At 36.9% G+C, this 72,089-nt stretch overlaps 1 protein-coding gene across 2 annotated transcripts; it reads right to left on the bottom strand.

Moving 5' to 3' along the window:
- Positions 1-55,242: 55,242 nt before the first annotated feature.
- On the bottom strand, positions 55,243-59,572 carry LOC126971565 (uncharacterized). 2 transcript variants are annotated; one of them, XM_050817869.1, is made up of 5 exons: positions 59,330-59,572; positions 58,900-59,005; positions 58,723-58,803; positions 58,149-58,247; positions 55,243-57,953 (listed from the first exon to the last, which is right to left on the bottom strand). In XM_050817869.1, exons 2-5 carry the CDS (start codon positions 58,975-58,977, stop codon positions 55,692-55,694), a joined length of 2,520 nt encoding a protein of 839 aa, XP_050673826.1. In that variant the 5' UTR covers positions 58,978-59,005; positions 59,330-59,572; the 3' UTR covers positions 55,243-55,691. The 2 variants fall into 2 exon arrangements, with proteins under 2 accessions (XP_050673826.1, XP_050673827.1); XM_050817870.1 differs by lacking the exon at positions 55,243-57,953 and adding an exon at positions 58,357-58,446 and having other exon boundaries at positions 58,008-58,247.
- Between the last annotated feature and the right edge of the window lie 12,517 nt (positions 59,573-72,089).

Raw genomic sequence — 72,089 nt, 5'->3', positions numbered from 1 at the left:
GAGTATCGGACTACGAAAGCGAGCTAGATCAACCAACCATACAACCTACGACCTTTGCTCATATTATATTATATTAATTGTTTCATAATAAACATTCTTTAAAGGTCGGTACGCGTAGTTTCCTTTAAGCCCCCGTAACCGTCGCATCAACGTATTGCATAGCCTGCTGTATATGTTCTGCTGTTGGTCTTAGTCATATTCATATGAAGTACAACCTCCAGGCTTGCCGTGCCTAGTTGTTGCAGCATAGACTCGAGTATAGCTGCCGTAGGAGCGAAAATAATAATGTCATTAGCAAAGCATAAATTTGTGAGACGCTTTTGATCGATCACGATACATTTCGTTGACCACGAAACTGACAGTCTTGAAAACTTCTTCTATAGTAGCCGTCAAAAGATAAGCGGATAGAGGATCGACCTGTTTTAGCCCTTTGCGTGTTTCAAAAGTTGAGCCCGTTGTGTGGAGTTTTATAGTGCGATAGATTAGAAAGAATCTAAAATCATAATATATGTTTCGTTTGAATTCTGGGATCGAAAAGCGATAGTTTTTTGTCGATGTCTGATTTATTGCCTTTTTTATGGAGTAATGTAATAATGGAATAATAAAAGTTCTGAGAATTTTTACCGGAATTTAAAATGATATTATCCAATTTTGTAAAGTAGGATAGAAGCACGGGTCTTTCAATCTTCAGTACCTTGGTGGTAACACCATCCTCATAAGGGCTTTTATTATTTTTGACTTTTTAATACGAAAGCTGCCTCGCTTTCAGTGATTGGCCAAATAGTACCTAAACGGAAGGTTCTGCAGAACGGAAGAACCGATCGGCAACATGTTTCATACCCAAATGATTAGTTAAAATGGTAGGGATCGACTCGTGAAATAAAGAAAGTTCGGCGGTTATCTCTCTCATATAAATTTGTATGACGATTTTCAGTCACTGTTTCCTTCAATTGTTCGATGTTATCTTCAGTTGCTGACGTCGTGGCCTATCAGAGCGAGGCAAATCTTCCATCACACTCGACCGCTCTTGAACACTTTGTACCACTCATAAGAACGTGTTTTTGATAAAGTCGATTCATTGTAAGCCTTCTGTAACATTTTCAGTGACTCCGAACACGAAGTACAATTTAAAACAATCTCTTTGTTCTATGTATTTGTCCATTATGAAATTCGCAATACACACTAGATATTATATAACAAAAAACAACACTGTACCTATATATATAAGAGATTTCCACGTATATAGTCACTCATCACGATATCTCTGGAACCATTAGGCGTAGAGACTTGAAATTTGATAGGAATATTCCTTTCGCCGAGTAGAGGTCAGCTAAGAACGGATTTTATAATGAGAAAATAAATGCCTTTATGCCTTTTAACGTCTGTCGGGTCAGGTAGTTAAATATAAATAACAAATGCAACTCAAACTCCGCGCCAATATGGAAAACAGTTGTGCCAATCTAACAATAACAAAAAAACAACAATTTGAATTTGGAACCATACATACATCATCCATTCCCGATGACTGAGAGTACATTACGGATTATTTGAAACTCTCCTTTGAATATGTTAAAATAGTTTGTAACTTTGCACAATTATTAATTTATGACGTCAGCTTATACATTTAATTTAGATATAAGTTTTAGATTAACCTGTGACTGTAAATATATAAAAGTGTGTGCGTGTAATCTGTACGCGAGATTGAAGTAAGTCTTATAATAATTCATTTTAGGAATAGTTAATAGATACCTAAATAATAATTCTTAAAAAGTTGAAAGACAAGAAAAATTAAGTAATATTTACATGCACTTATTTATTTTACAATTTTTGACTTGTTACTATGGTTATATTAAAAAATGATTTGATTTTATTTAATTAATATATCTTTTAATATATATTATTTGGCTTATGACTCATTATTATGATAAATTATTTTTAATAAAAGCCGTGTTACCAACTTAACACTCACATATTGCTAAAGAGCATTGTTGCTGACGATATAACTTTTGAGAAGGGTTGGCATTTTCTCTACCTAGAATAAACAACAAGTGTGCTGTAGATCACACGACTGGAGCATTACAACATATTAAATAATAAAATTATTCAAGAACGAAATGAAATTTAGAAATAATCTCTCGTCACACAATCACTAGCTTACTCCCGTTGACATCAACTTATTGACGTCAACGGAAACACCACGCGTGCCATCCCGTGGTGTCAGCTATTCCTGAAGTAACTATGAATGAATGAATGTACCGATCTCAGAAGACGATCCCTTAGAACTGTGAAAAGAATATCCATATAGTTGATTTCATAACTTTGCGCTACGGCCCTCTTGGAATGAAAAAATGATCCCAAATTAGTTATCTCTACTCACATAAAATAAGTAGTAATTGTTGTGAGGGGCAACACGATGACAATCTGAATAAATATTATTTATGTATGGAAAGAGTAGGTACGTCTTACGATAATTATTGTAGGAAATCCAAAAACGCAGTACTATCGGAAGCTCACAAAGGACATAAATGTTACTGTTATTAATTTATACACGCATCTGCTTCTCTTTATATTAAATAAACGTTTGGCAATTACTCAAACTAATTTAACATTATGCGTCACAATCGATCCAATTACGTTGTAATCTACTTGCCAATATTCAATTTGTTATCCTGTGATTTATTCGACTTCCTGCAATTCGTGTCAGGGAATTACTGATCATTGAACTTTCATATCGTAATAAATAAATACAGTAATCAGTAATTGTATAAATCATAATGTAATATGCTGCATATTATCATTTATATGTTATTGCTGTATGCTATACTTTTTTTATAACATAAAGGTTTTATAACTGGTTTTTTATGCGGAGAAGAGACTTTACACTTAAGTTTATGTTATTATATTATGTAAAGCAAGAAATATTTGATTTAGAGTCTGTTCCAAGAGAGAATAAATTTAAATAACTGCGGCTATTGAAGCGTACCAGTGCACTGGTAGTGCAGTGGGAGGCTTCTTCTACCGCCCAGGCAATGTGCAAGCACTTTTTATATTTCGGGTTGAAGGTCGTCGTAGCCTAGATACCTGAGCTTATCAAACGTAATATAATGTAACGCCTCACACTGATGAACTCTATAATTGCGGTGCCGCTCAGATATTTGTAACTTTCAACAATCCTCGGCCGCCCCAATCCTCATGGTCACCCGGATGGTAATGTACTCGTATGTTGCAGGCATCCAGCATAATATCATTGATATGCAGAAAAAACAGTGTGGGACTAAGCACACCGCCTTGGGGCACTCCAGCGTTCACGGGCTTCGGGTTCGAGCAATAACCTGCATTCTGCTGGTCCACTTGCATAATTACTCTCGACTTCTTGACTTGACATACGTACTTTAAAACTAGCCCCTTGTCTATATCAAAGATGTAACAGGTTATAAAATTAACGAAGATGTTTTTGTGAAAGTCCACGTCAGTTTCTTTGTATCAATTTTATTGATACAGAAAGTCTAACTTAAGATTTTAATCTACTGACCACTATAATAGTCTTTGTGAGTTTCCAATGTAGTCTGTATAGTGTTCTCAAATAGAAGATAAGCTCTTATGAATGAGGTCAGCCTTCTTAAGGTTTTAGTACATGATGAAGTATGTACGAGATGACAGACCGAAGCCCGGACAAATAAGACAATGTTAAGTTTTTATCTGACCTGAATGGAACGCTTGCATTTTAGCTGTAAGAAATATTATTGCTATTCATATCCCGTTGAATATTCAAGAATATTCATGAACAGTTCGTTAGCGAGGGTCGCTCGCATTACTGTTAAGTATCGCATTAAGTATTTAGAAAGTTTATTTTATGTAAAAATAAGCTAATGAAACGTTATAATTAAGAATCTTCGTTGTTATTTTTTTTCAATAATTAATAATGATTCATTAATATATTATTTTAAAAGATCCTTCTTGTGGAGATTTAAATTAGAGACACAACATCAATAACAGTTATCACGGACAAGATGAATGATGTAAACAGTATGTATAGCATTTGATTATGAGTTTCTTGCGCCCATTCTTCTAAGGTCTCTCTCTTTTGAATGGGTGGTAGATTTTGACGTTCAATAAGTGATTTTAAACCCTATTTTGAATAAAAATATTTGAATTTGAATGAATTTATTTTTGTTAAAAAAAGTTAATAGTGCAATATAATTCACATAATACACTTAGGTAAACGTAACGGTGCGTTGTGCGTGTCATAATCGTTAATCAATCAATCAAATTCTTTATTTGCGTTTATACATGGTATGCTACGATGGTACAACACGAGAGTTTCACATGTTTCGCCATGTTTAACTAGGTATGAACATTAATAAATAAAATGCAGTTGATGAAGTAAAAAACGTTTGTTCATAAGTCAGCTGCAGCTCTGACGGCAACTGTAGGCTGTACACCACAGAGAATCACTCTGCTGAAACATAACAGCCGGATGCATAGCTCTTCAATCCTAGCAACTGAAACTGATTAAAACTTACAAATCTGACCTCGAATGTTTTTCCGTTTTCAAAATTGCTCAATGCAAAAACATCAAGTGCATCTATAAATGTAGAACAATAAACACGTTACAAACAGTATTTCATGATAAAAAGTATTATTTCCCAAATGACAAGGTGTCTTCGTGTGGACAATCAGACGCCCGTGTGTAGTTTATTAACAGTTCTAGTTATAGATATATGATAAACAACATCCACCGCAGCTCATTGTGGAGACAGTATCAGGCACGACATTGATAACGAAATATACAGAATATTTATTATATCAAAATAGCAGCTTTGTTTAAATTTAATAATAATATTATTAACACGATAATTTTTAAAACAGCAACATTTTTATGAAAAACAGTATGTATCTGTATGTCCGTTTGTTTCGGTAGCTCAGTTACAAGAAGTAATTAAAGGTTTGCTTATTGCAAAAAATAACAAAATCCCATTTAATGGTCACATAATCCGAGCTTGTCGGTCATTTACTGTCCTTAATAGAACACTAAATCATGTGTCGACAAATAATATAAAATAAGGATATGTGTAACAGGATTAAGTAGTGTTCATAGCTCCAAATGCTATACTTTCACCACAAAACTTGTCTAAAAACACCATGTTTGCGTGTTTTCTGCTTACTCTTCGCCTTAATACAGCTTTACTCATGTTTTATCGGTGTGTATACCGACTAGTTTCGGACCACCGGTGTAGTGGGTTCGCGATAACGTCCCATCTTGCCGGGGGGTGGGGGGTGCACCTTCGATGATGACGAGCACGGTATCACTGACACTATGTCGCAGGCCGCCATTGGTGTCCACGGGTGCACAGAATGTACTCACAATGTCCACTTCGTGATGATCGGCAGTATGTCTTATTGCGAGATGTGTTTAACCACACGGGATTCCAAGTAGGTGGCAGAAGCGAAGGCATGTCCCAACCCGTGTCTCTATTAAAATTAGGTCGCCGGTTGATTTCTATAGCTTCCAGAAGCTTGCGAGACACAAAATTCTTATCTCGGGCCAATACTTTATAATAACTTTATAATATCAAACTTACCTAGAATTTTAAATTTGAAGATTTTCACATAATCACATCGTAATGAAGCTCATTTGAAGACAAATGACGGGACGTTAGCCATGAATCACGTTCCAGGCATTTAGAAGGACGCTTTCAGCACGGCTTTAGTACATAGATTAAGAACCTTTGAACGAAAATTATTACAAGCACCACTGCGGTATTAAATACTACGAACAACGAACATTTGTCAAGATAGTCTTAGATAAATCACAACTTCCTACATAAGAAGTAATGGAATGAATAAATGTAATGTTAAGTACACATTTGCCATCTATTAATAAAACTGCAAAAGATATTCAACTGTTATTATAATACGTAGTATCGGTACCAGTAAATTTTTTTGCTCTTGTCTGTGAATATTTTGTTCTCTCCAATAACAGGAACGGCTAAACAAATCTGGATATATATAGTTCGTAATATAAGCTGACCGCATGCATGTTCAAAAATAACGTAGTAATGCCAGGACTATGAGGGAAATATACTTAAATGGTTATAACTAATGTCATAAGTATGAATCTATTGTAACATACCGTAAGTAATAAATGCTACGACAGTAAATGGATCATATTGATATAGGAGTATGTTCAAATAATGTGTATATTATAGACGAACCAGAGAGAAACGTGACCCGGCTTCATTAATTCTACCATCATTATTTAACTGACCTTGATTTTTAAAGTCCACACATGAAGTGTTTAGTCTTTTTGTATAACACGATAGCTAAGAAAAGCGTGTGTTATTTATTATGTATGCACACAAGAAATTATACTTCTTTGGCCAAACAAAGCAAAAATCCTTAAAATTATTAATTCCTCGTGCTATTCTAGGTTTGTAGAAAGAACAATATTGTAAAAATCTTATATCATTTCACTGACAGCGTTGGCTTTGACAATTAATTATTAAATAACGAATACGGCTGTACAGGCTTGAACCCTTTGCCTATCCTAATAATAGAAGAAGATATAAAAAAAATAACGAATGTCGCAAACGTCAGAAAAATTTAGGAACCAAAATCACCCTGTTACTTTTGTGTTACAGTAATGCGCGCGCATCTATATATTTCTCTCTCATCATTTCATCATAACGCGCCTAAAGATGTATAACTTCAATATTAATAAAGTTAGAGGATTACATTTGATACGGTGTATTACTAAATAATAAGTATTGATCGAAAATGATTCACAATAAAGTTACTTTGATTAACTAGATGATCTCAGGTTGGGCGACGAAAGTAGTTTTAGTAAATATGTATTTTATATGAAATCCAAAAATCCCCGGATTCGCCTTAGTTTGACTTTCAGAGTCGTAATTTGATTATTGAATGGGGACGGTTGCTGTTACAAATGTAAGGCAAGACAATTTAATCAAAATGTCGTAGTCAGCACGATCAACGTACATTAAGGATTTTGTGAATTTCCTTTAAGGTTCCCCTTTGTGGTTATTGACCTCTACTTAATATGGTAGACTGACTTTTGATGTATAAGCATATATTTTAATACTGACTCTTACAAGAAAAATTGATTTATATGTTTAAACCAATCAAACATATAAAAGGTACAGAAGTAAAATTAGTTATAAAATTTACAATTTACATTAAATTTATGCATTATAAACTATTAAACAGGTTTGTAATATTATATTATAATATACATGAATACTATTTATTTGAGATAAACAATAAGTTTAGTAATACTACCAGGCATGAAGAATATATGGGAACTGAAAGGTCTGTTCTCAGTTCGAGCGAACGTATACTGAAACAGAAATATAGTTTAACCCGGTGTTCGTTGCTACCGGGTAAAAAAGGGTATTTTCTACGTAATCTAGCGACTTGCCGTTTTAAGTACCTTTCTGAATAGAAACAAGACAGGGGGAGGGAGCGGTTAGGGGCCCGGGTAGCAGCGCCACGCACTCGGACGCCACGGACGTGTGAAGTGAGTATGGATGAAAAATACCCGGTAAGCTGATTTACAAAAATAAAACGTACTATATAAGTACTTCTTAGTTTTGATAAGTTACAAGAGTGTTTTATCTAGTTTTAAGATTTGTTCTCATTTTACATGAATCCAAAGAAGAAATTGTTATTTTTTTTAAGTTTTTGAGTTTAATAAGAAAAATATGTATTTAGATTTTGGTTCCATGTAACTAAATACTTGTAAATATGTACCTTAAATAAAAATAAATACTTATTATACAAATGATTTGAGTTTTCTTTAGTGTTAATTCCGCCAATATTTGTCTTTAAACAATTCGACACGTGTTTCGCCTCTACACGAGGCATCCTCAGGACGTGTTGTCTCGCCAAAATCTGGCACGAGACTGAAGGAGGAGGAGTCTCGTCTTAGGAGTCTCGCGTCTTATGGATTTCCGCAAAGTAACGCCTACTTCAATAAATTTTCAAAAATAAATACGTATTTCCAAATAAATAATGTGTTTAATTTCTAACTAATACTATAAGCAAAGGCATTGCTATGAACTTCAATATAAATAAATATTAAATAAATTAGGCATATATTATAAACAATATATTTTTTACCAGGTAGGTAGCGAGTATTTGTGTTCATATTTGCCAAGCGACGAAACCCGCGTTAAAAAAAAGGTGGTGATAGTATTATAGTTACCGTATTTAAAATTGATAATCACACGGGAGAATTAATTTACTTTTAGTTTAAGTGTTTAAATTATCACATAATAATTTTAGGCATTGTAGTTATTCTTATTGTACTCAGGCAAACCCAAATTTAAATGTCACAGTATTTATAGTTGAACGCATATTGAGTTATTTTCAAAAAGAGATAATATTGAATAGAGCACTATATTATACCAATATAAATGAAGTCAATCGTCGCTATTTTCTATCTGATCGTGATAAACTTAATTGCAGTTTTTACCAATAGCATAGAATATAGTGAACAGAGTGCGTCATGAGGAGGGTTTATGTGAATATATATTTTGTTAAAAACTTCATAATTAAATTAATTATACCTTGTAGCTTTCACTCTAAGTAATAATCTAACTATAAGCTACTAAAGTAGCCAGCTGTCGCTTAATTTTTTGCTATAATCCTTTTGATGTTTAAATATTTCTTTATATTTTTATGTGAATTTGTTGTAATTTAATTCTTAATATCCGGACGAACGAGCCTTGCTCGGATTTTTAAGAATGTACAAAACTTGAACAAAAAAAAACTAATAGGACATCTGGATTCGAACCGGGGTCTTCTGCTTTCCGGATCACCCTATGTCCCATCTGAGCTATAATAGACTTGTATATAGTGGCGAAATTTACCTTTGTATTCTAATGTTATTGTAGCTGTTTCTCATTCAAACATGGATAAAACCATTTTTTTAAATTGAAACCTAGCTAGATCGATTTATCACCCCCGAAATCCCCTGCATACTTAATTTTATGAAAATCGTTGGAGCCGTTTCCGAGATTCAGATTATATATATATATACAAGAATTGCTCGTTTAAAGATATAAGATTAGTAGTGGAGCTTTCATTTGTTAAATGTATAGATACCATGCTTTGTTTTTGAAGCAATTCAGACTGAAGTAAGTTTATTCGACTTAAAGCCCATTCATATTCTGAACTACATTTGTCAAATGAATTAATGATTTTATGTAAGCAGTCCCTTTCTAAGGTTAAATCTAAACATTCTTGGTGTATCTCTGCCAACAAAGATCCTTTGACTTCTTTAGCTCCTTAGCAGCACAGCTCATCTTGTTTTGCATTTCTTTGATGGTTTCCTTCCGGGTTTGCATAGTGAAGCTTGAAGTCTTGGGAACTTGTAGGCAGTAGTTAGGTAACTGCGAAAATAGAAAGCTCATTGTTATTCGGCGGGCAATTGAGAGTCCCCCACAAGATGGAACGACGATCAGGTCAAAATCGCCGGAATACGTTGAATGAGTGAATGAGGGCAGCGCAGGACCAATCGTCATGGCGATCTTTGGGGGAGGCCTTTGTCCAGCAGTGGACGTCTTCCGGATGAAATGATGATGATTAATAATCTGGAATTGAAACACAAAAAATGCGTTGTTGTTTAATATTTTCTGATTGCCCTTTAACAAATCCACTTTCAGTCATTGTAAATAATAATAAATAAAATAAAAATAAAATAAAATAAGCCTTTATTGCTGTTATTTTGAACTTAATTAACATAACATATTAAAAGTTTAATAGAGGTATCAAAATATCATTAACTTAAACTATCAATCTATCGTTGGCATTCGGTTGTTCTCTTTTTTTTTTTTTATGGAATAGGAGGACAAACGAGCGTATGGGTCACCTGTTGTTAAGTGATCACCGCCGCCCATACTCTCTTGCAACACCAGAGGAATCAAAGGAGCGTTGCCGGCCTTTAAGGAAGGTGTACGCGCTTTTTTTGAAGGTACCCATGTCGTATCGTCCCGGAAACACCGCACAAGGAAGTTCATTCCACAGCTTTGTAGTACGTGGAAGAAAGCTCTTTGTAAACCGCACTGTGGAGGACCGCCACACATCCAGATGGAGTCTCAAGGTCGTGGTGGACGGCGTTTAAGTTGGAGTGAATTCCCCTGATATTGCAAAAGTCCACGTTGAGTGTGGAGCGGGGTGCCGTGGTGTTACTGCCTCGTTTTTCCTTGGTCATGCGCGGTACTGTGCCCTCCCCAGAATACGAAGGGCAGCCCGAGCTAGAGTGCTCGGGGAGGGATTCTCCGACTCTGGTAGAGCCGGTACCCTCCTGGGGTACTATCTCTTTAGGGACCGCTTTCATAATCTTTGTTGGGGATAGGGGGGGGGGGGGAATGGCCTCCGGTCCTCGACACTAACCTATGCGAAACATAGGGGCACTAGGCCGCTACTTCACGCCGGTATTCTGTGCGAGTGTGGTAATTAACCCGGACGAGTCTGGCCCGATTATGCTGACGTCAAAAGACGGCTGCGTGACTCTCCCACTTCAATCCTTGTAACAGCTTGTCTTTCGACAAAGGCCTCCTATAAGGCTTTCCACTTGTCTCTATCTTTTGCTGTACGTAACCATTCTGGGCCCGCTGCTTTCTTAAAATCATCTTCCCATCTCTTTGTCTGTCTTCCTCTGCTTCGTGTGCTTTCTCTAGGGTACCATTCGGTTATAATTTTGGTCCATTTCTCTGTCTTTTCTCTCAACATATGTCCTGTCCAGCGCCATTTCAATTTTCTGTATACTGTTTGAACTTTTTTGAACTTAGTTATCCCTTTTATCTTATTTATCTGTACTCTATCCCTTCTCCTTACTCCCAATACGCTTCTCTCTATCGCATTCTGACATATATTGATTTTATTTTGCTGCTGTTCTGTTAAGGCCTAAGTTTGGCATGCGTATGACAGACATGGCAGGATACAAGCATTAAAAACTTTGCGTTTCTCTGACATTGGCATCTGTTTTTTTTTCATTATTTCACTTAACGACCAAAATCTCTTCCATGTGTTAACTATTCTTCTTTCAATTTCTTTCCGCATGTTCTCTGTTGTTGATACTAATTGCCCTAAATAAATATATTCGTTTACATATTCTAATTGCTGGTTATTTATTGTAATAGCCTCTTTTGATGGAGAATTGCTCATTATTTTTGTTTTCGCTACATTCATAGAGAGACCTGCATTTGCACTTTCATCTGATAATTGTTGTAGCATTCTTTCCAGTGTATTTGGACATTCGGAGAACAGTATTAAATCGTCCGCAAATCTCAAATGACTTAACTTCTCTCCGTTCACGTAAATTCCGAATGTGTCCCAGTCTAGTCTCCTAAAGATCGTCTCCAACACAGCTGAGAATAATTTCGGTGATATAGGGTCACCTTGACGGACGCCTCTTTTAATTGGAAACTACTCGCCTGTCGTTTCCAGTTTTATTTGTGCTGTGCTTTTCTGGTAAATGTTTTTTAAAATACTGATGTACTTTCTATTAACCCCTTGTCGATCTAATGATTCCCATATATAGCGATGTTCCAACGAATCGAAAGCTTTGTTGAAGTCTACGAAACCCAGATAGTATACTTTATTGTATTCTTTATATTTCTGAAGTATCTGTCGTAGGACGTAAATATGATCAATCGTCGAGAAGTTACTCCTAAATCCGGCTTGTTCCTTAGGTTGGTTTTCATCGAGAATTTTACTAAGTCTTAATAGTAATATTTTTGAGAAGATCTCATATATATTCGACATTAAGCTTATGGGTCTGTAGTGACCAATGTCTCCTTTGTCCCCTTTTTTGTGTAACAAAACTATCACAGATTTTGACCAATAATCTGGACTTTATTTTGTCTTTATAATTTATTTGAATAAATTGGTTAATTTGGTACAATTACTGGCATAAAGAAAATATGGCAATAATAATAATATAGATCATTATAATAATATATAATAATAAAACATCATAAAATGTAATATATCGCTAACCACCGAAATAATACCTATCTAGGAACCATACCATTGCTTATGTTTATCTAGACTTTGACGTCATACTGCGCTTCAATTAACACCATTGTGTTTCGATGTTTTTTATTTTGCGCCTATTTATTGAACTTTTATTTATGTAATATTTATAATTATATTTAATAAGAAAAAACTATTGAACAAAAAATCAATAACATTAAAGATTTCAAAAATATTTGAACTTTTTATAAGTTTCATGCATATACCCAAACATCAAAAAAAAAAAAACTAAACAAGTTTAATCCACTATATACATAAATAACATACCTGATATTATTTCAAAGTACAATAAGTTCTGTATGTAAAGTGATAATGCAGTATAAAATAAAGGCAACTTTTGTTTATGTATTGAAAAAAACACATTCGAAAACATTATTTCATTATTTCTCCACAAATAACACAAACCCCAAACATATGGTAATTCGACAAAAGTGCTTAGAAAAAATATCTCATATCCTAATATAAGATTAGGTCATAACATAAACTGTAGTTATTAGATCAACTAAGCAATATATTATATTATGTATTTAAGGAATGGAATTGTGTTTTAAAATAGAAATGCGTGTCTGAGAGTAGCGGTACGACACGTGGAAATGTTCTGTGAAGTGTGCTCGAGTCTGTGAACGAGCTCCACCGACTGTTGTTATGACGCAGCCATTGTAGCACCTTCATGTTTTATGTCTGAATGTCTCATATGACTCATATCCCGTACGCCGCTGCTTCTTATTCAAAGTTATCGTTATTCGCGGGCGTGTTATATTTTTTCCGCAACTCGACGTCTACTGTGTAACTGTGTACTGCCAATTTTGTGTAATGGGTGGGGTGAGTTGTGCCATCCCAATTCCTGAAAGTAGTTCATTAAGCATTAGATATTTCTTATTTCGGGGAGAGTCCTCGCTGGGTCCAAATGTTTGAAGAGTCAACACATTGGCATATGACTGTTGGACGACACACGGGGCACGACTCCATGTCATCTATCATTAATATGCAAGAAGGAGGGGGGATCCTGATACCTATGTAATCATTACGTGCCTATGTGGGCGCCCAAATTCAGTTTACCGTCAATATCACACCTAAGTATTTTAACTCATTAGCTATTTGGTTAATTGGTAAAAGCAGTTAAAAAAATACCCAGAATATTTTTCTTTTTTTAAGTGAGTATCACTAGTTCCGTTTTTGTACTAAAAACAAAGCATGCCTTCATTATGTCTCCTTTTTAAAAAAAAAAATAAATAAACTTTATTCAAATAGACTAAGCAATACTAAGGTTTTGAAACTTCATTATAAATATTTCATTTAATTTACTGAATCTTCAATTTATCTTCGGAAAAAGTTAGAGATCGGGGGAAGAACATATAAGAAACTCAACGGCCACTCTTCTAAATCAATGAGTGTTTTACAATGACTGTAATATATATTTACATAACAAACTAGTTTGTAAGGCATATACATCTATTATTATAAGTATGAATCATGTTCAAAGTTAAAAAGCGTATTAAATATCACGATACAAATTTTGCCGTATCGTGATAATTTTTAAAACCTAACCATTCCTTCACTGCCCACGAAAAACTAAAAGCATTAAAGAAATTCATTCCAAAAATCAAAATGAGCAAAGCTCATGACTGCATTATGAGAATTATTTACAATTTTACATTATTGTTAAGATACATCGTGTGAATATTCTTACTCCTCGAGGAAAACTGACACATGATACTTTTATCGGCACATTTATACAGGGTGGCGCAATAGAACGTGCATATTGCACCATTTTTTTTCGCGGGGTAGAAAGTGCGCGGGCGGGGGGAGTCTGCATCGTTGGGTAGGCGGGCTCATGGAGTTTTAGTCACTATGAGTCACTTCGAAGGGAAGCGTCGCGCATTTTGCGTGCGCGCATTTTACGAGAACTCTCGTTCATACATCGTTACTAGGCGTTATATTGTTCTGAATATGGACTACGGCAAATTAGTGAAGCTCCGAGTGCTAATTTAATTAAAATATGGGTAGAGCGTTTTGAAGAGACTGGTTCAACGTTTAAACCACAAGCAAAAGGTCGTCCAAGAACATCTAGGACCGACGACAATATTGAGAGAGTTATGCAGTCTGTACGAGGAGATCCACAAATGTCTACTCGCAAGAGATCGTCTGTCTTACACTTATCGAGACGAAGTTTGCAACGAATTTTAAACTTGGATCTTAAACTGCATCCTTACAAGCTGCAGTTAACACAAGAATTGAAAGAGTCTGACTTCGGAGCAAGGCTCGCATTTGCTAATGAAATGCTTAATCGATTTTCCAATTTTGACAATATCCTTTTCTCAGATGAGGCCCACTTCCATATCAATGGGTTCGTAAACCGTCAAAATTGTCGTTACTGGAACAGTGAGAATCCCAAACTCAAGCACCAGAAAACACTGCATAGTCCTAAAGTGACAGTATAGGCAGCAATCTCTGGTAGAGGAATAATTGGACCGTTTTTCTTTGAAAATGCGCGGGGGCAAAACGTCACTGTTAATAACGAACGCTATGTTGCGATGTTGGAAGGTTTTTGGCTCTAGAGCTTGAAAATTCAAGAATAGTGAATTCTAGGACTTGGTTTCAACAAGACGGAGCTACCTGTCACACATCAAATGACTCCATGGCGGTTGTGAAACAGATGTTCCCTGGCAGACTGATTTCGAAAAGAGGTGATACCCCATGGCCCCCACGTAGTCCAGACGTAACGCCTCCTGACTTTTTTTTGTGGGGATACCTCAAGAACAAAGTCTACAGCAATAATCCGAAAAACATCGATCAGCTCAAGGAGAATATCCGTGGTGAAATGGCAGCAATTACACCAGCATTACTGAAGAAAGTTTTCAATAACTTCCGTTTGCGATTAGAGGAGTAATAACTGAAGTTTATTTTTTAAAAAATAAACTTCAGTTATTTCTTTATAATACCTAAATTTTATTTTAACTATACCTTTTGTATTTATTTTTTAATCAATATTTTAAATATGCACGTTCTATTGCGCCACCCTGTATTATCTCAAAAGCTGACAATGATCAAGTGACTTTTTGAAAATAGCCGTTATCTTCTCAGTTATTTAAAAAATATGTTGTATATTTTATATTATGAGCAAGTTCGTTTCCCTTGCTCTTTGTAAAAGACATGATACCTATGATAAGTATTTTGTTTGTAACAAATAATAGTCACATTATAAATCTGTTAATTGAATAAGGCAGTGTAGATATAGACACATGAAATTGTATAAAAATATAATGATTGTGCATATAAGATACATAAATAACTTCATTTGTTCATTTGAAAAGAAGGGGTTATTTTGAATCATTACAGAAGTGTATGTTTTGAGAACAGCGAGGGAAGAACATAGTTTTGTGGCTCGTGGACAACGTTTCTTGAGAAACGAACATTAATTGAACGCACCCAGGTGAGGGCGGTATTAAAATGTTGCCGGGTGTATAAGTAAGGTGTAAATAAATATATTTGGGATGCACCCAAAGTTTTTGTCTTTTTAAAGACCTCTTCACTTGCAGCAGACAAAGTGTTTGTTTTAGGTCTACAGCCCATGCTATTTGTATTGTTAAAGATTGTCCGAAAGCATTTTGTTTGTATTGAGGAAGGTTTCAATCAAACATACAACATTTTCAAATATATTGAATACGACGCGACGGGTAAAAAATGTTCAAAACAAAAGTATTACGTTATTAAAAAGAATTATTAAAAACGTTTGTGTGGTAAAGGTTACAGTAACATAATGACGACCGCCTTCAGGCTATTAAATAATAAGTTTTATTGTACAATATTACTTTTGTTTTTATTAAGTTTGTTGCGCCAATTCTTCTCAGGTCTGAGGCATTCGTTTTGGAATGGGTGGTAGTTTTTGACTTTCAATAAGTGATGTCACATCCTATTTTGAATCATATACGAGTACATACATCATAAATATATATACACCTAAAGCTAATCAACATACACTAACCAGAATTTGTTTAATTTGGTGCCAGGCAGGGTTAGATCGATCTAAATAAATTCTGGGATATACATAGGTATTAACAGTTATACTCAGTAATATTTTAAATGAACATTACAGAACAAATAGTGTTCGAATAGTCGAAATGTAAAAAGTGTAGTTAAAAAAAATATTTACTAACGTTTGTTTTACGAGCTCCGCACTCCGCACTCGCCGAGCGACGCTTGACAAATGTTACTGCATTAAGGAGACACGCTGGTGTCTACGTATTGCTGATCGCTTTATTGACTTGTTTGTTCGCGTCTAAAATATTGAAGAGCACTTCTCTTGTACTTGCAATAATTGTAAATATTCTGTCTGTACTTGCTATTCTCCAGATGGCCACCTCGTCCGACGTTTGGTAGAAAATGAAATGCGATGTTGATAAACAGATGAAAGGTAAACAAAAATAATTCAAAATAGGGTATAAAATCACTTATTGAAAGTCATTAACCACCCATTCCAAAAGGTATGCCTCAGACCTGAGAAGAACGGGCGCAACAAACACAGCGGGTTTTTTTTTTATAACAACATAGGTATTTACAATGTAAAATCATACAATAAAATGTATTATTTAATAGCCTGTGGGCGGTCGCTCAATTCCCAATCAATGGTATCATTAAGAAAGTCATTAATGTTATATATATAATATAGTAACCTCTACCAATAATAATATTGGCACACTTTTACACAAATGATCTTGCCCCAAATTTTGCATAACCTGTGCTATGGGTTGCAAGACAACGATATATATAATACGATATACTTACTTAAACATACATAAATACATCTTAACATCCATGCCTTGGAAACAAACATCCATATTCATCATATAAATGTTTGCAACTACCGCGATTCGAACCCGAGACCTCTAGCTTAGTAGGTAATTAGGTGGGTCGCTAACCACACGGCTATATAGGTCGTCATATTAATATTTTTTATGATATTTTTTATAGACTTTTTTAAGAAAAATCTTCGGTTAAGAAAAACAATGATGCTCATTGTGATTAGAAACTCAGTGAAATGAAAAAGCGAAAAGCAATTTATAGGAGTTAGCCTGCGACAGATATAATATAATATTTATAGATAAACAGTGTTTTAGTGTGTGCAGGGCTACCATCATTTACTACCGAGGATTATGATGTATTGTGTTAGAAATAATACATTTATATTGGCAACACTGTGGTTGGTCTAGCTCTCTCAGACAATATGGCGATTAAGTTAAGGTTTTAAGATGTGCTTTGTAATAGTCTTGGTAATTATGTTTTACTTATAAAAGTGAAGTTATATTTTAAAGCATTTTAATTCAGTATATTATTAATAATTTGACGATGTATTTCGAATATATATATATATATACATATAGTTATATCAATCCGTCAATTGTTGATCATGCGTGCTATATCGCAAGCACTTTGTTAATCCGAAAACCTATGTTGATCCGAGTGGTTTTTGTTGATCCAATATAATATTTTTCATACAAATGTGGTTCCGGCCGGATCAACGATTTACTCCGTTGAAGTTTAGGAAACGCAACCGAAATGTTGATCCAATATACAAATCCACTCCGATAGTTGTTGATCCGATTCAAATGGGCCAATCAGAAGGCAGCAAGTCCTCCTACTGGACATACCTAAAGTATTGCAATACCACCTAATCATTAACTTTTCTTTATTTATGAAGTTTTTTGTTTATAGGTATGATATACAGGGTGTCCCAAAGTTATGGGACATGAAGGGGAAGTACCTTAAATGTCGAAGATAGGCTATTTTACTGAAAGAAGACTTTATGTTATTTTTAAAAGTTAGTACTTTTGCATTCAAAGATTTTAAGAAGAAAGAAAGATCTAAGGAAATTTGTTGACGACACGAGCTTGTCCCTTACCCCATATTAAGCTTCGTGCCCAGCTGCATGCATGCCAGCAGCTCAATATCATATAGAGTATGTGATATTGTATCGCACTCAGTACCCTGAGATATAAGATCTAGAGTCTTGAAGCCCCGTTATATGACTCCGCAAACAATTCCCTTCAACCCGGAACACCGTAGCGTTGATTAGCTACTGCTTGGCCGTTGACTAACTGACAAAGGTCTGGCCAGGCCATTCCTCAGACTGGCCCTCGCAAGAGTCCTACCAATACTAGATATAGTTGTATTAGAAATTGTCCTTATAGTATTTAAGTAGTATGGATAACATTAATTAAAGTGATAATTGAAAGGCAAAAAATGATCTTATCGCATTATATCGAAGTTGAGTTTGGATGACATGTAGAAAAAAACATTTGTTATCAATCATATGAGCTCAATACAATTACTATTAATATTAAGAGGAAATTGTTGTATCACAAAGAATCTTCATTAAAATATATTTACTTTTTCTTATAAATATTGTTAACATACGTGTTAAGTTGCATCCAAGTCCTATTTTGAAGAATAGGTTCTTTATTTAAAACTTCCATACATTTGTTTTTGCCTGGATTTATCTTTTTATTTATTTATGTATGATTGGAAATATTTTTTGACTAATTTTATCTCTTCATCCGACCACTTTCTATGACTCATTATTTTTCGTTTCTTAATTGGATTATCACTATCACTATCGCTTGAACTTTTGTTCGTCTAGTTTTACTTCGTTTCTGAATCTGTTTATCATCATCAATATCGCTTTCACTTGTACTACTTGACTATTTTGTTTCCGTCATGCTTCCGTTTGGCTTAATTTTGGATTCTTTATTTTTAGGATCTTGGTTGTACTGATTGTCTTGTTTTTTATCGTTTACTTCATTATAGTCTCCAATTTCTATTTCTTCTATGTTATTATTGACTGTAGTTTCTGGTGTTTTGATAGATATTTTGGGGTTTGTAAGTAATGTGTTAGATTGATCGCTTTCTATTGCCGGATTTTTGAAGATGGCGTCTCTTCCTCAAAGTTTTTAGTTTCTTGGTATGATTGAGATGTAATCGTTTCTATCCTGTGACCCTTCTTCTCCATTAATGTATTTTCATATTCTAAGAGTTGAGATCCTACAACAGCTTTTTGGAGTACCTGCATAGGCAATCTATAATTTTGTGCATGAACTGATATATTATACCCTATAAATCCTGCCAATATAACGATCTGCTCAGTATAACGATCATTTTGCTAAGAATGAATTTGGGACATTGTAGCAATATGATGTCTTATTCCGGTGGATGTAATCATTTAGGGGCGTTTCAAATAACACTGTTTTTTTATCAAATCTAAACACTTACCGCCCTCATAAGGTTCTTGTGTACCAGGTCTTGCAAATAAATATAGGCTGGAGCTTGGAATTTTTAAATCTTCACGGCAAGCTATTATTAAATCTATGTTTTCTCTCATTATTTTTGTTAGCAAAATCCCCTTGTTCTTTTACTGGGAATCTGAAATACGTCTAATTCTTAAATACAATTCCTCTGCTTTATTGTTAAACTTTCCAAAACCTTTTCGGGCACTTCTTCATTCTTTCTATTGATGTAAAACGTAAGTTCAGCTTAAGCTACGTCACCTGATCGTTTTCGGTCCAACATTATAATATGAGCTATTGTTACCATGCACAATAATTCATAATTTAAAAAACATCTATCTTTTCTCAATCTGCTCGCATATTTAATTTCTAATTTGTGGATTTTTTGCATAACGGTATTAATGTCACTGTCCAGCGGCATGACTTTTTCTTTGGTTAAGTGATTTCGTTTTCTACTTTTCTCAACGTTTAACGAAATCTCCCACTCCCAATTGATTTCAATTAAATATTTGAAGTTATCTAGTTTTTTTTATATGCTTCCTTATAAGCTGTGGATTCATTGTGTATTGTATTTCAACACATCCCAAGACAGCGGGACGCATACGTTCGGGTATGCTTATAATTTTGACCATGCATGTTTGTTCATTAAAGCCACACATTTCTTTTATGGTACTTACAAATGTTACATATTTTTCAGAATCAATCGCGTCAGTGAGATTTTGAATAGTTGTGTCTTTTTTCTGCAATAAAATTAAAACAACGAGGGCGTCGACGGGTTCAAGGTCAAATGCCCTCGGATCAACGTTAGTTAGTAAGATTGCGCATGAGCATGAATATAAAACGGATGCACATTTGACTCGTCGGTATAATTTTTGCGACCGTTACGGATCAACAAAAACATTTTGTTAATGTATTTTTTGATGGCAAGTATGTTGCAAAGCGACCGATGCAGATCCCCAAACAACCCTTCCATTTCAAATTCGGATCAAAGTATATCAGTTATATTTATAAACAACCAATTATACACTGCAAAAAGGTGGATCAACATTTCTTTTAATATCTTACTGGATCAACCTTTACATAGAACGGTTAATTATATATATATATATATATATTGTTTAATTCCATTAATTTTTTTTGTTATAGTAAAAACATTTCTAGCCGCACTGACCACCTTATTGTAACAATATGAGACTGTATGAGACAGAGTCGTCACGTTCGGCTATGTAACGCTAACAAATGGAGACTCAAGCCTAGAGGAGATTTCTTATAATAATATTGCAGTTGAAACACAATAATAAGAAAATTGTATAAACTTCCCGTGTTTTGTTTTTGAAATATATAAATAAGGTTTACATACAAACATACCGGGAACACGTCGGTTCTATCGAGTAGAATACACGGACTTACTTCGTTGAGGAAATTAACCTCATCCCGGATTCCCAATTAGTGGCGATCTATAACTGAGTTATAATTCACAACTTATTGAAAGCAATGGTTATTTAAGATTAACTATTGGTAAATATGTAGTGTGTTGCAAAATCAAATCCCTCGATAAAAATATACAAGACTCTCACTCCAATAAAATAGAACAACTATGCAGAAATCTATATTGATATACATTTACGGCAACATATGGAGTATAATTGCTGTCATCTCTGGTCTGACCCACTCCAATATCAGCTCGAACCAATTGACCGCGTGCAACGCAGAGTTGCTCATATTGTCAGGGAGCCAGTGCTCTGTACACGGCTGGATCACTTCGCGTTGCGTAGAGACTACCGCATTTATCACGGGGAATGTTCCGAAGAGCTATTTGACCTGTGGTAAGGAAAAAAGATTGTTTTAATAATTCATACAAAGCGAGGATGAGTCACCATTTTAATATAGTGACACGGGAGTGGGTCAGGGATTGGAAATAATACTCCGCTTATAGGAACGAGTCTTTATTTGCGTTCACTTTTTCTGAACTTGCACTTCGCCGGTCTGCCGCTGTTCCTCTTGTGGGCGGCGGTACCTTCAACGCGTCACACTGCACCGAACACTACTTCTCTTCTGTCTTCTTCTTCTTAGAACACTTCCACTTTTCACTACTTCTTCTTTTCTTCTTCTTCTTCTTTACACTTTCGAGTCAGAACTAGAACTGCCGTAGGCCACGCTTAGTACGGCTTATATACCCCCGGATCCGTTCTATTTTCAAAATGATTCTCCCATTCCATCTTTAAATTTAAATTGTACTAGAAAATTCTTTTAACTATTTTTATCCTGCTTACACATTTTCCATCCCTTTTTTTCTGTTCGATTTGATCCTGAACTTACTAGAAATTTCCTTTAACTTTACAAAACCCAAAAAAATCCATACACTGGTAGGTGTATCGAACCCGGGTCTACAGCGTCTAAAGTAAACACTTTTCCGCTGAGCTACGAGTATTGCTGACGGAGCTGTTGAAATTAACAATGTCTTGAAGTTTGACAACTCTCGTCATATACTTCAAAGGGTTGCTACGCAACACTGCCCCCTCCCAAGACATGATCGTCCCGATCATCGTTGCTTCCGTAGTACTTAGCCACCCGATCGACATGTACGATTTTCGGGGGACTTCGAGGGGTACGCTGGATCCTGAGAGTCACATCATTTATCCTTGTGATTACTTTATATGGTCCCTCCCAACTTGGAGCTTCGGAGACTTCCCCTTTCGCCTTACAGGATTGTGTAACCAAATCAGGGTTCCCTCTTCAAAACTAGGAATATTAGCTCTTCGATCGTAGCGGGTCTTCATCCGTTCACTTGCCTTAAGCCCAGTTGTTCTAATTTCCTCGTAGATGTCAACCATCTTTTTCCGTAACTCATCCACATATTCTGTTATACTTTTTGGAGTATCCGGTGGATAGCCTGAGAGTAAATCAGCTGGCAATTTCAATTCCCTTCCAAAATTGGCGTACGCAGGAGTCACCGTTGTTGTCTCGTGTATTGCGCTTCTATACGACATAAGAAACAGTGGAATGTACTCATCCCAGTTATCCTGATGACTGTCCACTATTTTTGCCAGATGTCGCTCCAATGTTTGGTTAAACCTCTCCACCATCCCGTCCGACTGTGGATGATATGGCGTAGTTCTGGTCTTATGGATTCCCAAGATCTTGCAAACTTCTTGAAATACTTGTGACTCGAAGTTCCGCCCTTGGTCACTGTGCAACTCCAAAGGCACACCGAATTTGCAGAAAACTTCATTCACCAGTTTCGTCGCAACGGTAACTGCTTCTTGATTCGGTAGAGCAAATGCTTCCGGCCACTTCGTGAAGTAATCCATCACCACCATTATGTAACGGCTTCCAGCTTTGGTGACTGGAAACGGTCCGGCTATATCCAGAGCTACTCTCTCCCACGGAGCCCCAACATTATACAACTTCATAGCTCCTCTGCTCCGGGTTTGAGGTCCTTTGACAGCTGCACAACTCTTGCATTTACGGCACCAGTCTTCCACATCATCACGGCAATGCAACCAGTAAAATCGTTCTTTAATTTTTATGAGAGTTCTTCTTATTCCCAAATGTCCACCTGAAGAACCATCGTGATAAGCTCTCAGGATCTCGTTCACCTTCTCCCTGGGAACGACCAGTTGCAGATGGCAATCCTTTCCTTGCGGGGTTTCCCATTTCCGGCAGAGCAACCCGTCATGCATCACCAAACTATTCCATTGTGCCCAGAGACTCTTGGTAGCCGTACTGTGTCTAGCCACTTCAGACCATTTTGGTTTAAGTGATCCACTTGCTAGCCAATGTAAAAGTGGTTGAAGATCTTTATCATTTTCCTGAGCTCTCTTCATTGCATCGTTGCTCCAGTTCCCATCGATCGAATCTGTTCTGATCAGTCGGATTATTGGATTTTCTTTCTCCTCCTGACGAATGCAATGTTTGCATTCCGTCGGACAAGGTCTTCTGGATAAAGCATCTGCGTTTCCATGAGTTTTTCCTCCTCGATGTTCGATTTCAAAGTCATACTCTTGAAGTTGCTCAATCCATCTGGCCACTTGTCCTTCCGGATTCTTGAATTCTAGTAACCACTTCAAGGCGGCATGATCAGTCCTTACTAGGAATTTGCGACCCAACAAGTACTTTTTAAAATGTTGTAATGTCTTCACCACGGCAAGTAACTCCCTACGAGTTACGCAGTAGTTTCTCTCCGGCTTCGATAAAGATTTGCTAAAGTATGCAATTACAACTTCTTGATCTCCCCTCTTCTGAGATAACACTCCACCAATTCCAGAATTGCTAGCATCAGTATCTACTATGAATCTTCCCTCCGTGTCAGGATATCCGAGGATAGGTGATTCACATAGCCGTTTCTTCAACTCTAAGAAAGCTTGTTCGCAGTCTTCATCCCAGGAAAAGGCTCTTTTCTCCTCTGTCAGTCGATGTAAGGGCTTAGCAACATCAGAAAACCCTTGCACAAAGCGTCGATAATAAGAGCACAGTCCAAGGAATGCTCTCACATGTGTCTTTTCTGTCGGCGTCGGCCAGTCCTTGACAGCACTTATCTTGGCAGGATCCGTCGCAACGCCTTGCTCCGAGATAACGTGCCCCAAGTAATTCACCTGACGTTGAAAGAAGGAACATTTCTTTGGACTCAACTTCAAGTTGGCACCCTGCAGTTTTGCGAAGACTTTTTCGAGCTTCTTAAGATGATCTTCAAAACTTCGTCCCATAATGATTATGTCATCCAAGTAGACAAGGCAGGTTTCTCCCAACATACCTGCCAGCACATACTCCATCAACCTTTCGAAAGTAGCTGGGGCGTTGCATAATCCGAAGGGCATTGTTTTGAACTGCCATAATCCTTTTCCGGTTGAAAAAGCCGTCTTCTCCTTGTCTTTAGGGTCCAGATCAACTTGCCAGTAGCCACTTTTCAAATCCAGAGTAGAGAACCACGTCATGCCACAAAGTGAATCTAAGGTGTCATCGATTCTTGGCAATGGATAACTGTCCTTCTTAGTAACATCATTCAGACGCCGATAGTCCACACAAAATCTAGTTGATCCATCCTTCTTCTTCACCAGAACCACTGGAGAACACCATGGACTCGACGACGGTTCTATCACACCATTTTCTTTCATATCCCGAATCATGTCTTCCACTTCTTGTTCGCGTGCAAACGGAATACGTCTTGGTCTTTGCCGTATCGGAACAGTGTCTCCTGTGTCGATCTTGTGTTTCACCAAACCAGTTCTTCCGATGTCCCCGTCGTTCTTTGAGAAAATCCCGGAGTAGCGTAGCAGGAAATTTCTCGCTTTTATTAACTGTAGCTTGGTAAGATTGTCCTTACAGCTATCCAGAAGTTTCTGTATGTTCACATCCTGGTTTGCAGCTTCGGTCTTCCTCCCTTCTTCACACTTTCTTAACCAAGCTATCTCCTCACAAGCTCCGATCACTGTTCCCTTCCTAATGATTTGCTTGTCCCCATGAGGATTAAACACGGGAACCATCGCAATCTGGGAGTTACCCACAACAGTCCTAGCTGGGATCCATGTCGTGTCCGATGTCTCTCTTTCTATTATAGCGCATTTACAAGGTTTTCCTCTGTCATCCCTTGGTAGGACTACCGGGACTAGGGTCTGCGATCTCGGATTTAAAGTAGTGTCTCTTAAGCACAACACTTTCCCAACAGTTCCGCCTTTTATTGGAATTTCTTCACTTCCATGCTTCAATACACCATGTTTCATGTCAATGGTACACTGATGATTTCGAAGAAAATCCAACCCAATGATGCAGTCATCTGTGATATCCGCGATTACCACTTTTTGCCAGTACAACGTATCACCGATTTTCATGGCCACGACCTTCTCTCCCTGGACTGGTATGCGCTGGCCTGTAGCTGTTGTCAGTGTTAAGTTTACATTTTCTCGCATATGTCGTCTTCCGATGCTCTCTAGTCTCCTTTGGCTAACGACTGTACGTGAGGCTCCCGTATCCAAAGTGAAACGGCAAGATTTTCCATTTATCATTCCTTCTATAACCAAAGTGTTTCCGTCACATGCTTGCTTCACGAAGATCCTTGGGGCTTTCCTTTTACCGGCCAGTGCCCACCCCGCTGCTCTGGCCTTTTCCTGTTGCTCCAGCGGTGACGTTGAGATTATCGCATCCTCCCTACCTTGCGTTGTGCGCTCACGCCTGGGGCAAGTGCTCCTGAGGTGTCCTCGCTTCCAACAGCCGTAGCATACCGGGTTGTATTCTCGCATTCGGCTGGAATCTGCTGGTAAAATTTCGCGGAGTCTCAACGCCCGAGAATCGTGGCGAACCGCTTCCACTTCCAACGCATGTGCCACCGCTTTCTTCAAGCTGGTATGATGACTCAATCGTACGGCTGCTCTAACTTCGGCGTCCCGTATTCCATCGATGAAAACTTGGAGCAACATTTCTTCTATTGCAGCTGGCGACGACTGATATGCTTTACGCACTAGTTTCTCGGCTTCCACGGACCACTGCTGTAGAGTTTCGCTGGCCCTTTGACTGCGGTCCTTAAGTTGCGCCCGGTACACATGTTCGAGGTGTTTGTCACCATAGCGTGCCTCCAACGCGTCAATAAGGTCTGTGAAGGTCACTTCCTCCTTCCCAGCGCCGAGTGCTTCCAATACGGAGAGTGCTTCATCACGGAGCGCTAGTGTGAGGGCAGAGTGCGCTTCTTGGTCACTCCAACCGCAGGCTTTCTGACCGTCTCCAATTGTAGCTTAAAGGCAGCCCAGGAAGACTTGCCGTCGTAGGGAGGTACTTTTAAATTTCTGCTCGATGTGGTTCCGCAGGAAACTCCTGTGTTGGCTGAAGGACACACGACCCTCCCACTGAGCTGATTAATGGTAACTTCCATCTCTCCCATCTTCCGTTGAAAGTTCTCTTCAACTTTGTCCATCTTCTTTTCCACACTATCAATCCGGGCGATCTCTTTTTCCACAGCGTCAATACGGGTGGAGTTTTTCTGCACAACGGATAAAATGTCTTTGGAGAGGCCTTCATGCAGGCCTCGCAGCTGCTCCTCCTGTCGGCGCGCTTGTTCCTCTTGCAAGGCCCGCAGCTGCTCCTCCTGTCGGCGCGCTTGCTCTTGCATCATGGCGGCCATCTGCTGCATGAGCGCGCTGATGTCTACGGCAGGAGCCTGCGGTGCTGACACGGTCGCACTGAGTCCAGAGCCGGATGTTTCTGACTCGTCCTCTGCCGCTGCAGCTGCTCCCGCTCGCGTGGTCACTCCCTTCTCGTTCCTGGGCACTAATGGCATCTTTCCAATCCCACTTCTGACACCAATTGACACGGGAGTGGGTCAGGGATTGGAAATAATACTCCGCTTATAGGAACGAGTCTTTATTTGCGTTCACTTTTTCTGAACTTGCACTTCGCCGGTCTGCCGCTGTTCCTCTTGTGGGCGGCGGTACCTTCAACGCGTCACACTGCACCGAACACTACTTCTCTTCTGTCTTCTTCTTCTTAGAACACTTCCACTTTTCACTACTTCTTCTTTTCTTCTTCTTCTTCTTTACACTTTCGAGTCAGAACTAGAACTGCCGTAGGCCACGCTTAGTACGGCTTATATACCCCCGGATCCGTTCTATTTTCAAAATGATTCTCCCATTCCATCTTTAAATTTAAATTGTACTAGAAAATTCTTTTAACTATTTTTATCCTGCTTACACATTTTCCATCCCTTTTTTTCTGTTCGATTTGATCCTGAACTTACTAGAAATTTCCTTTAACTTTACAAAACCCAAAAAAATCCATACACTGGTAGGTGTATCGAACCCGGGTCTACAGCGTCTAAAGTAAACACTTTTCCGCTGAGCTACGAGTATTGCTGACGGAGCTGTTGAAATTAACAATGTCTTGAAGTTTGACAACTCTCGTCATATACTTCAAAGGGTTGCTACGCAACAATAGATTGTTATTTTTTCTATTTCAGGTCATTTCGTTATTTATAGGAGTGCTCAAGGGTCACTTCCCGAGTTTGGCTTAATTCCCTAACGAATGCTGAATAAGCATTCGACAGGAGATAGGATAAACATTTAAGCTGCAATTAACAGCGAGTTGTGAGGAGAAAGTAATTGGATTTGGCTCGGATTCAGTGTAACTCGGGAAAAGTTGTACCTTTTACAAAGTAACAACTGATTTAGAAAATATCTAAATAATTATCAGTGTAATTTTAAGGGAAGTAATAAAGAGGTTACCACGTAGATGGATTCTAATTTGTTAAAACACCATTATTGAATGATGATGTTAATATTAAAACTTAATATTTTTTTTAAGTCACTCTTATGTCTCGCTTGTTATAAAATATGAAGCTGACTGTTTTATCGATACACAGTTAACGTTATTGTTACGTTAACGTTAACGTTCACAGTCACATGATCTTCCGACACCATGGTGCTCATTCCATGAATTTTTCTCCATTATGTTCATCATGTCCATTTTATACAAGATATTTATTTAGCTAACGACATTGTCAATGCGTAAATATTGTCGCGTAGCAACGCTTCGACGTTTATGACGAGAGTTGTCAAACTTCAATACATTGATAATTTCAACAGCTCCGTCAGCAATACTCGTAGCTTTGGCGTAAAAGTGTTTACTTTAGACGCTGTAGACCCGGGTTCGATACACCTACCAGTGTATGGATGTTTTTGGGTTTTGTAAAGTTAATGGAAATTTCTAGTAAGTTCAGGATCAAATCGAACAGAAAAAAAGGGATGGAAAGATGTGTAAGCAGGATAAAAATAGTTAAAAGAATTTTCTAGTACAATTTAAATTTAAAGATGGAATGGGAGCATCATTTTTGAAAATAGAACAGATCCGGGGGTATATAAGCCGTACTAAGCGTGGCCTGCGGCAGTTCTAGTTCTGACTCGAAAGTGTAAAGAAGAAGAAAAGAAGAAGTAGTGAAAAGTGGAAGTGTTCCAAGAAGAAGAAGATAGAAGAGACTTAGTGTCGGTGCGGTGTGACTCGTTGAAGGTACCGCCGCCCACAAGAGGAACAGCGGCAGACCGGCGAAGTGCAAGTTCAGAAAAAGTGGACCCCAAATAAAGGCGGTTATACTCCGCTTATAGGAACGAGTCCTATAAGCGGAGTATTATTTCCAATCCCTTACTCACTCTCGTGTCAATATACACCTAAGTAACACTGAAAATGTTTAGAAAATGAAAAACGGCTTAATGTAGAAAGTTGCCAATACTTTTATTGTTTTTCGAAGTAATCTCCATTCCTCTCTACACATCGTCGCATTCGATGGAACCACTGAGAAAAGCAGTGGGCCCATTCTTCCTTAGGTGTATCTTCTATGGCATTTTCGTACGCTTTCACCGCATTTTCAGGGCTCGTAAAGTAAAAATACCTCGAATTTTTTATTTAATTTTATGGAATAGGAGGACAAACGAGCGCACGGGTCACCAGTTGTTAAGTGATCACCGCCGCCTGTGATTCCTCTGGTGTTGCAAGAGATTGAATCACAGGAGCGTTTCCGGCCTTTAAGGAAGGTGTACGCGCTTTTTTTGAAGGTCATGTCGTATTGTCCCGGAAACACCTGACAAGGAAGCTCATTCCACAGCTTTGTAGTATGTGGAAGAAAGCTCCTTGAAAACCGCACTGTGGATGACCGCTACACATCCAGATGGTGAGGATGATATCCTAACTTGTGGCGTGTCGTGCGAAGGTGGAATTCGGCGGCAGGAATCAGGTTAAACAGCTCTTCAGAACACTCCCCGTGATAAATGCGGTAGAAGACACAAAATGAAGCGACGTCTCTACGCAACGCCAAGTGATCGAGCCGTTCACAGAGCACTGGGTCCCCGACAATTCGAGCTGCTCTGCGTTGCACGCGGTCAAATGGATCGAGCTGATACTGGGGTGCGCCAGACCAGAGATGACAGCAATACTCCATGTGTGGCCGGACCTGCGCTTTGTAGAGCGCTAGTATGTGGGCCGGCTTGAAGTATTGCCGTGCTCTATTAATGACGCCCAGTTTCTTTGAAGCCAATTTGGCTATGCCTTCCAGATGACCACGAAATTGGCACTCGCTCGAGATTTCGAGACCCAGTATTCCGATACTAGGCGAGGCTTTGAGGGAAGTGTTGTCGAAGAGCGGTGATACGACAAATGGGGTTTTTTTAGTGGTAAACGCGCAAACTTGAGTCTCCTGGGGGTTAAATTGGACAAGGTTCAATTTTCCCCATTCCGCGACCTTCTCAACAGAGGAATTTTATATTTAGTTCTTGGGAATGAATAAAAGTCGCAGGCCGCCAGGTCAGGACTGTATGGCGGATGACTCATTATCTCGACACCTGTCACAGTCAAATATTCAACAGTCCGTTTTGCAGAGTGCGCTTAAGCATTGTCGTGGTGAAGGAGGATGCTGCTTCGAGGGCGCTGCTGTCGAATTTTTTCCAAGACAACAGGCAAACAGTGATTGACATACCAGTCTGCAGTAACTGTCCTTCCATCTTCTAGGACAACTGTCGCGAAATGACCGTTCCGACCACAGAATGAGGAAATCACCTTTTTTTCTTAACTCCTTCCTTTCCTTACCTTAGTTGGCCGTTCTTCTAAAGGAAACACCCACTGAGCTGATTGTGTTTTGGTTCGGGTTCGTAGCAATATATCCAGCTTTCATCACCTGTGATGATGTCAAATACAGCATTTGAGTCACCGCCGTTAAACTTATCTAGCATTTGGCGACACCAGTCCATGCGAAGGTGTTTCTGGTCGTCGGTTGAAGTATGGGGAATCCATCTGGTACAAAGCTTCCTGACGCCTAAATGTTCGTGTAATATTTTTTAAACTTGAATCATACCAATGCCTAGGCTTGCCCGTATCTGCTGATAGGTCACTCTCTTATCTTCCTCTATCATACGTTGCACAGCACTGATGTTATCTTCAGTAGTTGCTGTTAAAGGATATCCCTCACGCGGATCATCATTGAGATTGCTACATCTCACGTGTAACAAGAGTTTTAGATTTGCAGCTAATTCACAAATCAAATGACAAATAAATGGAATATACTACATTAGGTGACCAAAGAGTTCTCAAATTGAAATCCAAAAATATTTTCATAAGCAATGTTTCTAACTGGCCAGTTCTAAACACGTATACGAGTATTAACAAAGACAATTTCTTTTATTCTTAGTTTAACTTTTTCTGCGACCATATTTCTGTGATAAGAGTGAATATGCCATATCGCGACACGTATAGACAATTAATATCATTTATGAATATAATGATTGTTTTTTTAACAACTTAAGTTCTTACATAAATATTAATAATACGACGAAGAATATAATCATAATATCAGCTGCTTAAAACAGAGACAACTCTGTCAATAAAGAACTTATATAAATTATAAAAACAAAACTTTCTGAGGTATGTGAATAATATGTGATATGACTCCAATTACCTTGCACTGTGCCCCTCACTCTCTTAGACGTATGTATCATAATAAATTAACAGAGCTTTTGTAACACATATTTCGATTAACATGAAACACTAGAGTGACCGGCGAGCTCCGCCTTACCTAAACAAATACATAATTATATAAAAGTTCATATTTAAATTTATTTTGTTTTAGTTGTAATGAAATAATGTGACAGCAAACTACAAAAATAACAATAATAATTTGTAGCTAGAATTAGAACAATTAATAAGGTAGCATTAAAATAATTATTTTAATATTATATTTCTAGTTAAATTCGCAATTATTTTTATACTTTATAGTGCATATTATATCGATTGTTTTGGCATCGTGTTTTTGAAGTCGGTTGTCTTTTTTGTTATTTTTTTTTTATTTTTTGGTTTTAAGTGAATCTGAACTACACTAACTAATCATGTGTCTAAATATGTGTAGCTCTACTTAATTTTGCAATACAGTAATAAACCTAAGCTCATTGCAAGTTTATTACAGACAGCTGGAAATTCTATCACTACACATTGCACCCTTACTGTAAGTCGTTAATGAGTTCCATTGATTATTACATTTGACTACGACAATTACTTGACTATAACGACGTTACGGTAGGTGACTTAAATATCTGGACAGCATATAAAAGATTCGGCTTAGTATCGTTAATTTGCTTCTAAGAATTAAAGAGTTCCGTAACTTTGTCATGGATCCCATAATCAGAACCTTACCAAACTCTCATCAAATTATCCTTTCCAATAAAAAGAGAATAATTGATTCGATTAGCGTAATATTGAGTTATTCGTCTATTTGTCGCGCGTATACCTAATCCAAATTTTAGTCTTTTATTGTTTTCTCATTGATACCAATCCGGGCCAACCATTTCAATGGGACCACACGGCAAACACCAGTCTTAAAATAAACAATTATCAAAATCGGCTTACCCAATCGAAAGTTCTGAGGTAGCAAACATTAAAAAAACCGACGAATTAAAGAACCTCCTCCTTTTTTTAAGTCGGTTAAAATACATTTGTATCTCTTATTAACTAGTTTTTATCGCTGCCGTGTGCTGTCAACAACTTATAGATTTTATAAAAATTCAAGTGTTTAATATTTTTGTAGTGGGCAATAAGTTTTATTATTCGATGGCTTCGGAGCTCGTTAATATCAAATAAAGTTTCATAATATATTTGCTTCTGTTGATCAGTTAATTAAGCGGCCCCATGTGTTTAATTAATTAAACAGTGATATATTTACGAAACATTTAAATAGCCCACTGTTTAAGTTTATTGTGATCGAACAGCGGCCGTGCTCCATTCGATAGGTATTGACGCTCGTAATTACAATTGGAAACATAATATTATGTGGTAATTAACATATTAAACAGATAACATATTAAAAATATGACCCACCTGATGTATCCTGGACTAACAAAGTGAAGTCCAATCTAGGTTTGGATCTATTCGGACACTCAAACACACTTCGATGTGCTATGGCTTGGACTTAGACTAATGTCAGACCCGAGGTTTGACTAGCCAAACATAGAAGTGACTCAGATTCAAAATCTTACTAAAACTTACATATAAGTGTGGACTCACATACATATATTTATCTTTGGATATTAGTTCTTAAGATGATATTACAACAGCTCTACAGTTTTCTTTAACTTAATTTCACCGTAAATATTAAATTATTAGTTAAATATTATGAACTAAGTATTTGTTCCCAAGGTCATTTGTATATTTACGCCAGCTTGCTATTTTCACGATGAAGCAGTATTGCATGTCAGATTCAAATGTTCAAATTGCTTAATCCGACATATTTTCCGTCTTGAAAGACGATCTATCAGGTCCCTGAGACATATTAAATCCATATTTCGGTAACAAATTACCAAATTGAAAAGAAAGATCACTCGGTTATATTACTGGTCTGTATTTGTATTATGTAACATATACAAGACTATAATTCGTCCAAATTCTTATCATATCTAAATGTTAGATTTTCACATTGTCTAATGCCTGTACAAAATTTATCTTATCAACTCTTTTCATTCTCTAATTATTCTACTGGTGTTATTTATAATATACTGTCCTTTACCCTGGATTAATAAAAACTATGGAACAAGAACTATGCGCGTTATATTTTGTTGTTATACATCTCATCTTACATACCTCCGCTTCTTCTCACTGCTGCTTTAGTATATCGTACAATATACTTAGTCTGGCCAAAAATACTGTGACAATTAAGAATAAACAAAATATTTCATTTGAATTTGGAATCTATCATTTTGATTATTATTTCTATTTTGGCGCCAACACATTGTACAATATTCTGCGATATTAAAATGGAGTTGGGTGATATAGAGAACCGAATCACTGCGATTGCATTGCACAATGTAGGTATGGAGCCAAATACAAATTTTAAAACTTCACGGGCTATAAATAGGTACAATGAGACCTCCTCTGTTTGTGACAGAAAAAGATATGGCCGTCCACGTAGTGTTCGTACAAAAAAAGTGAAAAAAGCAGTAAAGGAATGAAATCCTGATCTAAAGCAAAGGATTTTATTTCAGAAGATGAAGATAGCACCTAGAACCATGTCGCGTATTTTAAAAGATGATTTAGGACTTGTAGCCTATAAGAGACGTACTGGTCATTTCTTAACTAATAATTTAAAAAGGAATAGGGTAGTAAAATTAAAACAACTACTGAAGCGGTACGCAAACTGAGCTCACAGAAAAATTTTGATTACGGATGAGAAAATTTTCAGTGATGGGTTGGTGGGGTATTAGCTATGAAGGAGTATCAAGATACCATTATTGAGAAGGTAGTGAAGCCCCATGTTCAATAACCAAGAAGGATCCTTAAAGTACGACTCGGCGCTGGGTCATAAGGCTCGGTCTACGCAAATTTATGAAAATAAGGTACGAGACGAGCAGGACGTTCAGCTGATGGTAATTGATACGCTCTGCCCATTACAATACAGTGCCCCTCAGGATTCTTGAAAAACCCTAACAATTCTGAGCGGCACTACAACTGCGCTCGTCACCTAGAGACATAAGATGTTAAGTCTCATTTGCCCAGTTATTTCACTAGCTACGCTGCCCTTCAGACCGAAACACAGCAATGCTTACACATTACTGCTTCACGGCAGAAATAGGCGCGGTTATGGGTACCACCCATAATCTAGCCGGAATCCTGTGCAAAGGAACCTCCCACTGGTAAACTGGTAAGTCATGGTTGTAAACGAACGTTTCGGACTTCATCAGAAGAATTTTTTTGAAGAAGGATTCTGAAACTGGCCGTCGTCTAGTCACGATCCTGATCCGCTGGATTATGATTTATGGTCAGTTTTAGAGAGTACAGCCTGCTCTAAACGCCATGAGAATTTGGAGTCCCTAAAACAATCCCTACGATTGGCACTGAAGAATTTTCCCAAGGAAAGAGTTATGTATTAAACTAACGCACTGTAAGAGTAATAAATGTAATTTGCAATAGAATTTTGTTTTCAGTGTTTTAGTACTTATGGCAAGACTAAATTAATAACATTATTATTAATGTATTAGTATGAATAATATTTGTCCTACTAATGTTATAAACGCGATTTTTTAAAGAATGTATGGATGTATGGATGAATGTATAATACTCTTCCATATAAAATCTACTGAATTAATTTTGATAAAACTTTACCATAATAATATAACTTACACATCAAAATAACATATAGGCTATAATTTAAAAAGAAAAAAAATTGTGTGAGTTATCCAAAAGATAACGATAAGTGTCAAGTGAGGAGGGAACAAATGATGTATAATGGAAATGTTTATCTTAAATAAAAAACAATAAGCTTGGGATAGCATATATATCTATCTTTTATGTGTAAGTCATTATCGCCAACAGAAATAATTAGAATAAAATTGATAACTTTTATATATAATACATATTGGATTGTTTCAAATTGATTCTTATATCAAAATAAACACTTTTATAGCTTCTGTTATTTAAAGTACATAGATTAACTTTTTCTTTCACGTTACATTATTTGTACAAATATTTTAATAGTAACGATGATGAACAACTGAGTGCGCGACACTATGGTGCGGTCCGGCAGCGGTCGAACTACTAAATAAATTTAATTCAAATTTGCAATTTTAACAAGAGGTCGAGACAACAAATAGGCTACATATTGTCACGCTAGATCTAGAGGTCTATATATTTTTTTACTGTCCAGTATCCAGACAAACGACGGGTAAGAGCTAGTAATGTTATAATAATGACTATTCCAATAAGGATTTTTTAACATTATTGAATAAAATCGGTCAGGTACGAGTCCAGTAGCTTCTTTGAATATTTTTTAAATATATATTTATATATATTAAAAATATATATATATATATATATATATAAATATATATATATATATATATAATGATGAGAATGGCTATTGTACGAGTAGTACGTACTTATGAAATCACAGTATCTATTTACTGTAGGACCGTTTATTTACAAAACCCTCTCGGGGTCGCCTCGCAAGTCGGCCTAATTTCGAAACGAAAGCCGAATAAGCATTCGACAGGAGATTGGATAAACATTTAAAGCTGCATTTAACTTGTATAGAAAATAATTGGATATTATTATTAAGTGTGTGTTAAACGTGGAATATTATATCTTTCAAAATGGGAATGATTTTAAGTTGGCAACGTGTGTTCATTTTTATTTCTTACTACCTGAACCCTACTTATTTTTATTATTGGCAGGAAGTACCATTCCTTAAAAAATAAGGAATGAGTTTTTCTAATTACGACCATTCAATAAATGGTATTAATTTATCAAGGCTGAATTAACTGATTTTAAAAACAATTAATTTGTATCTGAAGTTCTACTGCAGGCAAAGTAATTATAAAGTTGGTTGCTTCACTTGTGTGCAACGAAGATACTTTAAAATTTTTAGGATTAAATCAGACCGTAAACTGAAAGAACAATTAATTGTAAATACCTACATTATAAATACCTATATTATATATACCAAGAGGGCTATTCGCGCGATTTATAATATAGGTCCTAAAGAATCATTAAGAGAAAAATTTAAAGAAATAAACATTTGGACTGTTGCTTCTCAATACATTTTTGATAATGTTCTGTATGTTCATAAGCACATTGAGGAATTTTCTAGAAACTGTGACATTCATAATGTTAACACGAGGAACAAACATAAACTTGTAATGCCTACTACTCGGTTGGGTCGAGTTAGTAAGTCTTTTGTTGGGCGATGTATATGCTTCTACAATATGATCCCAGAAAATGTACAAAACAAATGTGTTACGAAATTTAATAGAATTGTTAAAAAACGTTTGTGTGGGAAAGGTTATTATAGCATAAACGATTTTCTTAATGACACCACGGACTGGGAATAAAGCGAACACCCTCAGGCTCTTTAATTATAAATGTTTATTGTACGATATTACATTGTAATCCATATTTTATATTAAAAAAAAAAGCCCGGTGAGTTTCTTGCGCCCATTCTTCTCAGGTCTGAGGCAGTCTCTTTTGAATGGTAGTTTTTGACGTTCAATAAGTGATTTTAAATTATTTATAATAAAATATTGAATAAAATTTTGAATAAAAATATTTGAATTTGAATTTATATTATATATACCTATATAATTTACAGTCTCAGTCTCAATCTCAATCTCAAAAACAAACAAAGAGGCACCTTTGGATTAAATTCCTCTGGATGGCTCACTAGGAAACCCTGTGCAGAGCCAACCAGTGATTACCGTCTGCTATGTAATTTTATATAATGTTAATAATTAATGAAATAGATCTAAGACTGACACTTAAACAATATTTATCTAACTTTAAAGCATACCTATCTTATAATAAGAACTGTATAAAATTAATAATAAATAAAATCAATAATAATAGATAAAGCAAATAGTGATATAGATAAAGCAAAGTTATAAACAAATATTCATTATTAAATACATAAAGTTATATTAATTTTGAGTTAATAATTTTCTCGGTTTCATCATAGCTTAACTGTAAAAGCCACAGAAAATAACACAGTAAATATTTTTGTATCTAAGAGAAGGTATAGCCAAATTTTCTTTAAGGCGACCGGGCTTTTAGTGCTGGTTGATTATTAAGAAGTGTAGAAATAATTGTCGAACGGTAAGGACTCTAGTTACTTTGTAGAGCATATGAGAAGGGTACATGAAAGGTTTATATGCTATTATTTTTAGAAGCATGCGTTGGGCTCTTTCAAGACGTATTAAATGGGTTTTATTTGCTCCTCCCCAGGATATTACACAATACCTCAAAACAGAACCGACTAAGGCATGGTAAATTTTTAAACAAAATTCTAGATCACCTAGATGTCTTATAGTTTTGAAACCCTTTCCAAGTTTTCGGATTCTCCCTGAAAGTGTTTTAATATGTTCATCCCATCTTAGATATTTGTCTATGATAACCCCCAGATATTTAATTTGATGAACACCTTCGAGTTTTATACAACTGCATTGGTCTAAAGATGAGCAACAATGCACTTTAACTGAGAAGTTTTTATTTGGTTGTGATTTGACACTTGCAGAGAATGTTATAAATTTTGACTTTTTTATATTCAAGGTAAGAAGGTTTTTCTCGAGCCATAGAGTGACATTTTTAAGTCCTAGTTCAGCGAGTTCCTGGACAGCATCCCAAGTTCTACCTGTGAAGAGCAGAACTGTATCATCGGCATATGATATTATTTTACAATTTGGAATATTCAGGAAGCAAAGGTCGTTAATATAAATTAGAAATAAGGTTGGACCTAAGATACTGCCTTGAGGTACGCCAAATTCTACTTGCTTCATGTTACTGTACATGCTATCTATTTTAACAGTTTGCTTTCGATTTTTAAGATAGCTGTGAAAGAAAAGAAGTGCATTGTCTCGAATTCCTAGCCGTTCAAGTTTTGATAACAGTATTGGCACAGAAACAGTATCAAATGCGCGCGCCAAATCCAGGAATAATCCAGCACATTTATGTCCATTATCAGTATTTAAGACAATAAAGTCAGTTAGTGCATCAACTGCATCAAAAGTAGAGATCTTACTTCGAAAACCAAATTGGTCACATGAAATAATTTTATTTGAGTTTAAGTACTTAACTAAAGGGATATTTACCAAACGTTCTAATATTTTTGATGGTATAGGTAAGATGGCTATCGGTCTATAATTGCTGACTACGTTTCTATCACCTGCCTTGTAAATCGGTCGAATTATAGCATGCTTAAATATATCCGGGAAGACGCCAGCATCTAAGCAAAGGTTAAAAATGTATGATAGAGGTTGTTTTAGGATGTCCACATTATCTTTAATTATTTTTCCCGATATATCATCTAACCCTATCGCACATTCCGCCTTTATATTCATTATAATCTTAGCCACTTCGTTAAAGTCAGTAGGTTACATGACGAAAGAATCAATTTTATTTTCCCTAAGAGTATAATCTTTGGCTAACTGAGATTCAGATGAGTTTGTTCTTATCAAGATATCTCGCGCTAATGTATTGCCTATGCTTGTGAAGTATTCATTTATTGAGTTAAGTGCCTCCAGGTGATGGGGTGACGCTGTTAATAGTTCTATAGGTTCTTTTTTATCCTTTTCTAAGTAACTAAATTTCTTAATAAGCTTCCAAAGTTCTTTTGGGTTTTTAGAGTGTTTCTCTATTTCCACTCGCTCATATGCACGTTTAATAGTTTTTAGTGTATTATTACATATATTCCTATACTTTTTATGATTAGCAAGCAAGGTTAAATTTCCTGTATACTTTTTACATTTTTTATGTAGTAGATCTCTGCGTTGAATACATTTTAGAAGACCAGGAGTGATCCATGGTTTTAAAGTTATTTTGGAGTGTGGTAAAGTACGAACACTGGTGTTATTTTTCACAATATCTCCGACAGTCTGAAGTAACAATGAAACCGCCTCGGTGGGATTAGTTAGGCTTGTGATTTTTGACCATTCATAATAAGATAGATCCCTTGAAATGTTTTTGTAGGAAATGATTTTGTTTAATTTTATTTGTTTCTTTAATATTTCAGGAATCTGGAAAAGAACTGGGTAGTGCCACTGTGTAGTCACGGAATTCAAAAACCTTCCAAAATGGCGCTGGTGTAGCCACAGGGTATGTTATGAATTTAGCAATTGTAGATGAATTGAAGTATGCCTGAGTTAAAATTTTAATATCATACTTTACTTTAGTCAACACTAAACTAGTGATTACTGAAAGTTTCAATAACTTACGGAATTAGTATAGGGAAAGTGCTTCTAGAATCTACCCTGATGCTAATGTAGCGCCACCCTAATATAATACATTTTGAGGGACACTTTTTCATATACACAGATGATTCTCCTTGTCTCAACCTGCCATACTACAATATTAGGGAATCACACAAGGAGGCTCCTTTGCATAGGAAACCGGCTAGATTATGGGTACCACAACAGCGCCTATTTCTGCCGTGAAGCAGTAATGTGTAAACATTACTGTGTTTCGGTCTGAAGGGCGCCGTAGCTAGTGAAATTACTGGGCAATTGGGACTTAACATCTTATGTCTCAAGGTGACGAGCGTAATTGTAGTGCCACTCAGAAGTTTTGGGTTACTCAAGAATCCTGAGCGGCACTGCATTGTAATGGGTAGGGCGTTATAATTACCATCAGCTGAACGTCCTGCTTGTCTCATCCCTTATTTTCATAAAAAAATGAGGCTGTCAAATACTAAAAGTATTATGTGTAGTGTACGTAACTAGATAATGATTCGGAAGTAGACATAAATATTGCTCTCTGGTATGTCAAGCAGTCTGGAGTCCACCGATGGCTAATTCGCAACGATCTAGGAGTAGGGTATATGCATGAATTTTAAAAAATACATAAATTTGATTTGTTACATCCTGAAAATTATCAAACACATCAAATTATAGATAAAAACATTCATATTCAATCAAAAAATAAATACTCTGTCCCGGCAATATATTCAAACGCGCCATTTTGCGCGGGGTTTCTGTGACGTCAGAGTCTATCCCAAGAATCTATATTGTACTAATAAATGTATGGCTGGTCTTTTCCTTCGGTTATACTGCGAAAAACTACTGAACCGATCATAATAATTCTTGCACCATTAGATGCATCGTGTTTCGGAGAAGATTTGAGTATATTTAGAACCTATTTTTACCTAGAAATGCCTATAAATTCGCAATACAACTAATTCAGTCCATGACGTTTCATTACATATAGTGATAATTCATACAATGAGCGGGGGCGGGGTATTGTCGGATCAGCTGCACTTGACTTGTGTAAACAAAGTAACAATTCTGGAGAAATCTATTAAATTTAATTATATTTTGTGATTTTTAAAATACTTGACCAAAGGAAAAAACTTAATTAAAAGTATTTTCTGGTGCCAAAGATACTTCGAAAAGTGCAGTAGATAAAATAAGAGTTCCCAGAGATTTCAACTATTCGAGCAAAGTGGTATAAACAGTAACCATTTGACCGAGTGCAATGCAGAGCTGCTCGAATTATCGGAGACGCAGTGCTCTGTGAACCGCTAGATAACTTGGCGTTGCGTAGTGACGTCACTTTAATGTGTGTTTTCGACCGCAATTATCACGGGGAGTGTCACGAATAGCTGTTTGATTGTGACATATACGTGTGGCGTTCCTCCACAATGCGGTTTTCAAGGAATTTTCGTACAACCAAGCTGTTGAATGAGCTTCAGGACGATACGAATTGGGTACCTTCCAAAAAAGCGCGTACCGACTTTAACCGACTTCAAAAAAGGAGGAGGTTCTCAATTCGTCTTTATCGTCATCGTCGGTATGTTCTTTTTTATGTTTGTTACCTCAAAACTTTCGACTGGGTGAACCGATTTCGATGATTCTTTTATTATTGGAAAGGATATACTTCAAAGATAGTTTGGTTAGGTTCTGATTACGGAATCCATGACAAAGTAACGGAACTCTTCAATTCTTAGGAGCAAATTAACGATACTCGGCCGAATCTTTTTTATGCTATCCGGATATTTAAGTCATCTACCATAACATAGCTTTGGTCAAGTACCTAAATGTCATAGTCGAATATGATGTTCAATTTAACGACTTACAGTAAGGGTGCGATCAGTGGCAGAATTTCTAACTGTCTGCAAATTGCAAAGCACTTCCGTTCATTGCTGCATTGAAATTTTTTGTATATCTACACATATTTAGACAAATTGTTAGTTAGTGTACTTCAAATTCACTAAAAATCATAAATTAAAAATAATGTTAACAAAAAAACAACCGACTTCAAAAACTTTATTCCAAAACAATAGATATAATGTGCACTAAAAAGTATAAAAATAATTGCGTATTTTTATACAATCTAATTAATTAATCTAATTCTAGTTACGATTATTGTAATTTTTGGAGTCGGTGTCATCCAAGATACATTTGTTACTACATACATAGTCATAGGTGAGATGTGCTTGAGTCGTGACGAGGCGAAAGGCGAGAGCGGGTCGCGGCGGAAGGACACCGATTCCAAAAAAAACAATAATCGTAACTTAAATTAGATTATTGACCTCAAAAAAGTTTTGATCCAGTTGATACACAAAATAGCTAAATGCTGGATTAACACAGGAGCTCACTAAAACAAGCCCAATGAATCGAGTACTCATTTGCAATTCTTAATTCAGACGTAATGAAACGATATCAATTTAGAAGAGATTATGAAATGATGATGAGAAGTGGTTGGTACGCTATCAGCAATGTCTAACGCGGTCTTGGTCAAAGGTCGGTCAGGCTTCACAGACTGTGGCAGAACCTGGATTATTGGCAAAAAAGTTTATTATTCTTGTTTCATATAAAATGCCCCAAGTTATTGTAAAAAAACCGAACATAGTTGTAACTATAACAAAACTATAATGAAGACAAATATTATGACATATCATAATATAATATTATGTGGTCGTCATTCTAAAAGCTTTTAAATTACCGTTATAAAATATAGTAATGTCACACATGTTAGGTTTATAGTATTGGAGAGAAGTGTAAGAAAGGACAACTACATATTGTGTCACTGAAAATTAGCAATCAGATAACTGTTTATTGCAAAAATAAACCAAAAATTTGGAAAATCCAAAAATGCATCCCTCAAAATCTAATTTTCCACAACATTCTAAGATGAGGAAAAAATAACTGTCAGTATAATTGTGACGTTTTTCAACAATATTGTAACAAATTTAATCGATGTTCGTTATAAAAATATACTTTTTATAAATAATAATTTAACGACAATGAATTGAAAGCTCATTTTAATTGACAGAGTCCGCCGTGTGTAAACAATATTCCTTTAAGATATTTTTTTATTGTCTAAAGTACTGCCACATACATACACATACACTGATACATAAACACAGTCACACGGACGTCCAGAAAAGATTATATATAATGTTATTATTTACTTTTTTAAACAGATAATTGTTATTGAAATATATAAATCGAATGTGATTATGATGTTATACCTCCAACTGGAAAGCGGACGCAAGTCGCGTAGCTGGTGCAAAAATCAGTTACTAATAATATTATGTGTTCTATGAAAACTCTCTCGCAGGAAATGCTTGCAGAAATATTGTTTCATTTTATTAAAAGGTAAAACATACAGTGCTGCTTGCAAACTACTCACGATTAATGCAAATGTACATTTTCATATTAAACGTAGAGACTTTCTGATTGAGAAGAAACCTATTAGAGAAATGTTATCAGAGCAACAAAGTGAAAATATTAATTACTTGCATCATATTTGCAAGATACTCGTTTAATACGTATTAATTTATCTCTGAATGAATCCTTACTATTGACATTCTATTATGTCAGTTGATGGTGAGGAGAACTCATATTTATTTTATTTTCTACTAGCCGACCCGGCAGACTTCATACTGCTTTAATCGGTAAATTAAAGACCTAAACTTGTGTATAAATTAAAATAAACTTAAAACAAACAAAAAGAATCCTTTTTTAAATAATATAATGCTCGGTATGAATTAAATTATTATTATTTTCCATTAATCGCACATGATGTTGCATACTTACAAAACAAAGTTTTCCTGAAATACTGACTATTTATAATGTTTCAATTTGATATTGACAGACACACACAGTTATGATACAGTCTGTTAATCAATTTTAAGCTTTCTGATAAACTAAAATTTATTGTTTTGTTTTGTGGTGCAGTTAGGTTCAGAAATTTTATTTTTTGACAAATCTCAATATTTATCTACACATAGTTTGTTGTCAAACAATATTGTTTGCGTTCAAAATTTATTTTGTGAAAAAACTTAAGAAATATCAATAACTAACTACATTACTTAGTAACTAACTACATAAAAATAATATGATGGATAGTTAACAACTGTAGTTAATGTACCTACTATAGTTACCTAAAATCAAGTTTAGTTTATACCTCCTGAGAAAGTTAGAAAGATATAAAAATTCTAATTAATTATTCATTTTAAACTCTTATTTTAGTTTGATTTCTGAACGACGGGGAATCAATCAAAAGAAAATCAAAATCGTTGTTTTTATTTAATTCCGAGAATTTTCATATTTATTCACCTTTTAAACCTCTCTGGACTTCCACAATTAATTTAAGACCAAAATTAGCCAAATCGGCCCAGCCTTTCTCGAGTTTTAGCGAGACTAACGAACAGCAATTCATTTTTATATATATATTTATTTATTTAATAAGTACAACCACATTACACGTCATATTATTCTTACAAACTAGTCTTATATATTACAGGGTATCTTGTCTGATATGTATATCAATTACGGTGCACAATACTTTGCCAAATAACTATGAATTAATTAAATTACTTTAGATTTTGGCGCAAACAAACAAACTTTAGGTATTGAGCATTACTAATTTTAGGTATACCTAAAATTAGTAATGCTCCAAAATCTTTTTCTTAATACTATATAAACAGTCATGAAACACGTCCAACTCGATCGACCATTTATTAAATTATACTTCTCAACAATGCACTTAACCGTAGACTGTAAGCCAAGATTTCATCTACAGGAGTTTGAGGGAATTTGAAACCATTAGTATTTCTTTTGATAAAACCCAACATCTGTGGTGCTTTAGTGGTACAATGTGAGAAGTGAATTTCAGTTTATTATCTATAATAAATAATTTTAACTTTACTATGCCGTGTTAATTAACAATAAGAAATAAGTTTAATGCTGTACATTAGGTTTAATAGTAGTTTTAGGTTAATAGTGTAAATTTAGTATTATTGTAAGTAGTATAGTTAGTATTATATTTATTATTGTCAGTATTATCTTTGCACGAGAGCTGCTGCCGACAAACTACTTACGTAGTTTGGCAGACTGTACTCATGAAATTTGTAAAGGCTACTGCAACTAAAAAATAAAAAAAAAAAACGCCTTAACCCCTCATTTCTTCCACTTCCTCTAATTAAACTTCGCCAATCTGATATCAATAGAAAAGTATTTTATTCTTCCTACTGTAGCTCACCAGAAAACATTAATTCAAGTTGAGAGTCATGAGCTTAGCGAAGCACCACTTTCTTATCTCGTCGAGGTTGATCTGAATTACGTGACAGTCTTAGTGAGATTTGACTGGACAAAAAACTTTGAGATCGTCGGTGAATAGGAGTGCCTTGCAATGAATAATGTTATCTGTTGTATCATTTATAAATATAAAAGTAAAGGCCCCGAATGGGAACTTTGAGGCACAAAAGATGTAGCAATATATGTCTGAGAATTATGTCCGTCCACAACAACACACTGAAGTCGATTCTTTAAATTGGATTCAAACCACTTCAGCATTCAACCTTCGATGCCGAGTTGATTTATTTTAAGTCGAAGGCGCTGCTGAAGTTGGTTTAAATCACATCAACCTGAGATCCATGATCTATTTCATCAGACAGCTCCGATACAAATGGAATAAAATTTAATTAATTGACGGACCGCTGACCTACGTCTAGGTGATGAGTTAGTTAAAGTTGTGTAAAGATAGTAAGTGAAAGAGGGACTTCGCCTGCGGTCTCGGAGGAGATATAGGGATATATATTATAGTTAAGGGCTTGGCGTCTCCTTATCAAAGAGGCGTCATGAAAGCTCTTTTAAATGTTGTGCAGCTCAAGATTGAGTTGCAGCAACACCACGGGGTTTCAAAGGCTGTGCGCTTGACTGAATTTTGCACCATTTGCAACGTTGCAGATGGAGTGTGGTACTGGTACAAGAAGACCTTACAGCATATTTTTACAGATGTAGTGCCGGTCAGAATTGTTGAATTTTTTAAGAATCCTAAGCGGCACTGCATTGCATTGGGCAGGGCGTATCAATTATCATCAACTGAACGTTCTGCTCGTCTCGTCCCTTATTTTAATAAAAACACCCGACTCGAGAGAAAAAATATTAAAGAAAGAATATAATAGCACATGTGCGCAATGTTATTGATTGCAGCGGGCCTCGGGGCCTTTTAGAGTGAAGCTCCTTAATGAGTGTTTTCATCCCACCGACTGAGGTGGGTTTGAAGGGCTGAGGGTGAAGCGACGTCCTACTTCGTAAATGTGAATTAGATCGACTGGTATGTTTGGAGTTCAATTATTCTCGAAGCTATCGATAAGGCAGTCTGCACTTTCTTCAACATCGTCGGTCGGAGTCTCAGCTTCTTTGATTCTGTTTGAATGCGCGAGAAAGCTCCCATAGCGCAAACTGCAAGGGCTATATATTACTAGGCAAACGGTCCCAACGATCACCTCAGCGTGTCGTAAAATAATAATTTCAAGAAAGAAGTAATACAATATAAATTTAATTACAATTACTAATTAACAACCTAAACAAGGCATTAAAAACTAGTAGTTTTGTGTTATTCAAATGTTTTAATATTTTTACAATTAATAAATTAATGAATGGATAAGCTTTGTAAAAAAATAGTTTATTTTTGTAAGTTCAATCAAACCTACGAAACCACTGTTTTCTGAGCAGCGAACAAGTAAGTTGGTACGATTTTTGATAGGTTGCGTTCAAATTACAAACAAGTAATAAATTGTTATTGTTTAGTTTTTCCTTATTCACAATCATTATCTCTAAACTACTCCATAATTTATAAAAATAAAAATTCTGAAGCTGTTTAGTTTTACATACCTAGGTAGGTGTAGTATTCTTATATTCAAAATAGACTTAAACAGCTTATTGTATATCGATTACAATTCCCTTTAAAGAAATCTAATTTTCGATAGAAGATGTCCTTCCCTACGTTGGACGATGTTGACCTTGCCCTTGAATAGCACCGCAGTCAAAGAGACACCGCCGGCACGTGTATTTTATAGCCTAAACACATGGTCCGATTTGCAACGGCCCGACCATAGGACAGTCCGGTGTGGGGTGTGTGTTCGGGCGTAGGTGGACGCCTCGCACCAATTTTTTGTCAGAACGCCTAATTGCCAGAACGGAGGCCATCTGGAGGGCAAAGCCAAATTGGCGTTAAAGAAGCTCGGCGTCATTAATAGAACAAGACAATACTTCAAGCCCGCCCACATTCTAGCGCTCTACAAAGCGCAGCTCCGGCCATCAGTTATTGCTGTCATCTCAGATCTGGCGCACCCCAATATCAGCTCGATCCATTTGACCACGTGCAACGCAGAGCAGCCTGAATTGTCGGAGACCCAGTGCTCTGTGAACAGCTGGATCACTTGCGTTGCGTAGAGACGTCGCTTCATTGTGTGTCTTCTACCGCATTTGTCACGGGGAGAATTCCGAAGAGATGTTTCACCTGATTCCTGCCGTCGAATTCCACCTTCGGACGACACGCAACAAGTTAGGATATCATCCTCACCATCTGGATGTGTGGCGGTCCTGGCGTGGGCTTTTTTCCACGTACTACAAAGTTGTGGAATGAACTTCCTTGTGCGGTGTTTCCGAGACGATACGACATGGGTACTTTCGCGGGCGGCGCAATTCAAAGGCAGCTAGGCAAAGTGGCAACGCCGCCTTATGATATTGAAATATTCAAGTTCATTGAATCATTTACCCAGTAACCCAAATCTTACAGGACGTTAAAATTTGTTCAAAATGAAAACCCTACTTTATGACAAAACCAATGCACGGATTTCGTTAATTTTTGGTATATCGTCAGCTAATATGCTTACAAGTATGTACCTACATTTATTTCATGTAAGCTGTTTCCATACTGTATATACGTACCCCTTTCGGACTTCACCTACAAACAAAATATGTTCATAAATATGAATGTCACGACAAAGTCAGATGAAATTAGAAAAAACTTAATTTTTCACCTCTTTCTTACTTAATTACACGAATGTGTAGCAAGAGCGGGTAGCTGATAGGTATTATATATACTCGTATATATTATAAAATAAACATTTTTAACTGTCACGTATCAAAAAAGAACACCTCAAGCTTCATCCTTATCATTGATATACAGGACATACCTTACATCACTCCCTACAGTTAAAAGAGAGTGCCTCGATCAAAATGCTTGCTATTCAATTACCATAATGCAAACAGTTTCACCACACCTGATCCTCTTAGCACTCTTTTAGCATCCATCTCGACTCTTTATGACATGGGCAAGACACCGCTGACCATCAAAATTTTGACGTTTGGTTGAGGTGACAACTTAAAATATCTTAATATAGAGCATAAAGTAGTTTTGGGTATTTTAGATTTGGTAGAACAATATTGGAAACTTCGAGTATAAATGTCATTGGAGCGTAATCCAGTTATGGTTAACGTTCTAGAGAACGTTAGAGTTAGAGTTAGATGATAGAAGAATACGAATCTAGAGTAAAGCGTGGATAGGATTGGAACTTAACATCAAAGATTTTAAAATTACAAGAATAGCTGTGCTGATCGCGTTCTCCTGAGCTGAAGCCAGTGCTAAAGCGCATATTCTGTCATTTATACTCTAAGGGCATAGTTCCGCACTCATGGAAGGCAACCCTTGTCTATCTGACCCCAACTATGGCAGGCAGTTCGGATCCAGCTAACTACGGGCCTATTAGCCCTCCTGCCTGCTCTGCCTCCCAGGTTGACTGCCTATCAATGAAATGTTGGGCGTCTCCGATATATATTGCTCAGTAGATGATAGTACTGTAGATACTGTATACTTCTTGTATCTTCTACAGTGGAAATTTCAATTTTCCTCCGCACAACCAAACTACGGGATGAGCTTCCTTAAAAGCCGGTAGCACTCCTGTGGTCCCTCTGGTGTAGCAGAAGTATATTAGTAAGGAGTTGTTAAATACATTATGTCACAAAGGAATAATTGCAATATTATTTGTAACAGAACTTATTGCCGAATATACCTAGGTATATATATAATATACTTAATAAGTTTTACAGTAAATTTCCTCGCATTAACATAAAGAGAATTGAGCGTTTACATCGACGTTGCCTGAGTAACAAAGAAATTAATTTCGCTCGTCTCAGCTTTCAGAAGTAATTATTCGAGAACAGATTGCGTCTGTCACTGTGAGCGATAGCTTGCGATCTTCAACAATGTGTAGTGTTTGTTGCAATTGTAAGAGCCGACTAATTATTATATATACAAGTCTCAGTACTATAAAATGTCATACCGATTAAAAAAAACTACCTGATTGATTTATTTTTTGAGTATATGATTTAAGGTTAAATTTATGGAAAAGGAGGACATAGGAGCGTATGGATCACCTGGTATTAAGTGATGACCGCCGCCTACATTCTCTTAGATCACCAGAGGAATCACAGGAGTACTACCGGCATTTTAGAAAGGTGGTCGCACTTTTTTGAAGGTACCTGTGGGTGACTTATCACATATAATATCTATGTATATTTAAATTGTAAGATTTGTTTTGTTTAAATAAAATAAATGAACAGTTTCTTTTATTTTAAGCTATTGCATAGCTTCTATCGCGGGCCTTGAGCGTGGAGACCGAATCCAGAAATTCCGTAACGAAAATAACCTAACACCCCACTTACTACATGTATAAAAATTTTTCGCCATTCATTACAGTTGCCGTGGAACAGCGGTTATCACTTATGATTTTTGTGCAGGAGGTCCCAGGTTCGAGCCTGGGGTACGTCTTGATTTTTTTTAATTTCTTTATTTTTTTTATCTCGTCTTTAAATTTTTATTATTATTTACATTTCTCTGAATCCAAATTTGGACGAGATAGAGCATTTTATTCATCGCACTTTACTGGAGTACACAGAAGAAGGGTCGAAAATAATTGGTACAAACGGTAATAAATTTCCACTTAGTTTGGCTGGCGATTTCAACATTAACTTCGCTGATAAAAAATCAGAGCAGTTGACAACTTTTCTTTCGAAATTATTGAATTTGAAAATGAATAATGATCCACAAGAACCCAGAACAACAAAATATGGGACCACCATTGACGCGGTATTTTCCAGATATTTAGAAGATATCAAGTCTAAAACTTATATTTCTTATTTCAGTTACCATAAACATATAGTTTCAATGATAAATATACCTGAGTAGCCTACATGTATTGTAAGATAATAAAAATATTTTGAACAATACTTACTTCTCATTTATTTAATAAAAGAAAAAAATTGTTTTCTTATCGGTCACGACGCTCAGAAGTGTAACTTGAATTAAAACCAAAGAAAAAAAAATAAAGGAAAAAAATACTGCATAAATAAAAAAAATAAATAATTATAATTGCATAAGTTGATAAAAAATGCTATGCAATAGCCTTACCGCGGCAGTCCCTGAGTGCCACACGTCTTTTTTTATATTAAGTCAAACATGAACTTATTACCATCAAATGAATATACATAACGATAATTTACTATCTACTTTTTAAAACCTACATAATAATAATAATAATATAATCATAAAGCCTTTATTAATGATTTTCCATTTGATTTCTACATTTTAGTGTTAGTATGTTAGTACGGTTAGTCGACAAACATGATTATTTTATTATTAACTTTTATGTTAGTAAGTTATAATGCATGCACTATGTTAGTTTTCTTGATTATTTTCAAATGGATCCCAGTTGGGTAAAGGCCTCCTCCATTCCTTTCCATTCCTTTCTATTTTTTCCTTTTTCGAGCCAATTAGTTCCGCCAGTCTCTCTTATCTCATCGGTCCACCTTTTATGTGATCTGCCCACATTTCTCTTTCCTACAGGTCCCTTCCATGTTGTGGTCTGAATGGTCCATCTAGCGTCTGTTAGTCTGGAAATGTGTCCGGCCCATTGCCACTTTAATTTTAATGCTTGATTTAAGGCATCAGTTAATTTTGTTTTCTTCCTTATCTTCTGGCTATGTATCTTATTAATTTTTCTTAATTTAAGCATGCTTCTTTCCATTCCGCGCTGACATGTCCTAATTAAGTGTTGTATTTTCTTCGTAAACACCCATGTTTGGCAGCCATATAACAAAGTTGGATGAACACAGGATTCCATTACCGTTTTTTTGAATTCCAAGCTGTAGTTTCCTTTTAAAATTTCCTTCTGGCTCCAATATTTTTTCCAGGCTAGATTTATTCGTCGGTTTATTTCCTCTTCATGACTTATTTTATTGAAGGATATCAGCTTTCCTAGGTATATATATTCATTCACAAAGTCAAGTGTTTGTGATCCGGCGCTTATTGGTACTGATAGACCATTTGTCATAATTTTTGTTTTCTCAAAATTCATTTCCAAGCCTACTATGGCACTTGCTTCATGTAACTGATTAACCATAGATTCCAGTTGCTTTGGGTTCTCATTAAAGATGACTATATCGTCGGCAAATCGAAGATGACTTAAGAAATCTTTGTTGATCATAATACCTCTATTCACCCAGTTTATGTTGTTAAAAACTTCTTCTAGTACGGCTATGAATAATTTAGGAGACAGTGGGTCTCCTTGTCTGACTCCTCTTTCAATCCTGATGTCTTTTCCTTTAGTTTCTAATTTAACTTTGCAAACACTGTTCATATATATATTTTTTATTATCTTTATGTATTTTGAGTTGACCTTTAGATTATTTAGAGTATTCCATATGGCTGTGTGGCTAATGCTATCGAAAGCTTTGCTGTAGTCCACAAAGGCTATGTAGAGGGTTTTATTATATTCTTTGTACTTCTCAATTATTTGTTCGACTGAATGTATATGATCCATTGTTGAGAAACCGGATCGGAAGCCAGCCTGTTCTTTGGGTTGTGTGGCATCTATGCGTTCTGTGATCCGGCTTAGTATTATTGATGCAAACAGTTTATAAATACTAGACATAAGACTAATGGGTCTATAGTTAGTTATATTATGAGGGTCTCCTTTTTTGTATAACAGTATTATTTCTGAAATAGTCCACTGCAAGGGTATGGTTTCTGTGGTTAATATTAAGTTAAAAAGTCGAGTGAGATGAGTTGTTATGGCGGGTATTCCTATTCTTATAGCTTCGGTCGTGATTCCATCCGGACCAGGACTTTTATTCAATTTCTTTTGTTTTATGTGTTTTATAACTTCCGTGTCTTTGATTTCCATAACATAAGTGTCGGTAATATTTGAGTACTCGAAAATTTCATTTTCTGTGTGTCCATTCGTACATTTATAGAGCTTCCTGTAGTAGTCAGTAGCCTGTTCTAGTATGTCTATTCTTGAATTCGTTTCTATTGATCCCCTACTCAGTTTTTGGATCCATTTTTTATGTGATATTAATTCTTTCTTTGCCCGTTTTGTACTTCTATATTTAGCCAGATTGGTTTCTATTATTCTTTTTCTATATATTTCGTAGTCTTGTTTAATTGATTTTTTTGTTTCTTTGAATATTTTACTAAGTTCATTTCTAGTTTTTCTATCTTTAGGTTTTGTATTTATAAGTTCTGATCTTTTTTTCAATAGGCTTTTTGTTGTGTCATTTAAGATATTTTTTGACTTTTTTGTATTTAGTTTTAAATTTAATCCCTTGGTAATAGCTTTTTCCAAAGTATCGTAATATGTTTGTACATTATTTGTGTTTTGTTTTCCTTGCTCGAATTCTGATAAACATTTCTTTAGTTGTGTGATATATAGTTCTATTTCTTCTAGTGTGGTCGGGTGCTTTAAAGTTGTTTTAAAGTTTGTTCTTTTCTTCTTTTGAGTTCCAATGTTTAATGTAGCGCGTAGGGGTCTATGGTCTGAAGCAAAGTTAATATTTGTAATAACTTCTATATTTGTAATAAGTTTTGGTTTGCTACATAATATAAAGTCGATTTCATTTTTTGTTAATTGGTTTGGAGATATCCACGTCCATTTTCTACTCTCTTTTTTTTTGAAGTACGTGTTCATTATTGACATTTTGAATTCATTTGCAAATGAGATAAGTTGCTCACCTCTTTCATTACGTTTACCATAACCGTATCTGCCCATAATAGGGTATTAATGTTCTTTCGGCATTCCTATCTTTGCGTTAAAATCTCCTATAATGAGTATAGTACCGTGCGATAGGTCGAGAGCCGTTCTGATGTTATCATAGAACATTTCTATTTCATTTTCCGGTGCTTTCTCAGTTGGGGCATATACTTGTATGATAGAAAGATATAGCTTTGCGAATTTTAACTGTAGGAGGGCTACTATTCCTTTATAGTTTACTATATTGTTTTTATGAGTTTTATTAATAAGGAATCCGACTCCGTATAAGCCTTTAGTCTCTCCTATGTAACATAATATATGGTCAGTGTACTCTTCGATGTTGCAGTTGTTCCTTCTTACTTCAGAGAGTCCCATTACGTCGAAATTGATGTTTTCAAGAGCGTGTGATAACTCTAGGTACCTTTCATAAGATGATAAGGATCTTACATTGTATGTACATATCCTTAGTAGATTGTTTCTTGGGTTAGTCTTACAATTTTGTATGTACGTTTTAGATGGAGGGTATTGTTCTAATTTCCCACGAAGACCACTCGGGATGGGAAATGTTTTGTGTGCGGGTTGTTTTGGTGGCCGATTGCTATTTGCTAACTACTGTGCTCTCCTGTGTTTTGTTGTTTTGATGAGGATGGATATGAATCTGATCTGCAGCGTATTAAATCGAAAGCGTTGACGAGACTTGTATTCGTTGTAGTTTTTTTGTTATATGAAGTGTATTGCTTTCGCGGATTTTGTGCTACCTCTGGTGATGTCAATTCTTTTCTTTTGCTGTTCTTCTGGTTTCTGTGTTTACCTTCCTTGATTATTAGTTTGTCATAACTTATTACCGCGAAGTTTCCTTTCTTTCTTTCTTCCATCATTTTTTCCTGTAGTTGTTTTCTTATTGCTAGTACTTCCTTGGGGAAATCTTCTGTGATGTAAGCATCTTTCAATTTTCTTTGATTTTTTAGTAGATCATTTCTCAACCAATAATTTGTAAAGGATATTAATATTGGTCTGGGCTTACCTTTTTCTCCTTTTCCAATTCGAAAAATGTTGTCAATATCCCTGTTGGTAACATTTATTAGCATTTCATTTTTAAATTTTTCGACTGTCCATTCTAATAATTGTTTCTGTGATTGTTCCATTTCTTTTATGCCGAAAATTATTAAGTTTTTCTTCCTTTCTTTGCGCTCGTACATTTCCAATTTGTTTTTTAGATTACTGTTATCTCTTTTTAATTCTTCAATTTCGAGTACTAGAGGTTTTAATTTTTCGTCTATTTGTGATAAAATTTCTTTAGTTTGGTTGTTCATTTCTGTATTTATTTTGTCAAAAAACAATTGTAATTGCGATTCCATGTTGATTCTTAAAGTTGTATTCGCCCGTGGACTATAGTGGAGCGTAGCGGTTCGTTTAAGCGAGACGTAGTATTGCGTAGGTCGCTACGTAGCGGCAGATACTTGTTTCGTAGCTGGGGTAGCACGATGACGTACACTCGACTCGGCGACGATGTTTGTGTACTAGAACCGGTTCGTGTGACTTGCCGTTCTCTGAGCGAAGTGCTCGCTATTAGACGTCTTATGTGTCGTAGGTCATGGTTGTTTTTATTTATTCACTGCACTGGTCTTGGAGTTTTAAGTGTTTTTGCAATTAAATAATTGTTTTTGGCACTATTTATTATAATACTTTATTAACTTATAGTACGTATTTGAGTATTTTACACTTTTTTTATTTAGAGAAACTGTTTATAGTAATATAAATATAATTTATTCACGGAGCGTAAAGAGACGCTGTCTACTCTTTCGGCGCGCGCACACAGAACCTACATAAACCTAAGTTTAATTTTAGGTTCTCACTCAAAGCCGCACGAACCCGCACCATGCAGCATCCCTCTGTATAATGCACGCGTGGCGACCGCTCGCATTACACTATTACTGGCGCATCACTCCCTCAAGAAACCTAATGTTCCCATGTCGTATCGTCTCGGAAACAAGGAAGTTCATTCCACAGCTTAGTTATACATGGAAGAAAGCTCCGTATTTACAGAAGGTGGGGATAATATCTTAATTTCTAGCGTGTCGTGCGAAGGTGGAATTCGGCGTCTGGAATCAGGTCACGCAGCGTTTCGGAACACTCCACATGATAAATGCGGTAGAAGACGCATCGCCACCAGTCTTCTGGGAGACCTGAATGGCCCGTGTAAATGACCAGGCGATGACGTATAACCAGAATTGTCATCCGCATGGCAATGCATATTTTTTATGACCATAAGGGCCGAGATGAATAGGATGATCGGCTGATAGTAATTGATACGCCCTGCCCATTATAAAGCAGTGCTGTATTCGTGAAAGATCCAAATATTCTGAGCGGCACTACAATTGCGCTGGTTAACTTGAGACATAAGATGTAAGTCTCATTTGTCCAGTAATTTCATTGTTATGTAATTTATTTATTTTATTTTATTAATATAGTAATGCATGTTTTAAATTTGAAAACAAAATTTATGAACGGCTCGTATCGTTGATAAATCTTGTATGTCTTGTTCAACTCACAGTTTGTGGCTTCATCTACAGGATCTACTTTACAGTTGATAACCTGCTCAACTCCAATATTAATTCGCACCTTTAGAATGAAACTGACCTAATCCAAAATTCGTGACTTTTGGGAATTGAGAAAAGAAGTTTTCAAAATTGTGCAACACTGAAATGTATTGCATATATATTTGTTTCTGCTGATTATAGTTTCATATGTTTTACTGTTATTGCTAGAACAGTCTTCCTACAACCAATTGGATATGAAAAATAAACTTTCTAATTTAATTTAATTGATTATAATAACGTTTTAAAAAAAGTTGTGTTAGTTGGGTCACTTTTCGAATTACTAGAGAAAAAAAATGTGGCCTTTCCTTAAATAAGTCTGTTTCGGATTAAACTTATAAAGATAATTTAGACATTTCTTTTAATAAGTCAGTTTAGGACTGACCTTACTACAATTTTATAGACATTTCTATTAATAGGTCTCTTTTACTTAAAAAAAAAGTATTTTTAAAGACTTAACTTAAAAGTAAACGAAAGCAGTTGGTATGAAATCAGTTTATTTATCAGTCTTGTGATAGCCACATAACATAGGAACACTTAAGTTTGAAGACATTGAATGTTGTCTATTATAAAACATAATAATAATAAAATTAATATTAGGAAGTAACAAAGAAGAAAGTTATTGATTTAAGGATCCACTCCTACAGTGAAGTTGTAATAAATGACGAGCTGGATGGTCCCTAAGTCATTCTAGTAAATAATGACTAATGTAGTAAGTAATGACTATTAATTCTTTGGTTTCCCCTGTATAACATCGAACAATATAATATGAAGTAAGAAAAACAAATAAAAATAAACTTCTAAACGTGTTATTCAATCAACCGACCAAGCTTATTTGTAATTAGTCATTTCGTGTATAACCCCAAAAAATACAAATAATAACAAAAAAAAAAAACCTTCTAAGATTGATATTTTAAAATTGACGACTAAACTTCATATAAATTAGTCATCTAAAAGAGCTCTGTAAAAATCACTGTAGTAATCAGGAATCGAACCTTTTCGTAACAATTCTCTCAAGCCTTTTTTTTTGCTTTCAGCTAATTGAATCCGCTCACTGAAGACTTTTTTTACTGATATGTTTTCCAATTCAGGCATTTTCTTCCTTTTGTTACGCATATCGATGCGAATAAAATCGTTTTGGGAATAAGATATCTTATAAAAGAATGCAAACGGGTCACTCTTCAAAAACTTTAAGACTTTAATGTCATTCCAAGACACCTTGTTTCGGTCATCGTCTTCAGTAAAATTATATCCCCACTGCTGACTGAATGACTTCAGGTCATAAAAAAAGTCGAAATTCAATTCTTGTACTTTAAATGGGCTCCCACTTTTTTTGGCACTTCTTATTAAGGCTACATATTGGTGCGGGGTGTATATTGCCCCCGACTTATGGGCCCTTTTTATTTCCTTTTCTATCAAACTATGTATGTTGTCACCCTCATTTTGCGTGTGCCCCTTTATTAAGTACTTGTGCGTAATACTGTTTATGTTCGATAACGTTGCCACAGCGTATCCGTATAAACTAGTTATAAACTTATTTTTATTTTGACCGCAGCAGTTGTCGGAATAAAAAATAATATTCAATCGTTTTTCGGGGTATTTTGCGCTGAGTTTTGTCAAATAATCAAGAATGCAGGATCCTATTTCATTTGCCCCCCTATGACCTCGGGTCTCATCCCAGAAATAACTAAATACCTCTCCGTAGGCCCCTACTTCGTCACTAAGACTCCTACGGTCTTTCTTTCCTGTCAATTTCGTTGTCTCCGTCTTTTTCTTCGCCAATTCAGCCACCGTGAAGTTGAAACAATTTAGTTTAGAGACGTAGTAAAATGCACTTGAGTCTCCGGTTGGGCACTGCATGACAGCTTGTAAATCATACACAACACAAATGTTACCATTGTCCTCAGCCAAATTCATACGGTCGTTCTTTTTTTCTTCACGACATAGGGTCTTTTCTTCAAAATGCTTCTGATATCTTTCTTTTAACATGCTCTTTCGGTCAATAGATGCTAATTCAAATTCTACACACAAATCACATCTATCTTTTTTGGGTTGATGGAATGCGATATTAAATTGGGTTGTGAATACATTGTGATAAAGCCAGTATTCTACCTTAGGGTGCCGCTCATTTCGGGTGTTACAAAAATCTCTCCAAAGTTCTTTCACAGTCTTACATCCATCAATAAATTCTCGCGAAGTGGAAGCCCTCAAATAGTGTGACTCGATCCTGGGTATGGCGTTAATGTGGTTTTTTACGTCTTGTATGATCGATTCATCTATTGTTTTTCTGTTAGCATGTTTTCCTCTTTGATCGGTTGCGAGAAATCCTGTTTCATTTATTTTTGCCTTGACTGTTCGTAGCTGTCTGTCTGAAATTCCCAATGTATTAAGGAAATAGGTCTTGCAGACACGTTCTTTTTTGCCATTTATCGTGAAATATAAAGCAACGTTTGGTTGTCTGGGGTTCGTAGCGTTTGTATACTTGTATCTAGGTTGTACTTCTATCATACAACTGCTGATATAGGCTCTTTGCAATTCCAGATTACCAAAATCCCAGTAAGATTGAAATATAGCGGCTCTTGCTTCCTCATTAATTTTAGTGGCGCATTTCAAACGGCACTTTTCGGCACGGCACGGATCTTTCATTGTGCGGGCGGGAAATATCTTTTCACGAGGTGGTTCTTTTTTGTCTTTGGATGTCAACTTGTATGAGTAGGGTTTGCCACTATTTCTTAGGGACTTTATGACGTTACTCCTCCACTGCGCTGGGTTACGTTGTTTTTTTTTTGGCTTCTGGGCATGAACGGTAGTTTCAGTTGTCTGTGTAGAATCGCTGCTAGAAGAACTTCTGGCACGGGTGGCAGGAGTTACTCCCTCTTCACCTTGGAAAGTAGGATCGTCGTCACTCAGATCAACATCACTTTCGCATGAATTTAAGGGAGATATGCGATAAGATGGTTTCGCGGCGTATTTATTCCTGCCTGTTTCAGTGCTGGTGCCTGCACCTTCATTAACGCGAAATTGATTTGTTTGTGCTGGTTTGTTTGAGGCGTCTGGTTCTGAGGACTCTGAATGAGACGAAGAGCTTGAAGATGAGGATGTTTCACTTACTCGTATTTGTGACTTTGTATACGACTGTACAAATCCTCCATTTGCGCAAAATGTGGATTCTAGTGAGCAGTCCATTAAATGATTTTTCAGTACCTATAAAAAAAGAAAATAAGAAAACGTTTTTTTTTCTGTATGTACAGTGGCCAGTGCATACGAATGGACAAAACTAGTAGAAGCTGAGTTCTCGTTTTAAGTGTCTGGATTGATAAGCGCGTTTGGCTTGCACTGGAAGTGTCCAGCCGTGCTGGCTACTGCCATACAGTAAGTACTTAAAAACATTGTTTTTACCTGGTTATTTTCTTGGTTAAGCTTAAGGAAAGGCATTTCCCTCTGAGGCGAATCTTCAATAACAGAACAATCATCATCAATCCATTCTCTTTGTTGTTGCTATAAAACAATAATAAGTTTATAATTTTTATTCTTTGCAATAACAGAAATTATTTTAATTATTTTGATATAGAAGAGTACGCGATTTAATAAATAAACAATACGTTACCAAATCAACATCATCATTTTGATCACTAATGGGCTTTGATCTATGGGAAGGATATTCGGGAGATTGATTCGTATCATCAGTTATAGGTTCCTGTTTAAATAATAGATAGGTTTTATGCTTAATGAATTAAACTTTCTATTCATGCATTACATACAATGAAAACTAATTTAATGACATATTTTTAAAATGCCTGAAAAGATAATGATATCATAATTATCACAAATTATTTTGTGCTTGATAAAATTTCAGTTTCAAATTGTATATAAATAAAAACTTTCTAGTAATAATTTCATGCGCGTATCCGTATCGATTGTATATTTGATAATATTATTATACATTTTATGATTGTAATATCAATTAACTCACATTCCGGGTTTTTTCTTCTGGTACTGCATACGTAAACGAAAGATTAGGACACTCATTCTCCTTTGCTTCTCTTGCTAAGTTCTGAAAATATATCGTTAATCGACATAGATTTACAGATTAAGTTCAAAATATTATTTTACATATTGAAAAGTTATTGCAATATAGGTTACCACCTACCTCACGCATGTTTGCTTCACTTTCATATTTTTTTAATTTCAAAGCTTTAGCCAAGATAATATCTGATCTTCTCTTCATGGTTTTGTCTTATTTGAAAAATTACTGCCTGTTGTAAAAATAAAAGAGGTTCAATCATCATTAAGACTATTAGTTTCTTTGAATTATAGAAACAAAACAGACTTTTTCAACAATAAAACATAAAAATACACTTAATTTTATAATAACAAAGACCTATTTTTGGTTAGGACCACTAAAATTAATAATCTATATTATAATAAAGACCCAATCATAGTTCAGTCACAGTAAATTTTTAAAGATTAAGTGTAAGATTGACTTAAACACAAATGTTACTATTTTGTTCTAGCAACTTTTTGAGAATATGCATAAATCGTTAGATCGAAATAGACTTAATTCGTAATAGGTCACTTACCAATGTATTGCGTAACGTCCTTCCTTGGGGACTGCTGACACAACACTGAGTGGGACGCTATTGGCGCGAGGGGGAGTAAGAAAACACATGCGTGTAAAAGAGACGAAGAATACGTTTTAACCGTTCTTGTCCGCGATACGTCTGTTTTCGATTTACCCGATTGTAAAGCATGTGCTTTTTAATACACTATATAGTTTAACTCATTTTCCCAAAATTTTGGATTAGGTCAGTTTCGTTCTAAAGGTGCGAATTGCATATTAGGATATTGACTCAACATGTCGTCCTTTCAAATCTAAGCAATTTGTTATTTCTTACAGTGATAACTCTCACTTCCGGGGTTAATTACACAAACTAAATTTAAAAACAAAATTATCATGAACGATGCGGGACTCGAACGGTTGACTCAGTGGAAGTGCGCTCGCATGGAACGCGAGAGGTCGCGGGTTCGAGTCCCGCATCGTAAAAAAATTTTGTTTTCAAATTTAATTTGTGTAATAATTAGGTATGTTGGAGGTTGGAGGGTTCGATATTTATCATTGATATGCCAAAGAAACATTTTTGGAGGTAGCACACAGCCTTGGCCAAACTGAAGAGTTCAATGGTTCGAGCAATAGCCGTCGACTACGACCTGTATGCAGCGCTCAGTGAGGAAGCTGGAGCTTGCATAAGCGAGAGCTTCTCCGAGAGGATAGACCAAATGATGGAAGTTTTGAGAGAAGCGCCTTGTGCCTTACACGATCAATGTTCTTCGCTAAATCCAGACTAAATTCCAGGCCTTCTCCATTGCTTTCGATAACTATATGTTAACCAACAGAATTACATGTGTAACATTAACATTAAACAAACCTTAGGTGCTAAGGATACATTTATAGGCAGTTACAGCAAGTACATAAATATAAGTCATACAAAAAGTATATATTAGGTATACCAGATGTTCGCCCGTCAGCCGAACATGGCAAAAGTCGTACTGATTATCTGTGAATCTACTATATTTTCGGAAAAAGTATAGCTCGTTAGAAGAACATGCAAGAAACTTAACGTCCACTCTTTTGTTGTCAAGAGTCGAGTTGCAGGTAAAAAGAGTACACAGAAAATAGGGTTCCTCTTTGGCCGTTTGGACCAGGGTGTTACTCTTCCCTTGCTGCATCTGATGACTGATGACAAATGCGGTGTTGTGGTACGTAGCCTTTGCATAGGCACTACACTTTCCCGAACAGGCAATGGTCGAAACCATTGGCAAGAGAGGCGTCGACACGTTGGTTACTTTCGGGATGAGTAGTCAGCAGAAGATCTAATAATGACGGCATGTTAATATCCACTTTTGGCAGCCGAGTTGGCGACTCAACCAATTGGGACAGACAGTATTTCAATGCAAGGTTATGCACACATCGCCCTGCGTAGTCTGTGGTACGTGACCGAAACCATTCCACATTGTTCCCGTTGAAGTCACCCAACACTACTATTTCAGCGGAGGGGATCTGTGCAAGCAAGTCGTCAATTGCCGCTCGAACGCTGCCCATGAGATGATATGTTTCTGTGTTATCACTATAGGACCTGTGGACACGCATAGATGCGGATGCGGTCCTCAAAATTTATATGCAGCCAGTGAGAAGGCAGATCTCTACCCTGAAAATTACCAAGACGGTGATAGCAGTTATCCTCCCTTACGAACACACATACCCCAGCATGAAGCAAGGAATTATGCTCATATTTGAAGCCGGGGTACGTTAAATATGATGTATCACCCGTTTGAGATATCTGCGTCTCCGTATCGAAATGCAAGTCCGGCTACGCCGTCTCAAGGTTATGTTTGTTTGTCAATAATATTAAGCTGTTTTCGAGGGATATTCTTCTGAAATTGTTACTTGTTTAAATTGCCATTTAAATAATGGAAAAAAGGAGAAAATGTGGGAGACCAACCGGATCATTGGAAGTACACACAATTAGCTTTTATAGCTGTCCCGACGCCATGTTTAATCATCCGCAAAACAGTGGCCGCAGTTATTCGCCAAAGCCATTAATTTCGTCTCCACTTATTGAAGAATAAAATTTAGTATTATATTCATTACAAAAAATGCATTAATACATTAATGTGAACGTGAATGGAAACATGTATGTATAATACCTATATAAGTAATTAACGGTATAATACCTATGTAGGTAATTATAATTATTAAAATCGGTGTTATTAAACACTATCAATTCAACATCGAGAGTATAATAATTTTAAATTAAACATAACCTAATAGTACCATATTGTGCGTTAAATATAATTATATTTTAGTCTAACATGCAAAGTTGAATTTTAGTTATTTGTATTTGAGGCCTCTGGGTCTGGTCTGAGGGTCTTAAAACCTCTTGATGTTAAGCCAGCTCCGTGGGTCCTGCGGCGATCAGAGATTAGAAAGGGAAGAAAGTGAGGGCGCCACTTGCTTTAACTACGATCGACGAAAGGAAGTATTATGAATGTGAGTAAACGTCCTGTCTAGTATGAAATTAAATAAAATTCAGTCCTTCTAAATTATTTAACTTGTTGTATAGCAATTCCTAGAGCCGGCTCAATCCCCACTTCAACACCTCGAACAATTGCCATATCAAAAAAAAGTACAAGGCACCAACTTATTTCAATGTTTTATTAAAAAAAAATTGCAGTTGTAAATTTTAGAAACAGATATTTTAGCTATTTATATTTTTATTTCCTTGATAAAACTATTTCATTTTCAAATCAAATCAATGGTGTTTGTTATGTCGAATCGAAAACCTAACGCGAGAAAATGTTCGGACAATGATTTATTATGACTTTCGTTGTGGGCTTACTCAACAGCAAAGCTATGATGGGCTGCGATTAGCATTTCTTAATGAAGCCCCATCTCGTGCCACTATTTACAATTAGTTTAACGAGTTTAAGCGTGGACGTCTCGAATCGTCGTCTCGAATCTCAATGATGATCCTCTAACAGCGACTAAAGAAGATAGCATCAGTGCTGTGCGACGCATGATAGAGGAAGATAAGAGAGTGACCTATCAGCAGATACGGGCAAGCCTAGGCATTGGTATGAGTCAAGTACAAAAATATTACACGAACATTTAGGCGTCAGGAAGCTTTGTACCAGATGGATTCCCTATACTTTAACCGACGACCAGAAACACCTTCGCATGCACTGGTGTCACCAATAGTTAGATAGGTTCAACGGCGGTGACTCAAATGCTGTATTTGACATCGTCACAGGTGATGAAAGCTATATATGAATGATGATGAAGGATATATTGCTACGAACCCGAAACCAAAAGACAATCAGCTCAGTGGGTGTTTTCTTTCGAAGATCGGCCAACTAAGGTAAAGAGAGGAAGAAGTCAAGGAAAAAAGGTGATTGCCTGATTATTTACTCGGAAAGGTCATTTTGCGACAGTTGTGCTAAAAGATGGAATGACAGTTACTGTAGACTGGTGTGTCAATCGCTGTTTGCCTGTTGTCTTGGAAAAAATTATACAGCAGAGCCCTCGAAGCAGGATCCTCCTTCACCACGACAATGCTTCAGCGCACTCCGCAAAACGGACTGTTGAATATTTAACTATGGCAGGTGTTGAGGTAATGAGTCATCCGCCATACAGTCGTGACCTGGTGCCCTGCGAATTTTATTTATTTCCAAGAACTAAAGATAAAATTCGAGGTATTCGCTTTACGAGCCCTGAAGATGCGGTAAAAGCGTACGAAAATGCCATAGAAGAGATCCCTAAGAAAGAATGGGCCCACTGCTTTTCTCAGTGGTTCCATCGAATGCGACGATAGGAACGGAGATTACTTCGAAAAACAAAAGTATTAGCACCTTTCTACATTAAGCCGTTTTTCATTTTCTAAGCATTTTCAGTGTTACCTAAGTATAAGCGTCTCCAACCATCCAAATTCCAATGTAAACACACATTAACGGGCCGTATTCAGGCTTACTAGTATCGTCACGAAACATACCCTTAAATTATAATGGTGTTATAATTAATCAATTATACCATTTAATTATTTTAACGCATGGCAGCTTTTAGCAATTATAACTATTTATATCTTATAAGATATTATTTGGGCCTGTCTTTTGAAAATACATATCCAAATGAGATAAAAAAGGATATATTTTCCTCAAAGATGCGTGTTGCTTGAATATAACAATCGCATATTTAACATATAAATGTATATTATCAAACAAACATACGTTTGTTAAGAGATCCTTCGTCACTAACGACTCGACAGCTGGAGATTGTAAAGTGTTATTGAACCAATGAACGAGCACCCTTACATTATTGTTGTGGGGCTTATTACTGCACCTACCGTCTAGCTCCGACTAGACTGTAACTGTACATTATTTTATATATCAATGTCTGGTTGTCTCTTAACATTATTGTGTATTGATTATATTTATTAAACAAGATTAAAAATCTCGGTATTTCGAGAACAGGACCTAATAAGATAATTAATGTGAAAATGAGATAATGCACGAAAATTATTTGGCATTATACTTGCTTCATCAATTATCAATAATGGATAATAATTATAAAGATTGGATTTAATGACTAGTTTTGAATATAGGAACAAGAATAGTGTCTAATTTGATAATGAAATAAAACTTTATTATTATTATGTTTTAAATGTTATATTACTCAATACCAAAATTTTACAAGTTTCAAGCCATTAATGACGCAACTTTTGAGTAGAACAGGATGTCTTTTTAAATTTTGATTTAATATTTCAACAAGTTTACATGTAAGTGTAAAATTGTAAAGCTTATAACTACAATAACGAAATTTCAACTGTCACTAATGTGAATTATAAATGTATTTCGATCTCTCCTACACAATTATTGATTAATGATTTTTTTAGTTTGACAAGTGTTTTGTATTGGTTTCGAGAAATACTGACTGTTCATTACCGATTGACGAAGTTTCTTTTAATCCGCCAATACTATATTGAAATGTCAAAGGTTTAATTTATTTACGAGCGGACCCAGATTTTTATTCCTAGTACATTTAATTTACATGGCAGTCCGTTTATCAAATCAAATTTAATTCACAAACGATTTATATATTTTTGTATAACACTTATTTTTTATATATACCTCATCCTTAGATAGCATAATTAATTTTGTTATTTATAAAATCAATACTTCAAGAGGTTGGTATATTTTAAAGAAGGTATAATGACGTGTTTGTTATATAAGGAGTACACGAGAAAATAATTTATTTTGCAATACATATTTAATTCAAATTCAAATTCAATATTATTTTTATTCAAAATAGGATTTATAATCACTTATTGAACGTCAAAATCTACAACCCATTCAAAAGAGACTGCCTCAGACCTGAGAAGAATGGGCGCAAGAAACTCAGCGGGCTTTTTTTATATAAAATATGGATTACAATGTAATATCGTACAATAAACATTTATAATTAAAGAGTCTGAGGGTGTTCGCTTTAATCCCAGTCCGTGGTGCCATTAAGAAAATCGTTTATGCTATAATAACCTTTCCCACACAAACGTTTTTTAACAATTCTTTTAAATTTCGTAACACATTTGTTTTGTACATTTTCTGGGATCATATTGTAGAAGCATATACATCGCCCAACAAAGGACTTACTATTATTACAACAAGTTTATGTTTGTTCCTCGTGTTAACATTATGAATGTCACAGTTTCTAGAAAATTCCTCAATGTGCTTATGAACATACAAAACATTATCAAAAATGTATTGAGAAGCAACAGTCAAAATGTTTATTTCTTTAAATTTTTCTCTTAATGATTCTTTAGGACCTAGGTTATAAATCGCGCGAATAGCCCGCTTCTGCAGCACAAAGATAGTATTAATATCGGCCGCACTGCCCCATAATAATATACCATAGGACATAATACTATGAAAATAACTAAAGTATACTAATCTCGCCGTATCTATGTCAGTTAACCGTCTGATTTTCTTAGCCGCATATGCTGCAGAACTAAGCCTATTCGCCAATCCTTCAATATGGGGGCCCCACTGCAATTTGGAATCAATAGTAATGCCAAGAAATATAGCAGATTCCACTGGTTTTACCACCTCTCCATTTAATAAAATATTCGCATCTACATTTTTGACATTTGGCGCGGTGAATTTAATATATTTGGTTTTATGATTATTTAACAATAAGTTATTGGCGCTAAACCAGTACACGATGTCAGAAAGAGCATTGTTTACTAAATGTTTGTCTTACAACTTGGACATTTCTGGACTGGTGGAAAGTTACTCGCGAGTGCCAGTTCCGAAGAGATAGGGAAGTGCCGAACCGGAAGACTACAGACCGATAGCACTGCTCTAAACGCCTGCCAAGGTGTTCGAGTCAGCTATTCACCACGCATTTTACGCGCAGGTAAGGGCCCACTTGTCAGACAAACAGTATGGCTTTCGCCCTGGGCGTGAAACATCAGGTAACCTGCTGCATTTAATGTCCAAAGTGGTGCCGGTTGTGGATGCTGGTGGTCAGATGTCGCCTGCTCTGACTCCCGAATGGCGTTCGACACAGTGGATAATTATGTCTTGCTCGCGAAGCTGGCCGGCGTGGGCTGTACGCCACATTCGTTGACGTTCTTTGCTAGCTATCTGCGGAACAGGCATCAGTATGTCGACTGTGGCGAGTGCTGTTCGGACCAGTACTGGACAAGATATGGCGTCAGCCAAGGCAGTAATTTCGGCCCCCTTGAGTTTGTGATTTTGGTAAATGATCTACGTGAGGTGGTCCAGGATCTAACTTCCTTTTGTTTGCTGACGACCTCAAATTAGTGTGCGAAATAAGTGACATTTCAGATCATGATAAACTCCAGAAATATAAAGAAAGAGTGGTTGAGTGGGGCAAGAAAAAGAACCTGCTCTTCAACGTAAGAAAGTGCTCGGTTCTGACATTAAATCGTGCGTGCGTCCCTCGCCACCACCAGTACTGCGTCTGTTGCATGCCATTGAAACGCGTCGCAGAGGCAAAAGATCTAGGAGTACAATTCACTGCTAATCTCACATTTCGAAAACATATAACCGAAATATGCAATCTTATATATATAATATAAATAATATTTGAATATTGTATGTCTCTGTATAGTATAATATTGAGGTAAAAAATGGACTTCAAATAAAAGTTTACGTTTGTTCCTATGTATAATAGGCAAATGGTGAAACAGTCTACTTCTTTCAGTTGGTCACTTGTCATTGTGAAACAGCTGGTACTCATAGCAGCAGACAACGGCTGTTTCTTTTCTGGCGTATGTTTAAATAAACTATGCATATTTGACGACCTGTATAGCCGAGTGGTTAGCGATCCTACCTACTAAGCTAGAGGTCCCGGGTTCGAATCCCGGTAGGTGCAAGCATTTATATGATGGATGTTTAAATGTATTTATGTATGTTTATATGAATTTATGTATGTTTAAGTAAGTATATTGTATTAAATAAATCATTGTCTTGTAACCCATAACACAGGCTATATATGCTTAACATGGGGCAAGATAATTTGTGTGAAAAGTGTGTCAATATTATTATTATTATCAATATTATTATATTATACAAATAATTAAGATTGATTGATTACAACAAGATTGTAGGTTGGATGAGGACAGCGAAGGACGGGTCGTCATGGTGATCTTTGGGAGAGCGCTTTGTCCAGCAGTGGCCGGAGCCGGCTGAAATTATGATGATGTTAACCTTGTATCAAACTAGCAGTAGTCGTGATATTTCGCTCACGAGCGCACACTATACAGCGATTAATAGACCTAGAAATGTCTTCGATACTGATACCTGCTATATAAATAATACAAATCACTATCACGGTATGTTGATGTCTACACTAATGTCATTATAATATTGAATAGCAATGTCTCACTCAATCCAATACTTAACATATAAATTGCCATTGATATTTTAGATTCATATTGGTGGGTATGTACGCCTGAGATAAGCTTTAGGGACGTGTCGTGGGGTGATTTTATTGCTTTAAGTAGAGTTCATATCCGTTCAAATGGTTTCTAAATCATTGCTTTAGAATACAGATACTAGGAAATTCAGAATGTTTATGATAATATAAAGAATTATTAATATAAAACTCTATTTATTTTCGATTCAATCTGTGATTGTTTTGATATGAATATAACTAATTTTGTTAAAGTGTAAGTTTCATGTCCCTAACATTACGAACTACATGTAATTTATACAATTTATTTTTAGTGCTCTCACTAGTAGTTCATGCCCCTGCATGAACTTAAATTGCCAGCTCTCTTATCGCAGGAAATATTGCCATCTTACATCATTTATTATTGGTGAAACTAAAACCGGCAAGACGTCTTATATAGCAGTATATTAGTCTCTATTCCATAGTCAGCAGGATATTTCATATTGTGGCGAAGCGTTTACGCACATATATTGATGGGACTGTGGGTGACGAGTGTCAGGTAACCTTAGGAGTACCGACATGGCATTATTATTAATATGGAGAAAATAAAATGCATGCATATATACTCGCCCTATTACAGACGCGCTAAGAGAGTACAATAAGAAGATATAGGTATAGTGGGGCATAGCTACGACTGCCTACACAGAGATATATGCGTGCGCATGTGGCCATCTTCAAAGAGTAGAAAATTATAAATATTTGGGAATGCATTGATTGTTACTCCAATTTCAAAACACATGCGACAGCGGTATGCTATAAACTACGATCGGTTCTAGGGCAGTCCTATCATATCGAGCTCGTGCTGAGCAAACATACAAAACTGGTAGTTTATTTTGCACTAGCTGATTCAGTCTTAAACTATGGCCTTAACATAGTTCGATTCAGGCAGGCAACGCGAGCACACGTGCCGCTTTATCTGTCCTCCTTCGAATATTTTATTACCTGCGTTATCGCACTATCTGCTCAGGCTACCTGAGCTAGCTATTGTTATCGCGCGCTATTGTTCGGGACTCTTTGAGTCTCGTACCTGCTACGTTTCTATGTAGAACGTAGCTGTTATTATCAGTGTTAATTACCCGGTTTTACGATCGCGATAGCTAACACCAGTGTTTGTGTTTCGCGATTCTCCACGCTAATCGTGTGTATTTGTGTGTTGCAGTTCGTGCCGTGTGTATCTTCTCCGCGGGGGCCTGCACAGCGTGCATCGGGGTTCCGGCCCAGCCAGTCTTCATCCAGTAAAGCTAAATCTTATGCTTAATTATTATTAATTTCACTTAATTTTTCTATATTTTATTATTATTAATATTATTTTATTAATGTACAAGTGTAGAAATAAACTATAGTTGTCCACTTAATTATTATATTCCCCCTCTGCCTGACTCGGGCAGCGGGGGTTGTTGCCTGTTTAATTATTAGAAACTAATATTATATGAACCATGGCTTCACCAGTGGTTCTTGACGAGGGTTCCCTCAAGGCCTTCATGGCCCAACTGGCACCGCTCATAGCGGACCAGATAGATAGGGCGGTAGAGGCCGCCATAAAAACGAAAACGTGCAACTCGGCGTCGAAGTCGTCGGATGAATCAGAATCTGAAATGGACGTTGGAAACCTTTCCGACGCGAGCTCCACGGCCTCGGTTAAATTTTAACGCCCAGGCGACCCCTAAGGTCTCCGTAGACACTCCCGACCACACGGAAGCCCCTCAGGCTTCCAGTGCCTCACCGGCCCAGCCGGATACCGCTCTGCCGTCGAGAGCGCCGAGTGTTGCGTCGGATACTGACGGCTTCATCACCGTCAGTCGCAAGAAGAAGCGCGGTCGCGAATCGACTTCCCTCCATGACACGCCCGCTAAGAAAGCCGCGGCCACGACTGGCTCCACTCCCGCGCCCGCGTCCGCGAAGGTACACGTACCGCCTCCGACCAAGCGCCCGCCTCCTATTTTTATAGGAGACCGAGGCCGCTGGTTGGTTATCAAAAATAAGATCTCGAAGACGCTCTCCTTCCAGGCGAGAGCGTACCAATCTCTAATCAAATTAGAGACTAAAGAGGTAGCGGACCACGCGCAACTGCGAGCACAACCCGAGGTGTGTGAAGTGCCTCGGCAAACACGGCACGCCGGAGTGCCCTCGACCAGCGCAATGCGCGGAGCCCCCAGCCTGTGTCTTGTGCGAGGAGAAGGGGCACCTCGCGAGCTATCGCGGGTGTCCCAAGGCACCCAAACACAAGCGTTACCCAGGGCGCCGCCAGCCGCAAGGCAGAGTAGAGAAGGTGGAGTTCACTCCGACCTTCAAACCTGCGCCGCCTCCTAAGGCAAACGCTTGGGCGAGGTCTCCTCCGGCTGCCAACGCTGCCACAGAGGCCTCACCCACGGCCCCCGCGTCCGCGTCATTAGGCAACCTAGGTGGCACCGCCATTGCCTTCATGTTCGAGCTGTCGGAGCAGTTCGACATAGATGAAATCACGGCCCTGGCCAACAGGCTCGTGACTGTCCGGGACGACCCGCCGTCGCTCCTACAACTTATGGCAGACAACGCCAAAATATTCCGTGCCATCTCTGATGTAAGGGGAAAATTTAAAAACATTCGCGATGCCTAATTTAATAAGCGGACGGGTCAAACCACATACGCTCCGTATAGCGTATTTTAACGCCCAGGGCCTTAAGCCTCAACTAGCGTTCAAACAGGAGCCGCCCACTGTCATACCTCCTTTGGATAGACCGGGACTGCAGGCGGCGCTCGATGACGATGAGAAGGCCGAATGCCTTACCGACAGTCGCGAGAGTCAGTGCTCTCCAAATGCAGCAGCCGACCCGACACACGTTGACGAAGTTGATCGTGAAGTTGAACGTCGCTCCGCTCTGAGCCCTTCAGGCGATGAAATAAAACCCACCTCTTACGAAGAGGTGAAGCTAATTATTAAGGAGCTTCACTCCAAGAAGGCCCCGGGGCCCGACACTATAAACAATAGGGTTCTTAAAATCCTACCCTCGACTCTTATTACTTTATTGGTTACCATTTTTAATATTCTTTTGTCTAATAGCGCGTTCCCCGAACAATGGAAGGATTCCATTGTTATAGGCATCCCAAAACCCAATAAACCTAAAGCTAATCCGAGTAGCTATAGGCCTATTAGCTTAATTAACTCGATCGAGAAACTTTACGAAAGATTAATTCTCGCGCGAATTAATCATTACATCGCGGAGCTCAACCTGATACCCGACATACAGTTCGGATTCAGAACCACTCACTCGTGTCCCCAGCACGCTCACCGACACACCGAGTACATTCTCATACGGCGTCAAGTTCACGCTACCACGGCAGCCGTGTTTTTCGATGTCGCGAAGGCCTTCGACAAGGTATGGCACAACGGCTTAGTATTCAAGCTGTATCAACTGGGAGTGCCAGACAGGCTCGTGCGCATCATACGAACCTATCTTACTGATCGCTCCTTCCGATATCGAGTAGAGGGCACCTTATCCTCACCCAGACCCATCAGGTCTGGCGTGCCACAGAGTTCAGTCCTCTCTCCCACTCTTTTCTCGCTCTTAACGAGCGACATTCCCAAGTTTCCGAGTGTCCAGCTCGCTCAGTACGCTGACGATACGGCACTCTACTTTGGCTCCGCTCTTTTGAACCGCTCAACTTTGAGCAGGAACATTAAAGTGTGTGAACAAGCCGCCGTCGATAAACTAGGCAACTGGTTCAGAAAATAGCGGATTGAAGTGAACCCCATCAAGAGTGCAGCGGTACTCTTCGGTAACGCGAATAGCATCCGCGCTAAAAACCGACCGACCGACGTTATTAAATTGTATGAAACACCCATACCGTGGCTGAAGGATTACAAATACTTAGGAGTCACGTTCAACAGCAATATGAACTTCAAGAAACATATCGATACGGTATGCAATAGAGCCCGATTTGTCCTCAGTCGCCTTTATCCACTTGTGTGTGGGCGAAGCAAACTTCCGCTCTAACACAAAGTGACGCTGTACAAAACCATCGTACGGCCCATACTGTCATACACAAGCATCGTGTTCGCGCACACCCGACCGAGCAACTTACGTCGTTTGCAAGTAGTTCAAAATAAGTTCACGCGCATGGCAACCGGAGCCCCGTGGTTCATCCAAAACGTAGATCTTCACCGCGATCTAGAGCTTCCGACGATAGCTCAATACTTAAAAGAGATCTCGCGACGCTTCTTTGACAAGGCGCCTAACCATCCCAACATCTTGGTTAGGAAGGCATGTGGGTACACCCCCCTTCACCATAGTCTCAACCCAATAAGACGTCCCAGGCACGTCACGATAGACCCTGATGATGACATCACCATCGCGAACGCGGCACCCACACAAACACCGACACAGACACGCACACACCGCCTTCGCAGGCGTAGGCGCGGACAACCGCCGCAAACCACTGGCACTCGTCACTCTGACGATGGCCAGCGGCCCGCAACCTAGATTCACCACACATTCTTTTGATACCCGACGAGACGTTAGTCCTTGTCCTGTAAGCGTTTCACTCCACTCACACTCACTCACGGACTGACATACACCACTTACACAATCAAAAACACACTCCACAAACAGACACAAACACAAACATACATGCACACAAACTTTTACACTACTTACATACATACAAACATACGTACATACACTCATAAACACATACATACATTACACAAAACATTACCACACTCGCCGGCGAGTGTGTTCTTATCACCTTTTCATCTTTCATCTTCATTTTCATTCTCTCTCCTTCCCACAAGCACACAGCCGGTCTGAGGTTCGAGTCTCCTTAGGAGACACCCC

Source organism: Leptidea sinapis, chromosome 24, assembly GCF_905404315.1.
Source record: "Leptidea sinapis chromosome 24, ilLepSina1.1, whole genome shotgun sequence".
Classification (NCBI taxonomy): Eukaryota; Metazoa; Arthropoda; class Insecta; order Lepidoptera; family Pieridae; genus Leptidea; species Leptidea sinapis.
This window is presented reverse-complemented; position numbering and strand designations above follow the sequence as displayed.

What these genes read in the sequence shown, in the direction of transcription:
- LOC126971565 (XM_050817869.1), bottom strand. Translation starts at nt 58,977, where the DNA reads ATGAAGAGAAGATCAGATATTATCTTGGCTAAAGCTTTGAAATTAAAA. An exon ending in CAGAAGAAAAAACCCGGAAT is followed by an intron (nt 58,248 to 58,722) that starts GTGAGTTAATTG and finishes ATTGTTTTATAG; the next exon opens with CAACAACAAAGAGAATGGAT. An exon ending in TTAACCAAGAAAATAACCAG is followed by an intron (nt 57,954 to 58,148) that starts GTAAAAACAATG and finishes CTTTTTTTATAG; the next exon opens with GTACTGAAAAATCATTTAAT.